The sequence below is a fragment of the Apium graveolens genome, chromosome 3 (genome assembly GCF_009905375.1).
Source record: "Apium graveolens cultivar Ventura chromosome 3, ASM990537v1, whole genome shotgun sequence".
Classification (NCBI taxonomy): Eukaryota; Viridiplantae; Streptophyta; class Magnoliopsida; order Apiales; family Apiaceae; genus Apium; species Apium graveolens.
In genome coordinates, this window is record NC_133649.1 from 189,396,159 (window position 1) to 189,468,247 (window position 72,089).

A 72,089-nucleotide genomic window follows, 5' to 3' on the forward strand; every position below is an offset into this window, starting at 1 on the left:
TCGTAACATGAACTATCTAAAAATGGCAAACTTTAGAATCTTTCAGTGAGTTCACGGGTCCTAAAGTTAAGAACAGAACAGTAAAGGAAAATCGGGCATTATGACGTTTATATTTACGCGATTTCCAATTTAATTAACACTCTAAATTATCATCAATTCACTCACCACAACCAATACAACAATATTCAACCATCATACTACAAACTCAGTCCCCAACTCCAAGTTTTACCAATTTATCCAACCAATCAAAGACCCAATATTCAAAACCAATACAAATCCACCAAAACTACTTATAATCAAAGATCAAGCCTTAATACTAACAATGCTTCAATAAAACTTAATGGAATCATAAAATCAAAGCTAGGGTTTGAAGTTGATACCTTCCTTGGTAGGTGTTAAGTTTCTAGGAAGCCTTAGGGAGCCTTAATCTAACCTCCTACAAGCTTGATATTTCCAAAGAAATCAAGAACACAAAGTTAGGTTTTGAAGTTTCTAAAAGTCCGATTTAAAGAACTGCAAAAATGAGGGTCTTACCATGCTTATTTGGACGGGACTAGTGAACAAGAGTTGTAGGTCATCTCAATATCTTTCCAACGAGCTATAGAACACAACATTTGAGTGAGTATTGAAGGAGATATGATAGTTTTAAGTTTCTGCTCTGGTTTTGGCCGAGAGCAAGGGAAGAAAAAGTGAAGTAAAAATGTTTCTAGTTTGATTAAATGATTTGTGTGGTGTTTAGCTTGGTTACTTCCTTTTGTTGTTAATTAGATTGTTACCATGGTAAAAATTGTGTGGCTCACAATCAACCAACCAATCCCTCCATTTGTCATGCTTATGTCACCATGCATATGTCATCTTTCTTATGTCATCCTCTTACACTTGTCTTCTTCTTGTTGGTGTGATGACATCATCATCCACTAACCTCTTTGATTAACCCCTAATTACTTGGCTAATGACCGCTTATCTGTTATACGGTTCGCTTAACTTTCGTTCTCGTTTATCGTTTGAGGGATCATACCTGGGATCTTATTACTTAGGTTCCCCTAAACCTTTCTCAATATTTTATATTCCTTTTATGATCCTCTCTAAAAATCCTTAAATTTAAATCCTTTTTATCATGTTACATTATACTCAATTCTTTCGGTATCTGGTGGGTTTTCGGGAAAAATCAAAGTGTTCGGATTTGGATTCTGACGATCTTTACATACACTTATATACCATATAGAGTACTAATAAGACCTCAGAATATCAATAAAATAACTGCTACATTGTGTGGCATGAAAAGTTTTCTTATTCAGCATAATCAGCAAAATCACTATTTATAAGGTTTACAAAAAGTCCAAAATTTTTGGGGTTATTACATCTATCCTTATCACAATATTTGTAATCATACCAGGATATATTAGTAGTGGTCTCAGAAGATACCCGTGATGAATAGGTTTCTATTGATGTTGGATCATTGCGTTTTTCTTCCTCTACATCTGTACCATTCCAGTGCTTTTCATCACTGACTAATTCTTTGTCCTGTTACTTCTTCTGTCCATCTTCATTCCTTCTCAGACAAACTTATTTCTCATTTACTTGTGTGGATTCTTCCATTTCACTATTAGAGTGTCCCTATTCTATATCATCACACAATTCTTGCATGCTTCCTTCAATCAACTGTTCCTTGCAGCATTCACTGGATACTGACTCTATAGAGTCTCCATCTTCAAGATCTTGATTGTTTCCACTAGATGACTTAACCTTATATTTGGAATTTCTTCTAAATTTAAGTGCACTAAATTTAGAAGCCATCTCAAACATAGTTTGATCTTCTAATTTCTCAAGCTCTTCCAAAGTATAGTAGTCATCTGTAGCTTTCTCATCTCCAGTCAGATTTGATCCACTTGTCGAAGCTTCCGAAATCAGTGATCCTTCAACATTTTCTTCAGGAATTCTGTATTCCTATGCTACAGGACATGTTGATTCATTTATGGTCTTGTTCCTATTGTTCACTGTCTCAGACCCATGTTTGGCATTTCTCTGCTTTTCCTCAGCTTCATAGGTCTTCAACTTGTCATAAAGATCATCCAATGATATTGTATTGAAATCTAATCCTTCTATGTTGGATGACACTTTATTTTTCAAATGATTGGGCAAGGTGAGAATAAACTTTATGTTTATCTGTTTTTGTGAGTATTTCTTTCCAAGTGTCCTCATCTCATCCAAAAGTTGGGTGTACATTCCAAGAAACTGTTTGATACTTTCACCGGAAAGAGATTTAAACTCTTTATATTTAGACATCCGAAAATTCAATATGTTCTTATCTTCAGTTCCCTCCACTATAGCTTCAATGGTTTCCCACATGTGTTTATCACTAACATAATCCTTAATTCGATGACGCATGTTGGAATCCATTGACTCAACTAAAATTGATCGAAGACTTGCATCCAAAAATTTAATTCATTATCCCTATCAGTGTATTCAGACGGATCCTTTAGGATAAACTCTTGAGGAACTCTACTGTCTAAATTTTTAGGTACAGAAATGTCCTTTCTTGGTATAAATGGACCACTCTCTAAAATTCCCTTGTAATCACAGTTTACCACTGAAATAAATAGAGTGATCTTTTTCTTCCACAATTTATAGCTATTTTTCACTGACATTACTGAAGGAAGGAACCTTGATGCCATTAACTGTCCAAATACTCATTCTCAGATCAGCAAAAATTCAACAATATAACGTCTCAAAATACGATAACCCAAACAGTCAAAAGTCACCAATACCAATCAATCAACCAATTTACAACAATCAAGAATACTACGACCACAAATCAATCCAAATCAGATCTATACACTAGAAGCACTCCCAGACTCCGTACAACCAAAATAAATAACAAAACTTGCTAATCTAACGGATCAAATCTGTATATCGATCAACAAGCTCTGATACCAATTGTTAGGTCCAATAGGTACATATAGAGGGGGGTGAATGTATGTTCTTCATTTTTATCAAATTAATACGGCGAAAAATCAAAACTAAAAATGAAATAAACAAACATAAGGAGATTCATGGAATAATTCTTGTTATTAAGAAATTAAACCATAAAGGGTTGCTTATAACTACGAATATAAATGATTCGAAGCAACAAGTATAAAAGAACCAATTACAATAGCTATCAATCTAGGGTTCTTTTTATCACTCTTAAAATCCATATCTTTTTTATCAAATGATAATCAATACACACAAAGAGGTTATAAATGACGAGTGTAACAAAATGTAAGACTTTAATGAGGTGTGAATCAGAATGGACAACACTTCTCTCCTTAATTTTAATAAATAAAATTAAACAATTCTCCGAGAAAATATTTCTGCAGAGCTTCACTTAAAGACTCACTTTCTTTATAATGAAAGTGCTCATACTGTTGTATAAAAATGAGTACGGCATATCATCCGCAGACTGACGGACAAAGTGAAAGGACAATTCAGACAATTGAGGATATGTTGCGAACTTGTGCAATAGATTTCAAAGGAAATTGGGACGATCATTTGCCATTAATTGAGTTTTCCTACAACAACAGTTATCACGCGAGTATTGGCATGCCGCCTTATGAAGCGTTGTATGGAAGAAAATGTAGATCCCCTACGTATTGGGACGAAGTTGGTGAGCGCAAATTAATTGGCCCAGAGATAGTTCAACAAACGAAAGAAAATGTGGAAATGATACGAAAAAGATTAATTGCTGCTCAAGATCGACAAACGAAGTATGCAAATAGAGAACGAAAAGATGTGCAATTTGAACCTGGAGACAAAGTATTGTTAAAGATATCTCCTTGGAAAGGTTTAACCAGATTCAGAAAGAAAGGGAAGTTGAGTCCTAGGTATATTGGACCATTCGAAGTACTGTGACGAGTTGGAAAGGTGGCATATGAATTGGCGCTACCTCCGCAAATGCAACATCTACACAATGTATTTCATGTGTCTCTTCTAAAGAAGTTTAATTTTGATGCGAGCCATATGATCGAATTGGAACCAGTGGAAATTTAACCAGATTTGTCTTATGTGGAACAACCAGTTCGAATCTTAGACCGAAAAGAGAGGACACTTAGAAATAAAGTTGTACCTCTAGTTAGAGTATTATGGAGAAATCCAATAGTGGAAGAATCAACTTGGGAATTAGAAAGTGAAATGAAAGAAAAGTATCCCCATCTATTTGCTTAAACTGGATTTTGGGGACAGAATCCTTCTAAGGAGGGTAGATTGTGACGACTGAGAATTTTGTGACGTAATTAAGTAAATAAAGTATGATTTATGTGTCGTGATTATAAAATATGTGATTAAGTGATGAATAATTGTCTTTATTATATATTAGTATCTGGGAGCGTAGATAGACGCGTTCCAATTTAAAGAGTCAGCTTAGGAGTTAAGCTGTGCTGTCGGGCCGTCAAGTAGAACGGAACCCGTCCTAAAAAGGGATTAAAATATTTCAAATGTGAATTATGTGTTATTATGTGAAATGAATGTTTAATTAAAGTATTGTGTTCTAGTGACGTGTCGGTCGGTAATGATATTGTGAAGTGTAATTGAAACGCTGAGCGGCAGGTCGTCAGGCAGAACGTGACCCGGTACGCGAAAAGAGGAATAATGATAAAAAGGGAAATTTTTATGATCACATAAGTTGTGATGTGTGAGTATACATGCTTGCTTGTCTATATGCATGATATGTGATCTGTTGATATTTTGAAGGAAATTATTTGATTTAAATAAGGTTTATTTAACCTTTGCACATTTTTATAAAATTATCTGAGTAAGGTAAAGGCATGAAATTTGTTTTGTTATCTTCGAAATAGTCCTAAAGACTTTCTAAAAATGATAGACGGATTTATTTCATGATCGTTGCATTTTAAAATGATTTTTATATGTTAAAATGCTATTATTAGCATAAATTTGTAAAAATCATATAAAATCAACCGTACGCTCAAAAGTTTATTATGAGTAATGGTTGGAAAGCTAATTTCGAAATCTACGTCTTAAAACTGTCATTCGCAATAATTTTCAAATTTCCAAGAGAGAGATATTTAATATTCCATTTCTATTTTATTAGAGTAAAAAGAAAGAGTAAATCAAACAAAGAAAAGGATTAGTGAATTACTAAACTACCCTTGCCCCCTAATACAAATACAAGCTCACCTCCCACCCCCTTCTTTCTTTTCTTTCCCGTGAGCACCTCTCTTTCTTTCTCCCGCTCTCTCAATCACTCCCTCTCGGCTCTCTCCTCATCTCTCTTCTCTCTCTTGCATGCAACAACAAATACTCATCTAAATTCAAAGATTTTACCATCCATAGTTTCTATTTTCGATATACTACTCAAATACCATTTGCATGTAAGTGTTTATGTAGATTTCATAATTCAATCCCCATGGTTGTGTTCAAGGAAATATGATTTCTTAATATATGATCATAAGAGGAGTTTAAAGTGATTTTGTGGTTAAAAACTCAAGAAGAGACCCGTTATGGGCACTCTTAAGTTCGACCACCACCGGCCATGATCCAAGGAGAGCCAGTGGACTTTCAAAGTGTGATTTTCCAAGTGCTATAGTATGATCTTTCTAAGATACTAATTGCATGTTTGATATTTGATGATTTCTTGAAGTGTTGTTGGTAAATGAAGTGTTATGTTTAGAAGATTTTATGTAAGGTCTATTAGTAAGTTATCTTGGTGTTTAGATGATTAAAATGGTATGCATGTCATAAGAATCCATATGCATGTCCCTAAAAGTTATTGCATGTCAATGTTTTAGGCTTCTTTTGGTTTTAAACCTTTGCTAGGTTAGAATTTTTATAAAAATTAAGGGGAAAGGATGATTTTTATTGTGTGATAGTATGAATGGTAGCACTAAGTTGGTTTCAAGTGACTTGATTGGTTTTATGCTAGAGTTGGTTTGAATTTTTGAGTAAAAAGGAACAGAGTAGTCATTTGCTTAAGGTGCTTAAGATTTAAGAATCAAAGAATCTTTGGTTTTGATTAAAAGAGTTTTTAGTTCGAATTTTTACTTTTAAAAAAATGGGTTTTTGATTTCGATTCAAGCTTAAAAAGAGTTTTGGTTTGAGGGATTAATTTTGCTTTGAATTTCTTTGAAAAAGGTTTTAAAGGATGAATTTTGGTATAAAGTAAAGAGTATAAATGATCCCTATACTTGCATGTCAAATTATGGTGTTGCATGTGATGATTCTTGAAAAAATCGAGTGATATAAGTTGGATTTATAGAAATTTGGATGGATTATGTGCTTAAAGTGTTGCTTGTATGTTTCTCTGATAAATTGGAGATAGATATGAAAGAAATAAGAATTGCATGTTAAGATATAGGTTGTAATTGACAAGATTAGAGTCTAAAAGGATCATTGGATCTTTTGTTTGTGTTTTGTGTTAAAGCCGAATGGTTTATGGCTATAAAAATGAATGATTTGATGCTAAAGTGGATGCATGTGAGATTTCTAAGACTAATGTGGATTATTTGCTTGTTTGGTTCGAATTAAGTGATGTAAAAAGAAGGTTTTTGAGTCGTTTTGATACGAGATTATGTATTGATATGATAACTCGAGTATAGAGTTTAATATACAAGGATTAATTGTTATATGTCATATTTGTATTGCAATACGTGATCCGAAGTCTATTTGGTTTGGATATGCGAGTGTTGGTATATGCGTATATGTGTTTATGGTGAGAGTATATATATGCATACCCTTAAGGTATTACGTTTAAGGGGAAAGTTAAGCGTTCTGGGAACGTGAGTTAAGAAACTAATTAAGGTTTTGGTTTTGGATTGTAGATTCGGAGCGTGAGGGCATTCAGGCTAGGAAAGGGAAAGGTTTACTAGGTGGCAGTAGTTCAACCTTTAGGAAAGCGAATTCAGGCAAGTAACTCTAATTACTTGTGTAAATGGTTATAGAGAGGATATTGTTCATGCCATGTAGAGTATTGAACTGTTAAAGTAATGAACCCCTGTTATTGATTTGAGATACCCTGTCTTTGATCTTGTGAAATTGTTATTGATAAGCTTATTGATCCAACCCCTTTGTTAACTCTTTTTCCTGTCTAATTATTTGTTATACCATGAACTATTATAAACCCTATAAGTACCTTTACGAACCCCTTGTAATGATGCTTCATCCCTTGTTTACCTTATTCCCTATTGATCCTTGAAGCGGTTTTGATTTCCCTAACTTAAGAACCATGTTATCATTGATCAAGATCCCTAGAATTAAACTTTGCTTATTCCTGATTCATTCCCTTAACTTTAAATTCTTGAAATTGAACTTAAGAATGAGTTTCGACTTGAAAAAGTCTGAATGATTTCATATTCTTGGTAAATGTAAAATGAATTTAGTAAACCTACCTTTTTCTAACTCAAGGTTTTCCAAATGAATTCCTAATGGATTGGATTGGGACGTAAGAGGCTAGTGGGACTAGTCTAGTCATAGTAAGAGGATAGCGGGGCTAGTCCAGTTTAAGGCTGAAATTATGCCATTGATACCTTAAAGATCGGATGGAGGTCGGTACGGACTGATCACCCGTATTATTATGAAATGAAAGATAAAGTGGTCCAATCAAGAGTTCCATAATGATTTTGAAAGGAATTGAAATTTCCTATTCAATAATTGATTCTTTGAAAATGAAAAAGATTTATATTGCTTTGATTGTGATATTGTGGAGCTTAAAGCTTGTGAACCCTAATTTTTGATTTTGTTGATCATATAATTAATTCCCTATAATGAAAAGATTTGTCGCTTTCCACTTGAAAGATCTGTTTTGATCCTTTAATGATTTGTGATGAATGTCGGCTTTCACCCTGCTTTGAGCCTTGTTCCTTGAAAGCCCAAAATTTTCTTCATAACCCCTTTTATAACCTGAAAGATAGAAATATGTCACCTAGAATTGATAAAGTAGAATGCCCTGAGATCAATAAAGTATATTGTGGATTTTATATTGTAGAACTGCTATTTAGTTACTTGTTGAGTTTTATACTCATATGTTTTATTTTAATCTAACCATGGCAGTTAAGCAAGAAGATGGCCAGGCTTAGGCACACTGCTCGTAAGAGCGTACCTGGTGGTCCCTATCGTGTTGAGGGCTTCCGGTTGCCAGAGCAGGTAGTAAAGTTTTTGAGTGAGCAAGCACTTAGCCAGAGAGTTGTAATGATACAATGGGTTATCTGTCGGTTCCAAGCCGGGATCGACTATGTATATTTGGTTTTATTTTGGGGTTGTAAGTTATATTTTATGATTGGTAGTTGTAATCTTGTCTAGTACTTTATCCTGTTTGATCCTGTTAGTAGCTAATCGGGGTTTATGCTTATTTAATTAGTAGATTAAAGGTGTATGGGTCCTCATTTCCTAACCCCGAGATTGAGGGCGTCACATTGTTCAATGGAGTTGATGGTGATATGTTTGACAACATCATTAACTGTAAAACAGTCAAAGAGGTTTGGGGCACAATCCAGATAATTTGTGATGGTACTGAGCAAGTAAGGGAGAGCAAGATGCAGCTACTGATTCAGCAATATGAGCATTTCCACTATGAAGAAAGTGAGTCTCTCACTGATATTTTTAGTAGATTTCAAAAGCTACTAAATGCTCTGAAGTTGCATGGAAGAGTATATTAAACAAAAGACTCCAACCTTAAGTTTCTTAGATCTCATCCAAAAGAGTGGAAGCAAATGACAATCTCATTGAGAAATTCACAAGATTACAAGGAGTTCACCTAGGAGAGACTGTATGGCATCCTGAAAACCTATGAGCTTGAAATAGAGCAAGATGAGAGGATGAAGAAAGGAGGGTCCATAGCACTGGTTGCTGAGTTAGAGAAGGAGAAAGAGATGAAGGTAGAAGATGTTGAGTCTACATCAAAGGTCTGTGAAAGCAAGGGTAAAGGGCTGGTAGCTAAAAATAAAGATCACTTGAGCCAAGATGACATGGATGATATTGATGAACATCTAGCATTCTTATCCAGAAGATTTTCCAAGATCAAATTCAAGAAGAATTTTGGAGCAGCTAAGCCAAACAGAAACATGGTTGATAAGTCCAAATTCAAGTGTTTCAAATGTGGCTTGGCGGGTCATTTTTCCAATGAATGTAGAAAGTTTAATTCCAGCAAAAAGAAGTTTGAACCTATTGATTATAAACAGAAATAATTTGAGTTGCTCAAACAAAAGGAAAGGGCTTTCATCACACAGGAGAATGATTGGGCTGCAGATGGATTGGATGAAGATGAAGAAATAAGTTATGTCAATCTAGCCCTAATGGCCAAATCTGATGAAATAGAAACAAGTTCTTCAAGCAATCAGGTAATCACCACTAACCTAGCACATTTATCTAAAGCTGAGTGTAATGATGCAATAAATGTCATGTCCACAGAATTATATCACCTACGTGTTACACTTAAGTCCCTCACTAATGAAAATGCTAAAATTAAAGAAAACAATTTGTTTTTAAGTGAGAAGAATAATGTGCTAGAGTCTCAGTTTATTGAATTTGAGAAATTGAGAATTGAGTGTAAGATTGCTAAGGATGAATTAACTGAGTCCTTGAAGAAAGAAGAGATTTTAAAGAAGCAGCTTAAACGAGAACAGGAAGTGATTAAGGCATGAAAATCATCTAGAGATGTTCATGCTCAAATCACTAAAGTTCAAGGTATTGAGTCCTTTTGTGATGCAGCCTGGAAGAGGAGTAAAGAGAAGCTTGAGTCCAATTTGGTTGAAGGATTATTTACAGATGTGGACTCGACGGATGATGAAAATCATCCATCGGATAATCAAAAGGATTATCCGTCGAGTGACAAGGAGCCACATCCGTCGGCTGTGAGTAAACCTGTTAGAAAAGCTAAGCTAGCTAAGTTGAATGAGAAATATGGATCAGTTTCTAAGAACTTTGTTCCAGGAGAATCAAGTCAAGTCAGGAAGAAAAACAAAGTTAATGTTGGTCATCTGTCTATCAAGCAATTGAATGACGGATTAGAAAAGATTGAGGTTTAAACAGAAGCTAGAAAGAAAAATAATAGAAATGGGAAAGTAGAAATTAACAAATATAACAACTACACACCTGATAAATATGCACCAAGAAAAATCTATGTTAAGTGTGGTAATGTTAATCACTTGTCTGTTAATTGCAAACTTGCTATGCCTACATCCATGTCTGCACCCTCTTCTTTTCCCAACATGACTACCATGCCTACTATGCCTATAAATGCTATGTCTACTCAGAATATGAATGCACAATTTGCTAATATGCCATTTGCACCAAATCCTTTTTATGTTGCATTTAGTATGCCTCAAATGCTATTTAGCATGCCTTACTGGAATAACATATTTGCAAATAGCATGCCTTTTCCTGTTAATCAAAATGTGCATGATAATTCTGTTTTAATGACTGGTTTCAAAGGTCCAACTCAGATGACTAAGGATGAATCAGAAATTCTCAGGTCAAATAAGATCAAACCTAAGAAACCAAAGAAGAAAGCTAACAAAGAAGGACCCAATGAAACTTGGGTACCAAAATTAACTTGATTTTATTTTGATATGTGCAGGGAAACATAAAAAATATTTGGTATCTGAATAGTGGTTGCTCAAGGCACATGACTGGAGATTCTACACTGCTCACAAAGTTCAAGGAAAGAGTTGGTCCAAGTATTACTTTTGGAGATGACAGCAAAGGTTATGCTGTGGGATATGGCTTGATTTCAAAAGATAATGTCATGATTGAAGAAGTTTCCCCAGTGGATGGTCTCAAGCATAATTTTTTGAGTATCAACCAGCTTTGTGATAAGGGTAACTCAGTTACTTTCAATTCAGAAGCATGTATTGTGACAAACAAAAAGAGCAACAAAGTGGTCCTCACTGGAGTGAAAGAGCAACAAAGTGGTCCTCGCTGGAGTGAGAAAAGGAAATATGTACTTAGCTGATTTCAACTCATCTAATGCAGAATCAGCAACTTGTCTTCTCTGTAAAGCAAGTCAAGATGAAAGTTGGTTATGGCACAAGAAGTTGTCCCATCTAAACTTCAAGACCATGAATGAGCTTGTCAAGAAAGAACTAGTTAGAGGTATTCCTCAAGTGGAGTTTACTAAGGATGGATTGTGTGATGTCTGCCAGAAAGGAAAGCAGATTAAAGCATCATTCAAAAAGAAGCTCGATTCAATAATTGAAGAACCTTTACAATTGTTGCACATGGATTTGTTTGGACCAGTCAATGTGTTGTCCATCTCAAGAAAAAGATTTTGCCTAGTAATTGTGGATGATTTCTCAAAGTTCTCTTGGACATATTTTCTAAAGTCCAAAGAGGAAGCTAGTGAAATCATCATCAATCATATAAGACAAGTCAACAATCATCCTGACTTTACAGTAAGAAGAATCGGGAGTGACAATGGGACTGAGTTCAAGAATTCTGTGATGAGATCATTTTGTAAAGAGAATGGGATTATGTATGAGTTTTCTGCAGCAAGAACTCCACAACAAAATGGAGTAGTGGAAAGGAAGAACAGATCTCTTATTGAAGCTGCAAGGACAATGCTTGAAGAATCAAAGTTACCAACATATTTTGGGGCTGAAGCTGTGAACACTGCCAGCTACACTCAGAATATTTCTTTGGTTAATCAAGCAAAGTGCATGACACCCTATCAATTGTTCAAGAATAGGAAACCAACTCTAAATTTTCTTCATGTCTTTGGCTGCAAATGTTATATCTTAAGGAATCAAACTGATCAACATGGAAAGTTTGATGCTAAAGCAGATGAAGGAATTTTTGTTGGATATGCTGTGGGAAAGGCATATAGAGTCTAAAATCTAAGAACCAATATTGTTATGGAATCATTACATGTTGTGTTTGATGATAAAAAGATTGAAGGACTGCAAGATGAAGATTTCCATGAAAGCCTCAAGTTTGATAATGTGGAGATGGTTAGTGATGATAGTGATGATGAAAGTGATCAAGAAACAGTGACTAAGGATAATGCAAAAAAATCTACAACTAATGAAGCACATAATTCAACATCTGTCAAGTTATAAAATGCTTCATCCGTCGGCAGACAATCTGCTTTATCCGTCGGGAGACAATCAGCTTCATCCATCGAGATATAAAGTGCATCATCCGTCGGAACAATGAGAGAAGTTGAAAGTCAGAATAGATCACCTATAGAAAGTTCCCTTTTCTCAAATAAAAGATTCACAAACTCAGGGGGAGTTTCTCATAATCAAAAATCGGTCACACATCAAGACAACATCAAGACAATAATGAGGCCTCTTCATCTAGAGCTAATCTACCTCAACAAAGAAAATGGAATAGAGATCACCCTTTTGAACTCATCATTGGTGATGTATCTTCTAGAGTTCAAACAAGGAAAGCAACTCAAGAAGAATGTCTATATAGTAGCTTCCTCTCTAAGGAAGAACCAAAGAAGGTAAAAGAAGTTTTGTTAGATCCTGATTGGATTTTAGCTATGCAGGAGGAGCTAAACCAATTTGAAAGGAACAAGGTATGGAAGTTGGTACCCAAACCTAAAGGAAAGAATCCAATTGACACCAAGTGGGTATTCAAAAACAAGATGGATGAAAATGGCATAGTGGTCAGGAACAAAGATAGATTGGTTGCTATGGGCTACTGTCAACAAGATGGAATAGATTTTGATGAAACTTTTGCTCCTATTGCAAGACTTGAAGCCATCAGAATTTTCTTAGGCTATGCAGCTCATGCCAATTTTAAGGTCTATCAAATGGATGACAAAAGTGCCTTTCCGAATGGAGATTTGGAGGAGGAACTCTATGTTAGTCAACCTCCTGGTTTTGAAGATCCAAATTTTCCAGAATATGTCTACTATCTCTTGAAAACACTTTATGGACTGAAGCAAGTACCTAGAGCCTGGTATGACACTTTATCAAAGTTTCTTTTGGAAAATCACTTCACAAGAGGGACTGTTGATAAAACTTTATTCTTTAGAAATGTTAATGGCTCTAGTATACTTATTCAAATTTATGTAGATAATATTATATTTGGCTCTACAGATGAAAAACTTTGCAAAAAGTTTGTCAAATTGATGCAAAGTAAGTATGAAATGAGCATGATGGGAGAACTAACTTACTTTCTTGGTTTACAAGTTAAGCAAGTTAGTGATGGAATATTCATTAGTCAAACTAAATATATTCATGATCTGTTAAAGAAGTTTGATCTAGTGGATTGCACATCTACAAAAACTTTCATGGCCACTGCAACTAAACTTTAATTAAACACTACTGAAAAGTTTGTGGATATTTCAAGCTATAGGGGCATGGTTCACTCACTTCTGTACTTAACAGCTAGTAGGCCAGATATAATGTTTGTTACTTGTCTTTGTGCTAGATTTCAGGCTGATCCTAGAGAATCTCACTTAGTAGCTATAAAGAGAATTTTCAGATATCTCAAGGGAACACCAAAACTTGGCATTTGGTACCCTAGAGATTCTGGTTTTGATCTAACTGGTTATTCAGATGCAGATTATGCAGGTTGTAAAATAGACAGAAAAAGTACAACAGGAACCTGTCAATTTCTAGGGAACATGCTTATGTCCTGGTTCAGTAAAAAGCAAAATTCAGTTTTTACTTCTATAGCTGAAGCTGAATATATTGCTGCTGGTAGTTGCTGTGCATAGATTTTATGGATGAAAAACCAATTGTTGGACTATGGTGTACAAGTGAACAAGATTCCCATTTTTTGTGATAACACAAGTGCAATTGCCATCACTGAAATCCAGTACAACATTCAAGAACAAAGCACATAGACATCACGTTCCATTTCATTAGGGAACATTTAAATTATTGTTTAGTTTTCCTTTATTTTAATATTGTAATCAGTTTGTAAAGACACTTTTTTACTCCAAATTATTAGGGGTAAAATGGTAAAATGTACTTAGAAAAAAATATTATACAGCATTTAAATTTTGTATCTAGTTTTCATTATATCAGCATTTCTCCGTAAAATAAACAGAGGACACAAAAGAAGACAAAAAAGACACTTCTCACTGAGACTAACTCAGCATTATTCAAAAGAAGACACAAAAGAAGATTCCCACTGAGACCAACTCAGCAATATTCTCCAAACAAAGCAACTTTCAGTGGAAGATGAATCATACTCAAAATCCTGTGAAGAAAGCAGCCTCCCACTCAGGAAAGCAGCCCCTCCACTAAGAAAAAGAGGACCTCTCACTCAAGTCAAGCTGTCCACTCAGGAAAGAAGAACTCCACTACAAGAAAAATAATGATGTTGTTTCAAGAAATTAGACTCCTCATCCTTCTATAAATAGGAAGAAGAAGAGAGTAATAAACACACTTGAAATTAGGGAGCAGATAATATACACATCTTGTACCAGTGATAGCAGTTCATATTTCCGAAGTTTATTCTCAAGTTTTCTCAAATTGTACACAAAGACTAGCAGATTGCTTTCAGTTATATAATCAAAAGCGTTTCCAAGTAATTTCAAATCCTATTCTTGTTCATGTCATGTTTTAATATTTTGTGTTAATTCTTATGTTTTGCCATGACTTAGTTATATATAATATGCATACCATGTCTTAGTCTTACTATATTACTCTCCCTACTGTTTATATTAATATTTGTTGGTTCTATAACTTCCTTTTGGTATATATATATATATATATATATATATATATATATCTGGTGGATACTTTCAAATCCACCAGAAAGTTTTAAAAGATTGTGTTTTTATTACTTAGTGCTTTGATTTCTATCACTCTTTTATTTCGCACCATTATTAATCAAACACTGTTATATTTATCAAATTAGAACATTCATTAAATTTGAAAAAGTAGCCAGAATTATATTCAACCCCTTTTGTAATTCTTGTTGTATTATCAGGGAATAACAATATTTAACTAGGATAATCATTCTGCATAAGCAATGTGTCTTTAACTTTTTCATATAGAACTTAACAGAAAAAGTAAGTCCTCGCATAAAACTCAGCAAACAAGGAGATATGAGGGAGTAATTGACACAATGGAAGCATGGAATTATCCACAATCAATCCAAATAATATATTACTTGCAATTATCTCCCTTTGAGTAAAGTTTAATACGTCAAAAAGTCAATATCATAGTCATCAAAATTAATAAAGAATGCAATTTTAATTTGAAAATAATCGAAATTACATTTGATGGCATAATATAAATAAATATATTTCAATTATAAGTTGTCACTTAAACAACTCAACTTAACAACAAAATCAACTTAAATTTTATACTTTATATCCTGAAAACAAAGTTGATTGTGGCCGCATAAGATTACACAAATTGTATATTCAACTCAACTCAACTCAATCATTAATCCAACTTTACTTTCAAAAAATTAACTAGAACAAGCAAAACCGACTTTATTTTCTATGACATTTTGTCAAACACTATGTAGACATTATTGCAACTTCACTGCAAACAATGTCAACTAAATAAAACTTCACATATAAACTTCACTACAATTGCTCGTTCTTATCCCAAAATCGACAAATATGAAAGTATCGGATCAAGCACTCTCAATTGACACACTGATAATTAGGTCTGGCGCATGATCGGGTATTTTCCGACTTCGACGTGAGACTTTCCAAACTCGAAAATGACGAGCTAGACACGAGCTCCAATATCTTTCGGACGCACCATACATTTAGTCGAAGAAGACGGCCCCATACATCAATTTGAGTTCATTAATCCGGTGAAAAAGACCAGGGGATGAGATCAAAGAAGATTAAGTTGAAAGCGACTACCCGTCAACTTGGTCGAGTGTTAGAGTTAACGGAGGAAGTGGATTGTAAGTGACGGAAACCTCGAGCTATTGCGGAGATTTCGAGGAGAGAGATCTGAGAGAGAGGATGGTGTAAAGAGAGACTTTGGAATCGGGGGTTTAAAAGTGGGTTATAAAAGTAAGAAAAGAAAAAAAAGGTAAAATTGCAATTATTATCTATTTTTTATAAATAATAGTAAATTTGCTAGAATTTACGTAAGATATATTTTTGTAATAATAAACTATAATCATGGTATTTTTGACAAATTATCCGGAATGAACTAGTTAAGGGGTCGTTTGGTTCAGAATTTTTTGGTATTAGGTATGTGTTTTGGTCATTTTTAATTTATACCTGATATTTGGTTCTGAAATTTAATCCTCCAAACTTATAATTCAAACCACCAAGGTATGGGTTTTTGATACCACATTGACGATGTGGGTATTAAACATAGTTATGAGAAATCAAATATATTTTTCATTTCTTATACACTTTTATGTAGGGCTGAGCATTCGGTCGGTTCGGTCCAAAACCGGACCGAACCGAATAAACAGAAAAACCGAATTATCATATTTTTTTGAACCGAACCGGACCGAAATTTTATTATGGACCGGACCGGACCGGACTGAATCGAAATAATTTGGTTCGGTCCGGTTTTGGACCGAACGGACCGAATTTTTTTAAAAAAATAAAAATATATTAAAATTTTAAACCAAAAATTATATAAAATTTAAATATAATTAAAATAAGGTGATATGTAGAGTTCTAAGAGTGTTTAAATACAATTATAAATTAAAATTTATGATTAAATTTTTTAAGATATATGTAAAAGATATAATATAAAATTATGATATTTATGATTTGGACTATTCGGTCTATTCGGTCCGGACCGAAATATTTTTTACAAGAACCGGACCGAACCGAATTTTATATCGGTCTATTCGGTCCGGACCGAATAGACCGAATTTTCTGAAAAATTAGGACCGGACCGAACCGAATTAGCACGGTTCAGTTCGGTTTTTCGGTTTCGGTTCGATTCTACTCAGCCCTAATTTTATGTATATGTTTAACACAAAATTAAATCAATAAACTAAAACAACAACAAAATAGAATTTTATTAATTTTTTTAATTAATAAAAAATAATAAATTTAATATATTCAGAAAAATATTATCATTCCACCCCTCAACCAAAATGATGTCAAGAATGATATGTCAACCGTATATCATCTCCAATTTCTCATTTCAACGACGTAGCACTCCGAAAACCAAATCCGCCCACATGTAATGGTTAATGGTTTTTGTTTTGGTGAAATGAATAGTTAATTTGTGGGTGTGGACGAAACCGCATAGCCGCTGAGAACAAGACAAAACATGATGCAATGCAGTAGCTTCTTCTCACGTACGCACGATTCTCCTAAATAGTAACGTATATCAATACACTGAATATACAACACTTATTATCTTAGGTACATTTCTTTTTTTATCTCTAATATTATACACACACGCCAAACAATCAATATTGCATTTTTCTTACCAACTCAAGTACGCAACTCAGAAATTATGTAAAATCAAAGTTGTGAATTTTGTTGCTTATAATTTTTCTTAAGTATAAAATGATGATTTGCTTGAGGACTCCGCTGCTGAAACCTGAAATTCTAATGAATGATCAATTTGGATGGCACACTCAAACACCAAAATCAACAAAAGTCTTAGCTTTTCCAGCCAAGAAAAACCGAGCCTTCAGTCTAAAGATGAAAGCAGCAGCAGAGAAAACAACGAATATTAAGGGGAAAAACAAGGAGATGGAGGTGGCAGACAGGAGAGCTCTTGCTATTAAGAGGGTCAAGGAAGAAGCTGCTGCTGCTGCTTGTGAGGATTGTTTGAGGGATTTTTCGCTTTTTACGACCAATGTTAGAGGGCATTCTACTACTTTGTTTACTCAATCCTGGACCCCTGTATCTGTCAAAATCAGGTACTCAATTTTGTTGGACTAACAAGTGCGCTAATAAATCATCATCTTTTTTAGGCGGATTTTGTGGATTATGATTTTATTTAGGCTAGTGGTGTATATGGATTCTTGATTGAGTTAGAATTTGGGTATAAATTTGGATTCTTGATTGAGTTTGGATTTGACCCTGGTTGTCGCACATGTTCTATGAAAACATATCACGTTGTATTTTGCTTTAATGTATTCGTACGTCTTGTTTAATGTTTATGCATATTGAATTGTGTGTGATACTGAGCTAATGTATATTATAAAAACAATTTTGTGGTTTTGTGTTTGCGATGATCACCTATGCTGTAACCAAGTATGAGTTCAGAAGATTTCAGCTACCCTTTGGCCTTATCTTTGGCTTAGTAAATGTTCATATTCCCAAAGCTACTATGTTAGCATTGATACTCTTTGTGGTACTTCTGAAATTATTTGACAGTGTGTCTTTTTCTTTGATGTGCAGAGGGGTAATTGTTCTTTTACATGGTCTAAATGAGCACAGGTTTGTAATGTGTTTCCTTCAACATATCTGTATCAAGTTGAGTTATAATTCTTATAATCATTTTTTTTGTATGTTACTTTTGTTCAGTGGAAGGTATAATGATTTTGCAAAGCAGCTTAATGCAAATGGATTCAAGGTCATTGGAATCGATTGGATTGGTGAGTTTACATGACTACATATGTATAATTCAAAATGTAAAGATGTTACTGCCAGCCATCCTCTTACCTCTATATTAGTTGGTTACATGTTTTCTGAAGCAAAGAGAACCTTAATTTTAAAAGAAATGTCAATCTCCTTCTAGTGGAGATGTATAAGTGCATCATTTAGCCTGATTCAAAGGTTGATAGTCCAACAAATAGTTTTGTCAATAGGATTCCATTTTCCATGAAGACTGTCAATTTGACATGCTTCACAGTAATTGGTTACTGAAGTAAAACCCACATCTTCGAGATCTTTTCTTCTAAGAAATTTCATGTTCTTCAAATAAAAACAATACAATATACGAAGATGATTATTTGTCACCCAAATCGTGTGTTAGTGATGTGTCATCAAATGTACACACGGTAAACATGTTTGTGGTAGTATGCATTTCGTATGTGGACTGAAAAACACTGAATAGAGAAATGTTAGCAAACTTATTTTGACAGGATAGAGGGAAGAAAGAATACAATGCGACACAATAGAGAAACTAGAGATGAGTGGAAATGCAGAACTAATGACGTCAAAAGAATGTCTATATATATAATGTAGGTGACATCTAAAGTTAAAATTGTTTTTAAATTATTAAATACATTTAAATTTAGTTACCCCTCCCTCGCTTACTAGAAATTGCGACCCTTGCATCTTCTGATATCCTTCAAAGATAATAAATTTATTAGCTTACTTACTTTGTCAAGTCAAGACATCCCAATTCAACTATGCATATGTATCTGGATGTTGCAGGGGTTGCACATTTTTCATTTGAAGGCCCATTGGTGCAAACTGTTACATTTGAAGCTTCTAATAAGTAAGATTATTATTTAAGTCTTTACACCTGGTGTCGTATATATAAGAATGGTGAAAGGCCATATGATTGTCATAATAAAATTTTGAAATCCTTTCTTTTTCACATTTAAGAATGGACTAAATGGGGAAACTACTAAATGTAAAGCACTTGTTACTTCATTTTAGATAGACTTTGATTCTTTGATCGCCGTTTTTAATGTATGTGCTATAAGTAGAAATGCAGAACCTTTCTTCTGTTGACAAGATTTTCTAGTCATTGAACGTTACAGTAATTTTGATAATCAAGCATAGAAGCGTCCAGTAGATCTTGAACCCTCCGACCTCTATTTTCATGGTCATCAGTTTATAATGTTTTAGATTTATAAAAAAATGTCGAGACTAGTGCGTGAGCTGTAAGTTAACGAAAGTCTGCTAATTTAAAACTATATGGTCCATTCTAATTTATTAACTTTACATATTATATCTAATTTTCAATCCTTCACATTATTCAGGACATGGTGGAAGTGATGGGTTACATGCTTATGTTCAATCTCTTGATGATGCAGTCCTGGATGTGGTACACTTTAGATTTATATAGAAGATACAGAAACATTTGGTACAATGATGTTGTTTGCACACATAGTTTATTGGCTGATGTCTCCGTTATAAATGTAGAAATTATTTATGGAGAAGGTTTTAGCCGAGAGTACAGGACTTCCCTGTTTTTGTTTTGGACACTCGACGGGTGCAGCTATTATCCTTAAGGTGACATGAACTTAAATATGTTGCGTTACATACTGCTTGATGCTAAGTTTTATTAAATTCAAGTTGTTTTAATCTGATTGTTCAAATATGAAACTTGGACATTTTTTAATCAGGCCGTACTTGACCCAGTGATTGAGACACATATAACAGGTGTCGTAGTGACGTCTCCTGCAATAGGCATTAAACCAGCACATCCAGTATTTCCAGTACTTGCCCCAATTTTCTCCTTATTATTGCCAAAATATCAGTTAAGTGCTGCAAACAAGAAGGGCACTGTAGTGTGTCGGGATCCAGAGGCACAGCTGGCCAAGTATTCCGATCCATTAGTTTATACAGGATTTGTCAGAGTAAGAACTGGTTATGAGATCCTTCGAATTACTTCATACTTGAAGAGAAATCTGAGAAGATTGAGAGTGCCATTTTTAGTCCTCCATGGCGCCGCGGATGTTGTAACAGATCCAGAAGGTTCTCACAAACTGTACGAAGAGTCTTCCTCGACAGATAAAAGCATCAAACTATATCCGGGGCTTGTACATGATCTACTCTTTGAACCCGAACGGGAAGAAGTTACAGAAGACATAATTCAATGGTTGAACAATAGAATGCAAGGTTAAGTCATACATATCAAATATATAGTGGTACTTTTGCCAGGGAAGCTCATGTTTAATCTGGTGGGCAACTTTAATTGCTATGTAACCCTTGCATTGGAGGTTGGCAAAGAGGTGTCGAATTGATCGGTTGGCTTCAGAGTTTAGTTACATAATGGCTTCTGTAGTTTTGTTACTCATCAAATAAAAATAATTGCATTCGAATATATCTGTCGAATAAAGTAAAATTATTGTTTATTACCATGGGATAAATTTGAGCAAATAGTATGGACTATGGTTTGCTGAAACTTAAATCACCTGTTTAATATAGATGTGATAACAAAAATGTTTTGCTGAAACCATATAATTTAATATTTCGTGACTAAGAACACACCATGAGAAACAAACAGTAGAGATAATTAGTGATGGGGATTGGCCGGCGATCTCAAGAACAAATGCCCAGTGGCATGGTCATATGATTCTCATTTCTCATAATCAAATGGTCAACTAAAAGACACAGCTACCATCTCCCAGTAAACGGTTGCTTTTCCACCGTTTGATCAAATTTTACGACTCCAATCCTTACCTTTGAATCCAAGTGCAGGCCATTTATTCCAGTGTTTATATACCCTGTCAAACTTTGTGTATGCTAACAACAGTCTCAAGTAGTTAACAAACTTCTTCTCCATTTTAGTCCCTCATCACTTCCTCTCTACTAACCAAAATGCGTGAGATTCTTCACATCCAGGGAGGGCAATGCGGGAACCAAATTGGATCCAAGTTCTGGGAAGTTGTCTGTGATGAACATGGCATTGACCCTACTGGACGGTACGTGGGAAATTCTCATCTTCAGCTTGATAGAGTCAATGTGTACTACAATGAAGCTAGTGGTGGAAGGTACGTGCCACGTGCTGTGCTCATGGACCTCGAACCAGGCACCATGGACAGCGTCAAGACCGGTCCGCATGGACAGATTTTTAGGCCTGATAACTTCATCTTTGGACAGTCAGGTGCTGGCAACAATTGGGCTAAGGGGCATTATACTGAAGGTGCTGAGCTTATTGACTCCGTTCTAGATGTTGTTAGGAAGGAAGCTGAAAATTGTGAATGTTTACAAGGTTAGTAATCACTAATTTGTGTAAAATTTTACAAGCTTCATTATTCAGTAAAATTTTACCATTACTCGATATTATTTTAAATTTTTAGACAATTAAACTGGATCAGGAGCATTGATCCTGATGGATTGAAAGTAAAATGTTTGGAAAGGACTACTGATCTGAGCCTCTCATAATTATTTCAGGTTTTCAAGTCTGTCATTCTCTTGGAGGTGGCACCGGATCTGGAATGGGAACTTTGCTTATTTCAAAGATAAGGGAAGAATACCCTGACAGGATGATGCTCACTTTCTCTGTCTTTCCATCTCCCAAGGTTTCCGACACGGTTGTCGAGCCCTACAATGCAACCCTCTCTGTTCATCAGCTGGTAGAAAATGCTGATGAGTGTATGGTCCTTGACAATGAAGCTCTATATGATATATGCTTCAGGACACTCAAGCTATCCACTCCTAGCTGTAAGTTTTACTTGTATGTTTGTTTATTATATAGCATCCAGGTTAGGCTATTCATTATCCGACAACATTCTGATCTGATTATGTGCTTACTGAACAGTTGGAGACTTGAATCATCTGATTTCTGGTACAATGAGTGGAGTGACTTGTTGTTTGCGTTTCCCTGGTCAGCTAAATTCAGACCTTAGGAAACTAGCAGTGAACTTGATTCCATTCCCAAGACTTCACTTTTTCATGGTGGGGTTTGCTCCTCTGACGTCTAGAGGATCACAGCAGTACAGAAATTTGACTGTCCCGGAACTGACACAACAAATGTGGGATTCAAAGAACATGATGTGTGCAGCTGACCCACGACATGGTCGATACCTGACGGCCTCAGCAATGTTTAGAGGCAAAATGAGCACGAAAGAAGTCGATGAACAGATCCTAAATGTACAGAACAAGAACTCGTCTTATTTTGTTGAGTGGATTCCCAACAATGTAAAGTCTAGTGTGTGTGACATTCCTCCAAGAGGGCTCTCTATGTCGTCCACTTTCATTGGTAATTCGACTTCAATTCAGGAGATGTTTCGGAGAGTGAGTGAACAGTTTACAGCTATGTTTAGGCGAAAGGCTTTCTTGCATTGGTATACAGGGGAAGGAATGGATGAGATGGAGTTCACTGAAGCAGAGAGTAATATGAATGATCTTGTCGCAGAGTATCAGCAGTATCAGGATGCTACAGCTGAAGATGATGACTACGATGATGGTGATGGCAGTACTGGAGATTGAAGATGTTCCACTACATTGTTGATGCGTATGTTACGTGCAGCAATTCATCATAAACATTAATTTCTCCGAAGTTTTATTGCTCCTTAAATTCATGTCAAGTGCTTCAAATGAGTCTGATTTGGAACGCCATATGGTGTTTGAATAGCATTTCAGCATGACTGTCTTTCCTATCCTGTCGAGCTCTGTAATTTTATTAAAAGAATTCCTCTTTTATAAAACTGCAGTTGTTCATACATCTTAGCTTCTCACTTACCTTTGTTGTGGAATCATCAATTAATTGGGAACCCATCTCACATATTATTTTCCACAAACAAAATGTTTACAACCAAAGTTTGCAATAACAGACGGTAAATTGTTTAACTGAAAAACAAATACTCCATTATTCGTAGAGCCCCAACGGAGAGCTTTACTTTATTCTTTGAACAAGGGTTCATCAAACTAAAGTAGTACAATACAACCAGAACTAGTCAAACAACATGAGATTGCAGTCTTCTTATACATCACCATTTGTGGGCGATAAACAAGGCCCATGTCTGCTCATCCTGAGATTGCAGTCTTCTTATACATCACTGTTTGTGGGCAATAAACAAGCCCCACCTCTGCTCACCAGATGAGCTCCTAACCAGCTTTGATTTCCAACCACCAACTATATCATTATAGTCTTCCTGAATAATTTATCGATACATAGCAAAGCCATTCAAAAAATAATTAAAAAATATATAATATGGTAAAAGAAATCATTAAAGAAAAATCATGGTACTCTTACTTCAGAGAAGTCCTGGATGAACTCATTCTTCTCTTTCTCAACTGTATCTAATTCTTTCTGCAAAACCTTTAGGAACTGGAATATAGAAAACAAGAACACAGATTTTAGATTACAAAGTCGCATTTCTATTTCTATTGTACAACGTGAAAAATAACAAAAGATTTGTGGGCACCTGTTCAGTTCGATCTTCTGCAGTAACCTTACTGAAACCAGCATCTTTAAGCATCTGTACGGACCAAAGAGATCAGGATCTTAATGCATCATGAATGTCGTCTGAAAATAACAGTTACTCATTGTTTGTACAGAAGTGTATATACCTGACCATATGCTTCAACATCATGGAGATCATATCCTCTTTGCTTAATATACTCAGCAAATGTTTCGGAGGGAGTTCCAGGCCCTTTGCAGTAATCACTAATCAAGACTTTACCTCCTGGCTTCAACCATTTGTAAAAGGTTCCAAATAATGCAGGTTTGTCCTGAATATTCATCAGCAAAATACATAAGCTCCAAGACTCGGAAAGTGGCAATAATGAAAAAAATAAAGTTAAATGACTACATTAGCATTGATCTTGTCTGACGATATAGAAACATCATCGTATCCTTATCACTTTTTAACTAAACATGCATGCAAATAGCTTTTTTATCCGAGAGAAAAAAACCATATTCGCATTTTGCAGAGTACATCCTGAATGACCTTTTGGAACTATTATGTTCATCAGTAAAAGGAAACTGGAAGCTAAGTAATTAATACAAAGTAATAGCAACACCAATTATAACATATCAATGTACTTGTAACATAGTTTTATACTTGGTATGCTTTTGGGTAATAAAATGGAATCACATCTCCCTAAAATTAAGAACTATCAGCAGACCATGAACTGTTTGCTAACATGTTAAGTAACTGAGAATCTGATGCTTAAGGAGAAAATAATTACTTGGATGTGTAGAATGGTGTCACGACTGTAGATCACGTCAAATGAGCTGTCAGGATATGTTTTTGTGGTGCAATCAGCAACCTCAAATTCGACCGAACATTTAAGTCCAATAGCCCGTTCAAGCGCAAAAGAGATCATATTAACAGAGAGATCAATGCCAACAACGTCAACGTCAAATTTCTCTGCCATGTAAAAGTCACCTCCACCAATGCCACAGCCCACATCAAGGACTTTTTTCCCAGGCTTAAGATCCAGATATTCAACAAATTCTTTTGTTGTTTCTGTGCGCAAAAGTAGGGATTCGAAGTATTAAAATTTGAGTTGAAGTCAAAATATAACAAACAATGGTTGCTACCCTGTAAAACATTGGCAACTCTTCTGCATATGGAAATGAGCAATTGTGAAAGCTAAAACTTGAATTTAGTGAAAGTTACATTTTCCAGGATATTTATTGTCTAAACTCAATCACTGTTCTTCAGATCAATAATAGTTTAGGATGAAGGAAAAAAAGCTATATACTGGACCTGTAGAATTCAGAAGTGAAAAAGCTTGTCCCGAATCAGAAATGGAAGGCAGTGCAAGTTTCTACTGAGTAAAATATACTAAATAAAATTTCAAATTGTTTTGATAAAATTGTATTCTCACGTAATTTGTTCACACTTGATGCATATTCACACACGCACTAGCATACAGGCACACAAAGAGAAACACACACATCATATTATAGCCTTAAAGGTGTTTCTTTGGATCAACTAAAAAAAGTAAGTGTAGAATGAAATAGAGTCAATGTGTTATACCAAACCCTCCGGTGCTCACATAGCCCTGTCCAAAGATTCTCTCATAGCGTAATATGCCATTACACTTGTATTGAACATTATCCAAGAATTTTTGGAAACCTTTGTCTTCTTCTGAACCTACTTTCTGCCATAACCAGCAGATCTGCATAATAAGAGCAAAGGAGTTGCAAAATTAAGTCAATAAAATTAAAGAATAAGAGCGCACAAATATAATGATAAGCAATAGAAGACATACTTGATTTTGATTTTTCTTGTTCCTCACATAAGCCCCAATACATTTGCAACCAACCAAAGATAATTCAAAGGACTTCCCAGAACCATCACTAATTTGGCATTCTTTGAAGATCTGCAACAGTAGTGTATTCAGACACTAGATACAAACAGCTATTGGCTACAGAGAAATATGGAAATGTATATAGATGGCACTTCTCATCGAACTGTTGGAATGAACAATACGGGGAAACTGTATACGGTTTTGCTTTAATTTAATATATGCTTAGAGACAATGTGTAAGATTACTGAGAATTCGATGACAACTTAACCATAAACATCTCCCAACTTTAAAGACATACTGTTCATTCTGGTTCTCAAATAACAAGATTCAGTAGAAATCTTTGATAAGATAATTAAGTAATTGAGAATAATCAAACATTCAAACTTATTAAAGCTACTATATTGGGAGTCTGAATAACCAACAAAATTTCACACAAAGGAACAGATGGTATTCAATTTACAACAGGAGTCCTGCATAGTTTTGAACATGTTCATAAAATGTAGCTCTTACAGCATACATAGTTTTTGGCTTACGTTAGAGAACTACAAATGTTCAGCTAAAATTAGCATACCTTAGTATAAAATCTTGGTTCTCTGTAGTGAGTTGGATTACTACGTCGTTTATGATCTCCTGATTGATGGAAACATGACTCTCTGAAGAAAATGTACCCACCAACCTTCAACCATTTCATCAATCTTTCTGCAAGATTTTCAACCTACCGAAAGGATGGTAAGGACATAATTCAAAGGAATCTATTGAATTCTAACTAAAAAAATTTAAGAAAATACACATATGCCCACAAAGGAAAAACCATGTGTAATCATAATATTTCTGCAAGATATTATGTTGGTTACACTAATTACTGGAGTGTTGGAAAAGCACACATACCTCTTTGTCAGATAGGTACATAAGTAGCCAGTTTGAAAAGATCAAGTCCATTGACTCATCTTCAACCTTCAGGTCGGGAGATGTGACATCAGCGCACATGAACTTTGCATTCTTGTGATGTCCATTAATGCTCTCATTCTGCAGCATAAGATTATCAGAAGGACTACATAAGGATACAATGAAATAAAAGACGTCTGATTTCACCAAGGTACAGGATGCAAACCTTCTTGATGACACTATCAATGAAGTCCAGAGCCAGAATCTGACCAGCCTTCTCAGCTAATTCACCAGTAAAACGGCCAATACCAGCTCCAAGTTCCAGGACAGCTTTCCCTTTGTATGGTGGCAGCATAGAAAGTACCTATCCAGACCATTTTATGAGGTTGCTTCCACAGCAGTAATACATAAGTTGATAATACAGTTTAAAGAAACACGAGAGAATACAATCCATGCATTTATATTATAGTTTCCATCTCCGGTTACCCCTCTGAGTACCAATATTAAAAGAAGTCTTACCTCAGACTCGAAGCCACTATCATTACTTACGTCCATTACCACTACAGATGAACCTCAAAGCAGACAGAAAGAGTATAGAAATTAGGGTATGCTAGGAAGCTGTAAGAGATGTATAGATCACATGTCCCAAACGATGTTTTGTATAGTTTAAATACAAGTCCAGGATAAGTCCAAGCATAAGGTGAGTAAGGTCCGTATAAATTAAAATTATTAAGTAGGCTTTCGAACATAATAAATTGTCCGGAATTAAATAAACTCTACCTAATCTACAAAGTCCAATAATAAGAGTCCATCATCACAGTCCTCAAATCATGGGGTAAATTAGAATGATATTCAACTATAGCATTAACAATTAGGATTAAAATTTTTAATTAAGTTAGTTTAGATGGGATTAAAAGGTCCATAACCCAAAAGGATTAAAAAAACAATAAAAATGAAACTTGAAAAAATGATAAAGGGTGGGGGTGAGGATATACTTCAGGCCTCTCTTCTTTATCGAGGTCAGAAGCTTTGGAATCGAGCATCATGGCTTCAACAGTGAGGTCAATAGAATGCTCAGCCCAGTACTTCTTCTGAATATCACGCTCTGCTTCACCTACATTTTTATGAAAAACCCCATGAAAACAACAAAATATAACACATCCCATGTGAATAAATACATACATTACACAATTCATGCAAGCAAAAATTAAAAAATAATAATAATAAGAAGAAGAAGAAGAAGAAGAAGAAACAAACCTTGAACATTGGCCATGTTATGAGAAATTGGGGAGGAGGATAATAAGGAGAAACAAGAAGATTAAGAACCCTCAATGGCAATGCGAGATCTGGAGAAAGAACGAGATCGACGGTTGTCTGATCTACCCTTTTGACGCATCCACACACTCACCTCACTTACTCACTCACTTGTGTTCTCTCTTTTTCAGGGTTTGCTTTTCTTCATCACTCCTCTGCCCCCCAACCTTCCTTTTTTATAGCCCCCCCCCCCCCCCCCCCGCCCCCCGAATTATTATATTTATTTATTATTTATTATTTATTTTACAATTTTATTACTATCTAATAATGCAAGCATCTGTTGCCGCTGGCCTCGCGTCCTTTAATCTAAGAGGTATTCTGGAAATAAAAAATCTGAATAAATATTTAAATATTTAATTTTTATTCAGTAAAAAAAAAATTATATAACTACATTTTTATACCTTAAAATACGTTTCTCACACTCTCTTATAAATGTAAACATCTAAAAAGGATAGAAGATCCTAGTTTTTTAAAAAATTTGAAGCTATGTTTTTAATTCGGGGTGATGAATTATTAATAATTTATTTATTTATAATTAAGTGTTCGAACCAATTTACGCATATCTCGATTAATTCTGCAAAGAGTTATCACACCATTTCATTGCAATTATTCATTAGTTTAAAATTATTGTTGTTGATTTTAAATTGCACATAGTCTTACTAATTTAAATAGAAATTTTAAAGGAAAAAATCAGAACAAATATATTTCTAATTAGTTATTTAAAATTTACATTAAATATATAGTTAATTATGTAAAAATGATTGATATATCCACAAGTTTTGAACTTATGATTAAATCATGCATCAGCTTCAACAAAATGCATTGAGGAAGGTTTCGTTTGCGTTGGTAACGATTTTTGTAGCGTCTCGTGCCATAAAAAGACCACTAAATGGATTAGTGGCACTCGTAATTAGAAACTGTACGCGGACGTGTTATGTGGTCACCAATCAAGTAGGGGCTATTGTCAATTATTTCAGAGCCTCAACTGTCAGACATCACTGAGGTTGACAAGATTTAGCAGCGGTAAACAGTTTATCATTCCCCGGTTTACTGCTCCCTTTTAATATATGGTATTTCATTTTTTGACTCATATATTTAAGATATTGAGCATATAATTAGAACAGATGGGCTAAAATATCATTTTCTAGGGCGCAACAGAAAACATATCAACAAGTTGGCCTTGAAAATAGAAAATGATAAATCTTATTGTGCACCTGGGTCTTGTAGGGCCGTGGGATCGATTGTGTTACAGATGGCGAGTGATTCAGTAACCCCACGTGAACCTCTGAAGATTCTTTTATTAATTTGACCCCTCAAAAAATATACAGGAGCAGGGGGAGTATCACTATTTTTTTAAAAAAATATCCCCCAAAACGTAAGTGGGGAAGTTATACGAGTACCAAAATATTGCAATTATAGTCCGTAAAATCTGGATTTCTCTACAAATTTTCGTATCTCCGTAAAATGTGTATATTAAAATTCAAAAATATAGTTTAATTTAACATATTCGCAGCATGCTGATTTTTTTTATTGAATGTTCATGAATATAAAAATCTATTGAAATACAACTAACTTTTACTATCGTTCATTAGTTTTGAAGTTAAATATGCATATCTACTTTTATGAAGAAATAATGATAGATCCAAGAAGAAAAATAAAGTATCACCGTAATAATTTGAGATCTGGGTAAGTGGGTCTACTCGGATTTTGCGATCATGAACTCATTTTGCACACATTTTAAGAATGTCAAACTTTTATAAAAGTTAAAAACTTTCCTGTGCACTAACTTTTTTCTAGTGGCATGATTTTTCATTTTGTGAATAATTATCAATAGTTTCGCATATGAAGGACATGTTTGGTATTTCAAAAACCAATATCGAGGTAGGTACCGTTTTCTAGCAATATCATAATACGATGTATATAATTAGAAATTTCAGCTTTTTGCGATTAAAAGATAAATTATATAATTTCCTAATACTTTAATTAAAGTGTACGAAAAATAGCAAAAAAAGTAGTCCAGGCCCAATGATTATTTAGATGATTAAGTGCCGATTTATTGTGTTACATTTATTCCTTTTTTTTTCAGAATTTGAAGATTATGGTGAAAACATAATATTTTTATTGTACATGATCTCTGAGTTATATATATTATTGTGTATTATAATTTGGATAGTTACAATATATATGAGTATAAGATGATGAAAATGTATTGAAGTAAAAGATGTCTCCGTTCAATTTCAAATTTTTCATGTTGAGGTGTCATTATAATATTTTAAAATACTTCGTAACAATGTTTTTATGCTTGTGACATTTATTTTAAAATATGTCATTTTGTTTGGTAGTATTGGTGTCAGACTATATTTCAATATAGAGACTAATGTAGTTTTATTTTAATCATTTTTCATTTTATTCGTGGATGATTTCAATCTTCTTTATATTCAAATTCAATAATTACATATATTGGCTTTCCATGCCAAAATTTTCTAAATTTGATAAAACCGTCATAAACACTAATATAAAATTTCTAATATTTTAATATTATTATGAAAGAAATATTATGATAATTTTTATGAGACATATAATTATTTTTTATTTTTAATTTATAACAGATCAAATGAAATCATATTTTTAGTGTGCGCGTAATTTTTATTCATATTTTAAAATTCAAAAATGAAAATAATTCTATATTAACATTAAATTGTTTCGTACCAAATAAATAATTACATGAAGTATCGTGTTTCATTCACGAACTTTATATATATGTAACTTTAGTTATATGAAATAATATATAATTTATATTTTTTTATAATACAATACTGTTAAAAATCGTTTAAGTGAATACATTTTCCAAATTACATTTTTCAAGCCCGTAACCCGATCGTGCGATAATCAGAACCAAATAATGAGTATTTTTCAAAAATTGGGTCAGGTCCGTAACAAATCATAATAAATCAAGATAATAATTTTGATATAAGTTATTTATTGGTTTGGCCTTATAAAAGTCTCTAGCACATTCATACCCGTGGATATAGGAAGATAGATAGATATAAAAATTTATTTATTTTTAAAATTAACTATTCAAATTATCAATTAATTATGTTTGAAGTAAAAAATAAAATATTTTACTATCTCTGACACTCACATATTATGTGTATTATTAATAAAATATGCGACAATATGGTGTAGTGGTATGAATATCTATTTGCGAATGTATATATATTTTTAACACCCTCAAAATTGACCAAAGCGTTGCCTTACGCTTTATAGTTACATTTTTCAACATTTTTTTTAAAAAAAATTGGATGTTGCCGAAGACCATTTGTGGGGTAGTATATATATATATATTAAAATAATTTTATGTTAGAAAATGGGAAAATACTTACTTTTTACTTTATCTTATATTGTATGGTAATTTCGTAACATTATATGTGGTTCTCATGAACTAAATTTATTATTTGTTAGATTTTATTTCATAAAATTTGAATAAATATATACATCATAAAAAACATGTAATTATTTTAAATTTGGTAAGAAATTATTTTAGATATAAATGACGTTAAATAAGCTTTATTAAATTGAAAACAATTGAGTACGCATAAATTATTTTTATATTTGACATGCATGCACGTAACCTCATGTGATTTTAATATAACTATAGTATATTTATAAAATTCCAAATTCATTGTTTATCACAAATAGTATTATAAAAATTTGATAATTTTATACAATAGTCATTTAGGGTGCCCACAGAACCGACCTTGTCTGATCTGAGCCGACCCTAACCCAACCCAAAAAACATTGTACTTAATGTTGTGCAAGACATGTTTATGCTTCAACAAGACTAAGTCAAATTGACAACCCTAAGTAAGTTGTATTGTAATCTTAATTTGTATTTTATACTTGTAATATTTAATATCTGTAAAATTGTCAAAAGAGCATACCGGAGTCTTTTTCTGTAAACAGTGTCAAGCCTAAGAATTCTATCTGGAAGAAGATCAAGAAAATCATGCCTCAGAAGAATTATGAAGAAGCTTGGAGTTGAATAAATCTGTTTTGAGAAAAATATTCTAAGTCAAGATCTCTACAAGTCACAAATTTAGTGTTATAGAGAAGTCACTCGAGAATTCCAAATGACTTATAGAGAACTCAGAAAAGCTACTAGAGAACTCAGAGATATCGACAAGTCAAATTGAAGACATGAATATTGGAGATATCGACAAGCCAATTCTTCACTAGAGAACTTAGATTTATCGACAAGTCAACATTCATTAGAGAACTCTGAGTTATCGATAAGTCAAATTTCACTAGAGAACTCAAAGATATCGACAAGCCAAAATTCACTAGAGAACTCTGAGTTATCGACAAGTCAAAATTTGACTAGAGAACTCTGAGTTATCGACAAGTCAATAAGTCACTAGAGAACTCAGAGATATCGATAAGTCAAAGTGAAGATATGAAGATTAGAGATCTCGATAGGCCAAATTCTCTTATAGAGAACTCTACAAGTCAAATCATTTATGGAGTATTAGAGATCTCGATAAGTCATTATACTTATCGAGATGTCAAGACCTCTATATGCCTAACTGGAGATCTCGAGGTAAAATCTCAAAGTACAAATTTGCAGACCAGTTCAATATCCAAGATTAACAATCAACAAACAATCTAACCAGTTGGATTGACAAGTCTACAAAAAGCAGCTTGAAGAGTGTGCAAGATCAAGGGTGAAGATTAACTGACAAAGAAAGATCAAAGTTAACACAGTATGCAAAGATATGCTAAGCCAGAAATGGAAGATATAATTTTTCTAAAATGGAAATGATAAGTGACAGTTTACTAAAGTAAAACGCATGTTTTATTATACACTGTGTAAACCAGAAGTTAACTGAGTTATAAAGTTAACAATGGTACTTTGTTAGAAGTAACAATTTAGATCAGGAACTCTTGTATTCTCTCAAGAAAGAAGCTAAGCTCTTTATCAACAAAGAGCCTAGAAATATTGTAGTAAAACATTCTTAATTTTATCTGTGTTCTTTATTATTGCATGTTTAATTTCTGCATGAACATATTTCACTACAAAATTTGATTTACTTTGTTCACAACCAAAATAGTTCAAGAAAGCATTAAAACACAAAAACACATTCACCCCCCCCCTCTATGTGTAATTCATTACCTAGCAAGTGGTATCAGAGCCAAATCTGAAAGTAAACATGTTAGATATATTTGAGATGTCATGTCTAATCTTTTGTTCCATCTGAAAAGATTCTTGCTGAGCATCTTGCAAAAGCTGATGAGTTCTTAGTTAATGAAGATTTCAAGACACAACTAAGAGTTACTTCCCTTACCACAAGGCACCTTCAAAGTCAACATTCTGTTACTCAGGACAAGTTGAACAGGGTTCAAGAACTCTTAATGCAGCAAGATACACTTGTCAAGCTGGACAAGAAAAACTTTTTCAAACCTACCTTTGACAGAGTTGCTTACATTGAGAAGACCCAAGAGAAGCAACAGTCTCAGATTGATGAAATTTTGAAAAAATCAAGCTTCTCAGCAATCTCAACTCAATGAAATCCAATCCTCAGTGGAATTGCTTGTCTCTTTTCTCTTACCTGCTGATGCCAAAAAGGGGGAGAAGGTAATTAAGTCCAAATGCAAAACTGTTAAGACACTGAAGGGGAAGGATGATGAAAAAGATGACCAGGGAAACTCCGGAATGGGTGGAGGTCATGGTCAAGGTAGAAGTTTCTCATCAAGAAGAGGTGAAACTACAAGTCATAGGACAAGTTCTGATACTGGAAAAAGAATTACTTCTAATACTGGTAAAAGGATAAGTTCTAATGAACTTTTGGATCTTGATGAAGAATTATCAAGACAATTATTTCTTAAGGAAAATCCAGAAATGGACTTTGAGAGTCTGATGGAAGAAGAAGCTAGACTTAAGTCAGAAAAAGTCAATTCTAAATCTGAAGCTTCTGTTGGTAAAAAGAAACTTTCTAAGGCCAAAGGCATTGTGATAAAAGAAAGGATAAATCCTGAAGCAATCAAGGTCAAATCACAATTGCAGATAGATCTAAGGTCCAAGGGCAAAGAAAAAGTTGGTGAACCTATAAAGGTTTATGTGCCTCCTGTGGATGAAGAAATTACTATTGAAGATGCTGATCTTACTCTGACTTCAAGAAAGATTTCTAAGACAACCTCTGACATGGCTCAAGTTGTTCAGAGTAAAGATATAGTTAGTTCTGATATAACCAAGAAGCAAGTAACCTCTGACATAGCTCAAGTTGACTTGATATCAGAAGTTAAGGAAAAGGAAACCTCTGACATTGCTCATGTTAAACCCTCAAAGTTACTCCTACCAGGATTCACCAAAGCCAAACAGACTCAACCTTTGAAGACTGCATCAAGTGGTTTTGAAGCAAGAGTGGTTACTGGAAAGGAAGCAAGAGATAAATCTGGATTGGGTAGTGCTAATGAAAGAGGAGTACATAACACAACCAATGATCCAACTTCCTTAAGTGAACCAGGTATTGGAGCAACTCCTGAAATATTGAATCAACTAGAATGTACAGATGGTTTACCATACCTACTTGAAAGAACACATCTTGTTGTACTTCATGACAGATGGTAGGGTTTATCATATAAGGGAAAATGCTATTCCACTGAAGTATTTTGAAGAATTGGAACATGTATTATTCTTACTTCAAGTGAATGACAGAATAACAGAAAGTGCTGCAAACTATTTGAAGAATCAAATTCAGAGACAGAAAAGGCTTTATTTTGTAAAGTCTGACATCACATATCTTCCAAAGTACAGAGATCACAAGGGTGATATTGTTGAGATGAAGCCTAACTCTACTAAGATTATAACTACCTTTCTGGGTTATAAGGCTGTAGAATTCAATCTTGAGTCTGACAAGGCGTATTTGATCAGACTGGATCAGGATATAAGGAAAGCTAGAATCAATGATCTCAGGGCTGCTATCTTCCAAACTGGTGAAGATTTTGCAGAACTTAAAGATGCTAAATGGAGGATGATTGATGAACTCAGATATGCTGAGAGATGTTTGTTAAAGAGCTATCTCAGAACAACTCCTGACATCAGAGAGATCAGAAAGTGAAGCCAAGTCAAGATCTACAACTGCTCAAATTCTGATATGAATACAAACTGAAGTTGTTATCAGTAGTTAAAGTTGGTAAAGCTTTAAGGACTGTAAGTTGAAGTTATCTAGTCAAATTCTCATGCATTTGTACTTGTATATTATGCTAATTTACAAGTTGGGGGAGATTGTTAGATATATTTGATAATGTCATGACTAATATGATTTATGTTTAGTTTTCAGATCTTACTTAAACATGATAAATCAGTACTTAACTGAAATCAACACTTATACTGAAGTCAGAACTTAAGTTATCAGTAGTTAAGGTTCAGGAGATATTTATCAGAAGATAATATCAGGATTTAAAGGAAACGTTCAGATAAGGAAGGCGGCTGATTGAAAGGAAAAGAAGATCAAGACAAACGTAAGAAGAGATATGCATGAAGAAGGAATTCTATGAAGAATAGAATACTTAGAAGAAAAGATATCTGATTGATATATTTTAGGAAGCAGAATTATATTCCATATCAATTAGCAATTATCTTGTAACTGTGTAGTATATAAACACAGACATAGGGTTTACACTATAAGTGTTATCATTATCGAGAATATTATTAATTGTAACCCTAGCAGCTCTCGTGATATTTGTTCATCACTGAGAGAGGACAGTTCCATACTGTAACAGAGTTTATTGCTTTGAATAAAGTTTGTTTTCTGTTACTTGTGTTATTAGAATTCGATTTGATTGTGCTATACACTGTATTCACCCCCCTCTACAGTGTGTGTGTGACCTAACAGTTTTCAAGGAAAGGTAGAAGTTCTGAAAAGAAAGGGTTCAGAAAGTCTTAAGGCAAAGGAGGAAAGTCTGATAGAGGAGACAACTCAAATGTCAAGTGCTACAATTGTGGTGAAAGAGGCCACATCTCTCCTGACTGCAAGAAAGGAAAAAGTGATAAAGGCCAGGCACTTATCACAAAGAAGAAAAATTGGGCAGACACTTCAGATTCTGAAGATGAGGTGAACTATGCCTTGATGGCAAATGCTGATAGCAATACTGATGCTGCTGAATTGAAGGTACCTCAATCAGCTTTTGCTTTTCATACTGATGATATTTTTGAGCTAAGATTATATCTTAAAACCATGTTCATTAGTTTTAGAGATCAGACTTTAACAAATGAAGATTAACATCTGAAAGTCTTGCTCTTAGAAACAGAAATGACTATTTAGAAAAAGAGTTAGTTATGTTCCATTAAACTCAGAAAGAAAGAGAAGAGGCTTTGTATGTTAGAGATGAAGTGCTAAAATTGAATAAATCTCTTAAATCTGAACTTGAAAAGGAAAAGGAGATAATCAAAACTTGGACTAACTCTGGAAGAACAACTCAAAAAATCTTAGAAAATGGAAATTGGAAAGAAGGTCCAGGTTACCTAGATGATAGAGAAGAAAAGGAAACTGAGTCATCTAAACCAAACTTTACCAAGAAAGTTGAAAAGCCTAAAATTAATCCTGTTAAATTTATAGCAAAAACTGATGTGTCAAAATCTAAAAAGATGAATGATTCCAAAACATAAGTCAAAGAAAAGTCAACTTCTAACAAGTTAAAACAGGACAAACCAGCTTCAGTAAACATATGATTATTGACAAATAAGCAGCTTAAGCATAAGCTAAAAGAGATTATAAATGTGAACAAGGTAAAGGAAGCTAGGAAAAATAGGAATCGAAAGGAAGGTGTGAATAAAAGCAATAATTATATGCTTGTTCCTAATGCTCCTAGAAAGAAATGCTATAACTGTGGAAACACTAACCATCTCGCTTCTTTTTGCAGGAAAAATAAAGATATAAACTCTTTACCTCCTAGATCAGGAGTTAAGAGTCAGTCTATTAGGTTTAAACCATAAAATCCTTGTTTTCATTATGGTAGTTTATGGCATTCTATTTATACTTGTAAGTAATATCATAGTTTGTACTATGATTATTATCAAATAAAACCTTTTTTGAAGAAACTTAGTGTAATTCCTTCTAGTGTAAATTCTGATGCAAAGTCTAATATAAAGTCTGATAAGAAGCATGTTAGCATAAACTCTGAAATTAAATCTGCTGCAACCGCTAACAAACTTAAAAAGGCCAAAGGATCCAAGCAAGACTGGGTCCTTAAAACTAACCAATAGTGGTCTTTGTGATTGCAGGGTAACAGGAAAAACATCCTAGTTCTGGACAGTGGATGTTCAGGACATATTACTGGAAATAAAGCCCTGCTATCAGACTTTGTGGAGAAAGCTGGCCCAGGAGTTTCTTATGGAGATGAAAACATGGGAAAAAATCTAGGATATGGCAATATCAATTTTGGGAATGTCATAATTGAAACAGTAGCTCTTGTCTCAGGACTTAAACACAATCTGCTAAGTGTGCGTCAAATCTGTGACATAGGTTATCATGTAGATTTCTTTGAAGAACACTGTGAAGTTGTAAGTAATTCTACAGGAAAAGTGGTTCTGAAAGGTTACAGACATGGTAACATATATGAAGCCAGAATTTCAACAAGTTCTGATGGTTCTGCAATCTTTCTGTTAAGCAGAGCATCAATTGAAGAAAGCTGGAATTGGCACAAGAGACTCTCTCATTTAAATTTTAACAACAAAAATGAGTTAGTAAAGAAAGATCTTGTGAGAGGGCTGCCAAAATCAGTATTTGCTCCTGATGGCCTTTGTGATTCATGTCAAAAGGTAAAACAAAGAAAATCTTCATTCAAGAGCAAAACTGAATCCTCAATTCTTGAGCCTTATCACTTACTGCATGTTGATCTATTTAGTCCAGTCAATGTCATATCCGTTGTAATGAAGAAATATGCTATGGTTATAGTGGATGAGTATACAAGATACACTTGGGTGTATTTCTTGCACAAGAAGAATGAAACTGCATCTACTCTAACTGATCATGTCAGACAGCTGGATAAGTTGGTCAAAGATTCTGTTAAAATAATAAGAAGTGATAATGGCACTGAGTTCAAGAATTCAATCATGGAAGAGTTCTGCAAAGAGCATGGAATAAAGCAGGAATTTTCTGCACCTGGAACTCCATAACAGAATGGAGTTGTAGAAAGAAAGAACAGGACTCTCATTGAAGCTGCACGAACTATGCTTGATGAAGCAAAGCTACCAACCTACTTTTGGGCTGAAGTTGTGCAGACTGTTTGCTTTACACAGAATGCTACACTCATAAACAAGCATGGAAAAACACCATATAAGATGGTGAAGAAAAAGAAGCCAAACCTGAAATACTTTCATGTATTTGGGTGCAAGTGTTTTGTTCTTAAGACTCATCCTGAACAGCTGTCAAAATTTGATCTAAAAGCTTATGAAGGAATTTTTATTGGATATCCACTTTCCATAAAAGCCTTTAGAGTCTATAATTTAAGAACAAGGGTTGTCATGGAATCTATCAATGTATCTTTTAATGATAAAAAGATTATTGAACTTGAAGATTATAATGATCATGATCAGCTGAGATTTGAAAATGAAGATTTAAATTCTGATTCTGTAAATTCTGATGACCTAAGTCCTAATCATGTAAGTTCTGACGGGTTAAATTCTGATGCATTGAAACTGTGGTAACTACTCCAAGGGAAAATGCACATGTTTAGGGGGAGCAAGCTGATGAACATACCACATCTCAAGACTCTCAAGAAGCATCAAAACCCGTCACTGGCTCTTCAAGTTATGATTCATCAAGTTCTAATGAGCCAAATTCTGATAATTCTGGAAACTCTGATTCTTCAAATCCTGAAGGATCCAACTTAAATTCTGAAATTTCAGAGAACATAACTTCAGGGGGAGCATCAGAAAATACTGATGGAGACATCATGGATCATGGGGGAGGATCCAGTTCTAGAGATCAACTTCCATCTACAAGGAAGTGGACTAAGGCACATACACCTGACTTAATAATTGGAGATCCTGGAGCAGGTGTCAAAACTAGAACATCAACATCAAATGAATGTCTCTATCATTCCTTTCTATCTCAGTCTGAACCAAAAAAAGTGGAAGAAGCTCTTCAAGATGCTGATTGGGTGCAAGCAATGCAAGAAGAGTTAAATGAATTTGAAAGAAATAAAGTCTGGACCCTAGTGCCAAGACCAAATAACAGATCAATTGTTGGCACAAAATGGGTGTTCAGAAACAAAACTGATAGTGATGGCATAATTAAAAGAAACAAAGCAAGGCTGGTTGCTAAAGGTTACTCTCAACAAGAGGGTATTGATTATGATAAAACATTTGCTCCAGTTGCTAGATTGGAAGCCATAAGAATCTTTTTTTTCTTATACTGTTCACAAGAAGTTTAAAGTCTTTCAAATGGATGTAAAAAGTGATTTTCTCAATGGAAAATTGGAAGAAGAGGTATATGTTGAACAACCTCCAGGCTTTGTAGATCCAAAATTTCCAAATCATGTCTACAGGCTTGACAAAGCACTTTATGGCCTTAATAAGCTCCAAGAGCATGGTATGAGACTTTAGCTCAATTCCTTCTAGAAAGTGGATTTACCAGAGGCACAATTGACAAAACTCTGTTCTACCTCAACCATGGAAATGATTTACTTTTGGTACAGATATATGTTGATGATTTCATCTTTAGTTCTACAAATGCCAAACTCTGTGAAAGGTTTGCAAAGTTAATGCAGTCAAGATATCAAATGAGTATGATAGGAGAACTTAGCTATTTTCTGGGACTTCAAGTCAAGCAAAATGAAGAAGGTACTTTCATAAATCAATCCAAGTACACCAAAAATTTACTAAAGAAATTTGGAATGCAAGATTGTTCAACTGCATCCACTCCCATGACCACTGCAACCAAGTTAGATAAAGATACTGGAGCATCAGTAGATTACTAACTACAGAGGTATGATTGGCTCTTTACTCTATTTAACTGCAAGTATACCTGATATCATGTATGCTACCTTTCTTTGTGCAAGATTTCAGGCTGTTCCAAGAGAACCTCATCTAATAGCTGTGAAAAGAATTTTTAAGTACCTCAAGGGTACAGCTGATCTAGGATTGTGGTATCCTAGAGAATTAGATTTTAAGCTAATAGGTTACTCAGATGTAGATTTTGCAGGATGCAAAATAGACAGGAAAAGCACTAGTGTAAGCTACCAATTTCTTGGAGGCAGATTGGTTTCTTGGTTTAGCAAGAAACAGAAATCAATTTCCACATCAACTACAGAAGCAGAATATATTGCTGCAAGAAGCTGTTGTGCACAGATTCTTTGGATGAAGAATCAGTTACTGGACTATGGATTATAATTTTCTAAATACCCATTTACTGTGATAATCAAAGTGCTATTGCTATGACAGGTAATCCAGTTCAACACTCAATGACAAAGCACATCTGTATTAGGTACCATTTCATATGGGAATATGTGATGGAAGGTACAGTGGAATTACATTTTGTTCCAACAGATCAACAACTAGCAGATATCTTCACAAAACCACTATGTGAAGCTACTTTTACAAGACTGGTAAATAAACTTGGAATGGTTACAGGTTCTTTCTCAAAATCTGTTTAGTTTTTGTTCTCATGCATAAGACTTTATGATCAGTGTTTACAGATTGTCTTATCTCCATGTAATCTGTGCTTAAATTGTAATATACTAATTACTGATTGTTATCTGATGTGATTCTAAATACTCTGATAGTGTTTTGAATGTTCTGTGACTATTTACTCCAATGAGGATTATTTGTAAGATGCTGACTTAGTAGTCTCTAACAAACTATGTATCCCATGTTTGAATTATTTGTTTATGTGGAAAAGAATGTTGTGACTCATTTACACTGAGAAGCCACTGTAAAAAGAATGACAAAAGATACATTAAAATAAGCACAAACAGTTGAGGTGGACTCTTGCATAAATTTATTCTATAGTAGACTTCACAATTAAAGACAGATTTTAAGCATGTTTCTGAGTTATGCCTTATTTCTAAGATATATTGAAGTTTATCAGACTTTAATCATTTTCTGATCATTTGCAAATGCACACACTCTCACTCCATATGAATGACGAAAATTACCGTGGTGATTAAGTTGTTTTGACAAACAGTTAAGTATTATTTGTATAAATTCTGAGGACAAGTTCTGATGAAAGTTCTGATGATTAAACTCTGAAGAAACCAGTCAGTATTTGTGTGAAGAATCACAGATACAGTCATTCACTTTTTGAGTACAGAAGTCATGTTCTGATGACCGTTAAATTCTGATAATAGTCAAGTTCTGATGCAAATCCTGATGGAAACTCTGATGCTTACGTGGCATTAGTTAATTACTTGGCTTATTTTTAGTATTTACTGTAACGGTTATATTTTGTCAGAAAATAATTAAGTGAGATAAAACCAGTGATAATCATTAGGTTTATGGGTTGCGTGTGTGTTTTGGTAACAACATGTGAGCAATAATTACTGCACGTTTACCATGCCCACTCATTACTTTTTTACTGTTTCCATGCTGTCAGGTGTAAAAAAACTGTCCAGCTTCACAAAATTGACCGTTTTCACGTGGAGTGTATAAATAAGAGAGTCAAAAGATTTTACAATCTTTTACCTACTATTTTTTATTTTCTAAACTTTCTTATTCTCTCTCTCACTCTCTAATATTCTCTGAAGCTTTTTCTTACAGGCATTTTAACAAACACCTTGTGAACACACAATTTCTCACTTATTTCTTTACAGAAATGGCACCCAAAGATCTAATCTATGATGGAGCCAAGTTTGTTCCTAATAACTACATGGCTATTCTTTCTAAGGACGAGGCTCCTTCAAAACTTCATTTCGTCCAAGACTTTCTTGCTCGAAGTGAAATAGGCTAAGCAACAGGCCCAACTGACTGAGGTCCTACAGAATCAAGCCTCTCAACAAGCTCAACTGAATGAAATAAAATCTTCAATAGAACTTCTTCTATCTTTAGTCCTACCAGATGATGCCAAAAAGGGGGAGAATGTAATGAAGTCCAAATGCTCAACTAGTCAAGTATTGAAGAAGAAGGATGATAAGGAAGATGACCAGGGAAACCCAAGCAAGGGTCAAGGTCAAGGGCAAAGCAGCCAAAGCAGCAAAGTTTCTTCAAGGAAACTAATTTCTGACTCTAGCAAATCTTCTACACAGAAGAAGACAAGTTCTGAAGATGTAGATGCTCAAGCTCTGATAGCAAGTTCTGATAATCAAAATCTGATATCAAGTTCTGATGTTCTTATTCAAGCTGAAAGTCAAGACTCTCAAAAGTTCTTGCAAACTCTGAAGCTCAATGGAAGAGAGACTATAGTCTATTATAAGGATCCCAAGATTCAGACACTTGATGAATGAATTTCTAGAAGACTATTTCTCAAACATAATCCTGGAATGGATTTAGAGACATTAAAGGAGGAAGAAGCTAGATTTGCAGCTGAGAAGACGAATCTTAAGTCTAAAGCTTCTGATGCAAAGAAACCTCCAAGGCCTAAGGTAAAAGGCATTGTGATCAAGGAAAGGTCAAATTCTGAGGTTTTAAAGCCTAAGACAAGATCACAAGTTGAAATTGATCCCAAGGATAAAGGGAAAGGAAAGATTGATGAACTGTTAGGTCATACACACACTGTAGAGGGGGTGAATACAGTGTATAATACAATCAAATCGAACTTTTATAACTCAAGTAACAGAAAACAAACTTTATTGAAACAATAAACTCTGTTACAGTATGGAACTGTTACCTTTCAGTGATGAACAATTATCACGAGAGCTGCTAGGGTTACAATGAATAATCTTCTCGAAATATGATAACACTTATAGTGTAAACCCTATGTCTGTGTTTATATACTACACAGTTACAAGATAATCGCTAATTGATATGGAATATAATTCTGCTTCCTAAAATATATCAATCAAATATCTTTTCTTCCAAGTATTATATTCTTCATAGAATTCCTTCTTCATGCATATCTCTTCTTATGTTTGTCTCGATCTTCTTTCCTTTAATCAGCTGCTATCCTTATCTGAACGTCCTTCAGTACTTAAGTTCTAAAATCCATCTTCTGATGATTATCTCCTGATAATATAAGTACTGATATCCTTAAGTCCTGACTTCCAGTAAGTATTGATTTATCCTGTTTAAGTAAGATCTGAAAACTAAACATAAATCACATTAGCCATGACATTATCAAATATATCTAACAATCTCCCCCAACTTGTAAATTAGCATAATATACAAGTTTAATAGATATTTGATGATGTCAAAAACATTAAGTACAAATGCATGAGAATTAGACTAGATAACTACAACTTACAGTCCTTAAAGCTTTACCAATCTTTAACTTCTGATAACAACTTCAGTCTGTATTCATATCAGAATTTAAGCAGTTGTAGATCTTGACTTGGCTTCATCTTCTGATCTCTCTGATGTCAGGAGTTGTTCTGAGATAGTTCTTCAACAAACATTTCTCAGCATATCTGATTTCATCAATCATCCTCCTTTTAGCACCTTTAAGTTCTGCAGTATCTTCACCAATTTGAAAGATTGCAGCCCTGAGATCATTAATTCTAGCTTTTCTTATATCCTGATCCAGTCTGATCAAATATGCCTTGTCAGACTCAAGATTGAATTCCACAGCCCTGTAACCCAGAAAGGTAGTTATAATCTTAGCAGTATTGGGCTTCATTTCAACTATATCACCCTTGTGATCTCTGTACTTTGGAAGATATGTGCTGTCAGACTTAACAGAATAAAGCCTTTTCTGTCTCTGAATCTGATTCTTCAAATAGTTTGCAGCACTTTCTGTTATTTTGTCATTCACTTGATGTAAGAATAATACATGCTCCAGTTCTTCAAAATACTTCAGTGGAATGGCATTTTCCCTTATATGATAAACCCTACCATCTGTCATGAAGTACAACAAGATGTGTTCTTTCAAGTAGGTATGGTAAACCATTTGTACAGATTCTAGTTGATTCAATCTTTCAGGAGTTGCTCCAATACCTGGTTCAATTAAGGAAGTTGGATCATTGGTAGTGTTCTGTATTTTTCTTTCATCAGCACTTCCCAATCCAGTTTTATCTCTTGCTTCCTTTCCAGTAACCACTCTTGCTTCAAAACAACTTGCAGCAGTCTTCAAAGATTGAGTCTATTTTGCTTTAGTGAATCCTGGTAGGAGTGTCTTTGATTTATCTTCTGATATCAAGTTAACTTGAGCTATGTCAGAGGTTACTTGCTTCTTTGAATTATCAGAATTACTATCTCTTGACTCTGAACAACTTGAGCCATGTCAGAGGTTGTCTTAAAAACTTTTCTTGAAGTCAGAGCAAGATCATCATCTTCATCAGTAATTTCTTCATTCACAGGAGGAACATAAACCTTGATAGGTTCACCAACTTTTTCTTTTCCCTTGGACCTTGGATCTATCTGCAGTTGTGATTTAGCCATGTTTGCTTCAGGATTTGTCCTTTCTTTTATCACAATGCCTTTGAGTTTTGGAAGTATCTTTTTACCAGAAGCTTCAGATTTAGATTTGACTTTTTCCGATTTAAGTCTGGCTTCTTCTTCCATTAGACTCTCCAAGTCTAATCCTGGATTTTCCTGAAGAAATAACTGTCTTGACATTTCTTCATCAAGATCTAAAAGTTCATCAGAACTTATCCTTTTACCAGTAGTAGAAATAATTCTTTTTCCAGCATCAGAACTTGTCCTGTGACTTGTGATTTCAGCTTTTCTTGATGAGAAACCTCTACCTTGACTATGACCTCCACCCATTCTAGGGTTTCCCTGATCATCATTTTCATCATCCTTCCCCTTCAGTGTCTTATCAGTTTTGCATTTGGTCTTAATTACTTTCTCCCCCTTTTTGGCATCAGCAGGTAAGAGAAGAGAGACAAGCAATTCCACTGAGGCTTGGATTTCATTAAGTTGAGATTACTGAGAAGATTGATTTTTCAGAATATCATCAATCTGAGCTTGTTGTTTCTCTTGAGTCTTCTCAATATAAGCAACTCTGTCAAAGGTAGGTTGGAAGAATTTTTTCTTATCAATCTTCTAAACTTGTTCTTGCTTATTAATTCTTCCTGAATTTTATGTATCTCTGCATGAGTAGTTGAATGGAGACCTTGTAGATGTTTAATACTCAATGTAGTGACTCTAAGCTGTGTTTTGAAATCATCAGTGATTAACATCTCATCATCTTTTGTCAAGTGATCAGCAAGATTCTTTACAGATGGAACACAGGTAACTGAGTTTCATTCCTTAGTCCACTCCTGTCCTGCAGGAGTTTCATTCCAAGGCACTGGTGCTTCTCTGATGACAAACTTCTTAACTAGTTCAGATTTAAGAACAGTTTGTTGAGGGACATATCCTGAAGGACCCGCTTCATCAGCATCTGCATTTGGAGCAGCATCACCAGTATCTCCAGCATTTGCAGCATCAGAACTTACAGAATCAGTATCTTCTGATAAAACAACAGTATGAGAAGTAATTGAGGCTTCAGCATCATCCTCTAATTGCTGATCTGGTTCCAAGTTCTGATCAACAGCCATATCCCGATGCTCACCTATATTTTGATCATCATCATCTAGATGCAGAGAAGGTGTAGTAGATAATTCTGGAGTTTAAGCAGTATCAGTAACAGGTGTTGTTGATGGATTAGTTGCTGTTGGAGCTTCTAAGTAAAGTATTTCAGGCACAACCAGGTTCTGGATATCAATTTCAACACTTGTGCCTGGTTCAACAGGAGATACAGTCTTAGGAGACACAGATGGTGTGTTAGCCATTTCAGTAGCAGCTTCCTGAGTTGGAATTAATGGAGAAGCAGTGGCTTGAGCAGATTCCTTTTCTTGTGAGATCAGAGATTCCTGATCTCCTTCCTTAGCTGCTGCTTCCTCATCATCGAAAACTGGCCTTTTAGCTCTCTGTTTCTTGTATCTCTTTGAAGATGAGGATTCCTTGGGAGGTTCAACAGAAGTCATTCTTCTAAGCCTTTTGAGAAGCTTAGATCCCCCAATTACGGAATCCTTCTGAGAAGGAACTTTCTCAGCTTCTTTGACAATAGGTTCTGAAGTAGAAACCTGTTCATCACTATCAGACTCATCTCGCAAAATAATCCTCCTTCTCTTCTGAGGTGTTTGAGGAACAGTCTTTGTCCTCTTAGGCTTGGAAGATGAATGCTTCACAGTAGGTGCTGAGGATGAAGGTTGAGCTGTCTGTGAAGTTGAGAGATATGATTTGAGATATGTTCTGAGGGATGGTTGAGGTATAGATGGATGAGTGGTATGTTCTGATGGTTGATGTGGTGTTTGGGATATGGTGGTAGGTTGGACATTAGGATAAACAGATCTATAGGTTTGAGGATCAGCATTTACCAAGATCTGTTTTACAGACTGAGGAATATGTAAAGGTCTAACCACCTTTTTCTTAGTATCAGCATTTACCAAGTCATTAAAGGCTCATTTTGCAATTTTGAAAGGTGGAGTTAAGGTACTGGCAGGTTGGGGTTCATCAGCACAACAGAAACTATATATAAGCTGACAGAATCTAGCAAAGTAAACTACATTCCTATCCTCTGTCATCCTATCCCCAATAAAACCTATCACAACATTTGCAAAATCAAAATGAGTTTGGTTAATGATAGCATACCCGATGTGCTGACTCATTATAGGGATGACATCAAAGTTGGAACACTTATTCCCAAAAGCTTTAGTGATGCAGTCGAAGAAGAAGCTCCATTCCTTTCTAATATGAGCCCGTTTCAACTGCCCAAACTTAGCCAAACTCTGCTAATACCCCAAACTGGGCATTAACTCTTGAAGAGCTGATTCCTCCGGGGTTGAAAAAGTACATCCTTCTGGTAAATATAGGGCCTTGCGAATTGTACCAGGAGTTACCACATGTGTAGAATCATCCACTTCGAAAACAATACTGGGAGTACCATTTGTACCACCATTATCAAAGTGTCCAGTCCGCCAAAATGTCAGAACTTGTTGGCTTGAAAAGACTGAAGGCTGGGTCAATGCATACCCAATTTCACTATGTGCAAGAAGATCTTGCACAAAATGCAACTCAGACGGAGCTTCAGCATGATCGAGAATTGTAGCATAGTTATTTGGAACGAACTTAGCTCCATCAATGATTAAATCCTTAGGTGCCATGAGAAAAATTGAGTTTTAAGAGTGCCTGTTAGGTGTTTGATAAAATGTCTGTATGAAAAACCAATGTCAGGAGATGAAAGAGAGTAAAAGCAAAGAAAGAGAGATAAAGTGTAAAAGTAAATAAAAGATTCTATAATCTTCTCTCTCTCTTACTTATACTTGGTAAAAAAAATATAACCGTTGGACACCTGTCAGACATGCAGCAATAATGAATAGTTAATGGGCACGAGAAAATAGTAATCATGACTTACCCACTTGCAATTTTTCAAGGAAAAACCGTTCCACTTACCCAATAATTCCATTAATCGAGGGAAATCAGTTTTAATCCAAAATTTAAACTGTTCCCACTTATTCAATTATTTTTCACTGCAACACCAATATTCTGAAAAAAATTCGAGTGAGAATGACCAAAATAAATCAAGTAAACAAGTACTGATATTGTAAGATCAGAACTTAATTTAAATTAAAATTGAAATGGTCATCAGAATATGGATATATCAGGATTTATCAGTGCATTTAAATTACAAACATCTCAGAGACAAAAACTTGCAAAAAGTAGAAATTCCATTAATATATTAAGAGAATACATTCATGAAATTTAAATTACATCAGAAGTTTACAAGATTACCCTAAGCTTCTAAACCTAACATCAACAGCCTTTGTCCTAGCTCAAGAAGCAGGGCAAGGCTGACGATGAAGAAAAACAGGAAGAAGAAAATAAGTTATTTCTTCTTCCTACTCTCGATAAACAGAATAACGAGTCTGATGATTTGCTCTTGCTGGCGGAGAGCTTCCATCATTTCCTCCTCCAATCGCTCCAGATGGCGATGGTAGTCCATGTAGAAGAACAGGAGGTGGGTGAGTACCTCCTGGGGAACTGAGTCCCATATCTCATCAGGAATGGCAGTGACGTGCCATTCCTGTTGCCATGCTGTACAACTTAACTCCATGTTGAAGGTCTCATAGTTTAAAAACATATTGTTGTTAACCATGATGTTGCGTATATGAGGGAAAAGAGAGTAAGTGTTTGAGGAAAGAATGGATGTATAGGCTGATGTGAAGTGTTCGTTTATATAGGCAAGAGAATGCCAGGAGACTCCAGGAAATTTAATGCTGACAGGTAGAATTAATTCTACCTCGTCTCCCTAGATTGGAAAGACGAAAAACAGTCATTGGAAGTGTAAGTCAGGGTTTAATGCGCACAAGTAACAAGTAAAAATTATTGTGCATGTACATTTCTTACTAACCCTAATTAGATTGATTGTTAATATTCTACCCAAACATATTCTGATTTAAAATGAGACCGTTTTTAGATTTTATCCACAAATAAGTCAAGTAAAGGATCAGAGTTTAATATTAGAACTTAGACTTATATCAGAACTTAACAGTTATCAGAACATGATTTGTTAGATATATTTGATAATGTCATGGCTAATATGATTTATGTTTAGTTTTCGGATCTTACTTAAACAGGATAAGTCAGTACTTACTGGAAGTCAGGACTTAAGGATGTCAGTACTTATATTATCAGGAGATAATCATCAGAAGATGGATATCAGAACTTAAGTGCTGAAGGACGTTCAGATAAGGACAACAGCTAATTAAAGGAAAGAAGATCGAGATAAACATAAGAAGAGATATGCATGAAGAAGGAGTTCTATGAAGAATAGAATACTTGGAAGAAAAGATATCTGATTGATATATTTTAGGAAGCAGAATTATATTCCATATCAATTAGCGATTATCTTGTAACTGTGTAGTATATAAACACAGACATAGGGTTTACACTATAAGTGTTATCATATTCGAGAAGATTATTCATTGTAACCCTAGCAGCTCTCGTGATAATTATTCATCACTGAGAGGTAACAGTTCCATACTGTAACAGAGTTTATTGTTTCAATAAAGTTTGTTTTCTGTTACTTGAAATATTAAAAGTTCAATTTGATTGTATTTTTACACTGTATTCACCCCCTCTACAGTGTGTGTGACCTAACAATGGTATCAGAGCCTATCTGTTAACGCACATACAGTTAAAGATCCAAACACAATCATGTCTGACACAGAAACTCCAACTAAGCCTACCAAAACTGAAGAACTTCCAAAGACACAGATTCAAAGTCGGTATGAAACCATCAGAGTTCCCATACTGAGACCATCTGAATATGCCATATGGAAGGTGAGGATGACCATGTTTCTGGAAGCTACGGATCCAGAATATCTTGATAGAATCAAGGAAGGACCTCACAAACCAACCAAGCTCGCTGTTGTAGTTGCAGGTGAAGTAGCAAAGACCGTACCAAAGGAGAAGAGTGATTATACTGCTGAAGATATCGCATCAATTGCTAAGGATGCCAAGGTACGACACTTACTGCATAGTGCCATTGATAATGTAATGTCAAACAGGGTAATTAACTGCAAGACTGCTAAGGAGATATGGGATGCTCTGGAAACAAGGTGTCAGGGAACTGATACAATTAAGAAGAACAGGAAGACAATACTCACTCAAGAGTATGAACACTTTGACTCAAAGGCTAATGAGTCATTGACTGATTTATATAATAAATTTGTCAAACTCTTGAATGATCTGTCACTGGTTAATAAGGAGTATGATCTTGAAGATTCAAACCTTAAATTCCTGTTAGCTCTTCCTGAATGTTGGGATTTGAAGGCAACAACAATAAGAGACAACTACAGTCTTGATGAAACAACTCTTGATGAAATTTATGGAATGCTCAAGACTCATGAACTTGAGATGGAACAAAGAAGCAGGAGGAAAGGAGGAAAGTCAAGGACAGTTGCTCTTAAGGCTGAAGAAGAATCCCCCAAGGTAGCTACCTCAAGGAAAGACAAGGGTAAAGCTCTTTTTACAAAGTCTGATACTGAGTCATCAAGTTCTGATAATGATGATGACTCAGATTCTGAAAGCTTGCCTGAGACTGATGCTGATGAGGAGATGATGAAGCTGTGTGCTCTTATGGTGAAAGGGATCACAAAGATTGCATACAGGAAGTTCAGGAAGGGAAAGAAGTTTTCCAGGAAAGGCACAAGTTCTGATAAGAAGAATTTCAGAAGATCTGAGGGCAGAGGAGGAAAGTCTGATAAGGAGATTATACCAATGTCAAATGCTATAACTGTGGTGAGAAAGGCCACATATCTCCTGATTGTAAGAAAGTGAAGGGTGACAAAGGCAAAGCTCTTGTCACAAAGAAGAAAAGTTGGACAGACACCTCAGACTCTGAAAGTGAGGAGAATTATGCTTTGATGGCAAATGCTGATAAAGAAAGTGCTGAGAGCAGTTCTGAAGCTGCTGAAATAAAGGTACCTCAGACTACTTATGCTTTTCATACTGATGATATTAATGAGTTGAGAAGATATCTTAAAACCATGTTTGTTAGTTATAGAGATCAAACTTTAACATGTGAAAGATTAACTTCTGAAAATCTTGCTTTTAAGAAAAGAAATGATTTCTTAGAAAAAGAGTTAATTATGTTCCATCAAACTCAGAAGGATAGAGATGATGCTTTTTATGTTAGGGATAAAGTGCTAAAAATGAATGAATCTCTAAAAACTGAATTAGAAAAGGAAAGAGAGATAATCAGGACTTGGACTAACTCTGGCAGAACAACTCAAAATTTGCTAAGTAGTGAAAATTGGAAAGAGGGCTTAGGTTATGGAGAGGATAAGAATAATAAAAGAACTGTAGAAATTAAGCCTGTTGTTAAGCAAAAGCCAAAGTTAAAATCTGTTAAGTTTGTAACTGTAAAGTCTGATAATGAGAAATCAGAAGTTAAAGAGGAATTAACTTCTGACAAACTAAAACAGGAAAAGACAGCTGAAGTAAACATAGGCTTAATGACTAAGAAGTAGCTTAAGAATAAGCTGAAAGATGTTAAGAATGCAAACAAGGTAAAATCACCTAGGAAAAATAGGAATGGAAAGGAAGGTGTGAATAAAAGCAATGATTATAAACCTGTTCCTGATTCTCCTAGGAAAACATGTCATAACTGTGGAAGTTCTAACCATCTGGCTTCTTTTTGCAGGAAGAATAAGAACATAAACTCCTTACCTTCAAAATCAGGAGTTAAGAGTCAGTCTGTTAGATATAAACCACAAAATCCTTGTTTTCATTGTGGTAGTTTATGGCATTCCATTTATACTTGTAAGGAATATCATAGTTTGTACTATGATTATTATCAAATAAAACCTTCTTTGAAGAAAGTTTCCATTGTTCCTTCTAGTGTAAATTCTGATTCAAAGTCTGATAGTGTAAATTCTGATAAAAAAAATGTTAACATAAACTCTGATGCTAAATCCGCTGCAAATGTTAACAAACTTGATAAGGCCAAAGGATTTAAGCAAATCTGGGTCCTTAAAACTAATCATTAGTGGTCTTTGTGATTGCAGGGCAACATGAAAAATATTCTAGTTCTGGAAAGTGGATGTTCAGGACATATGACTGGAAATAATGCCCTGCTATCAGACTTTGTAGAGAAAGCTGGCCCAAGTGTTTCTTATGGAGATGGCAACATTGGAAAAACATTGGGATATGGCAATATTAATCTTGGGAATGTCATCATTAGAGAAGTAGCTCTGGTCTCAGGACTTAAACACAATCTGCTGAGTATAAGTTAAATCTGTGACAGAGGTTATCATGTTGATTTCTTTGAAGAACACTGTGAAGTTGTGAGTAAATCCAAAGGCAAAGTTGTTCTGAAAGGATACAGGCGTGGTAACATTTATGAAGCTAAGATTTCAACAACAACTGATGGTTCTGCAATCTGTCTGATGAGTAGAGCATCAATTGAAGAAAGCTGGAATTGGCACAAGAAACTCTCTCATTTAAATTTCAACAATATAAATGAACTAGTCAAGAAAGATCTTGTGAGAGGACTACCAAAGTCAGTATTTGCTCCTGATGGCCTTTGTGATTCTTGTCAGAAGGCCAAACAAAGAAAATCTTCATTCAAGAGCAAGACTGAATCATCAATTCTTGAGCCTTACTACATGTTGATCTATTTGGTCCAGTGAATGTCATGTCTATTGCAAAGAAGAAATATGCATTGGTCATAGTGGATGAGTTCACCAGATACACATGGGTGTATTTATTGCACACAAAAAGTGAAACTGCATCTATCTTGATTGATCATGTCAAACATCTGGATAAATTGGTCAAAGATTCTGTGAAAACAATAAGGAGTGATAATGGCACTGAGCTCAAGAATTTGATAATGGAAGAGTTCTGCAAAAACCATGGAATTAAGTAGGAATTTTCTGCTCCTGGAACTCCACAGCAAAATGGAGTTGTTGAAAGGAAGAATAGAACTCTCTTTGAAGCTGCACGTACAATGCTTGAAGTAGCAAAGCTTTTAACCTATTTCTGGGCTGAAGCTGTGCAGACTGCTTGTTTTACTCAAAATGCAACACTCATTAACAAGCAACGAAAAACCCCATATGAGATGGTGAAGAAAAATAAGCCAAATCTGAAGTACTTTCATGTATTTGGATGCAAGTGTTTTATTCTCAAGACTCATCCTGAACAGCTATCTAAATTTGATCTAAAAGCTGATGAAGGAATCTTTGTTGGATATCCACTTTCCACAAAAGCCTTCAGAGTCTATAATTTGAGAACAAGAGTGGTCATGGAATCTATCAATGTCTCTTTTGATGACAAGAATATTACTGGTCTTGAAGATTTTATTGATCATGATCAGCTGAGATTTGAAAATGAAGACTCAAGTTCTGATACTGAAAATCCTGACAGTCTAAGTTCTAATACTATAAACTCTGATGGACTAAACTCTGATGTTATTGAAACTGTGGTGACTACGCCAAAGGAAGATGCACCTATGCAGGGGGAGCATACTCAAGAACATACCACATCTCAAGAAGCATCAGAACATACATCTGGCTCTTCAAGTTCTGATTCGTTAAGTTCTGATAAGACAAGTTCTGATAGTTCTGAAAATCTAAATTCTGAAGAATCCAACTCAGAGAGCATAGTTTCAGGGGGAGCATCAGAAAATGAAAATGAAGACAGCATGGCTCATGGGGGAGCATCCAGTTCTAGAGAAAACCTTCCATCTGCAAGGAAGTGGACTAAATCACATAAACCTGATTTGATAATTGGAAATCCTGATGCAGGTGTCAGAACTAGAACAGGTACTTCAAACGAATGTCTTTACAATTCTTTTCTCTCTCAGACTGAGCCAAAGAAAGTGGAAGAAGCTCTTCAAGATGCTGATTGGGTGCAAGCAATGCAGGAAGAGTTAAATGAATTTGAAAGAAACAAAGTCTGGACCCTAGTGCCAAGACCAAAGAATAGATCTGTTGTTGGTACAAAGTGGGTGTTCAGAAACAAAACTGACAGTGATGACATAATTACAAGGAATAAGGCAAGGCTGGTTGCAAAAGGATATTCTCAACAAGAGGAAATTGATTATGATGAAACATTTGCACCACCAGTTGCTAGGTTAGAAGCCATAAGGATATTTTTGGCTTATGCTGCTCACAAAAAGTTTACTGTCTTTCAAATGGATGTGAAAAGTGCTTTTCTCATTGGAGAATTGGAGGAGGAAGTATATGTTGAACAACCTCTAGGCTTTGTAGATTCCAAACATCCAGATTATGTCTACAGGCTTGATAAAGTACTTTATGGACTTAAGCAAGCTCCTAGAGCATGGTATGAGACCTTAGCTCAGTTTCTTTTGGAAAGTGGATTTAACAGAGGGACTATAGACAAAACACTGTTCTACCTCAACCATGGAAATGACTTACTTCTGGTCCAGATTTATGTTGATGATATCATTTTTTGGTCTACAAATGACAGACTTTGCAAGAAGTTTGCCAAACTGATGCAGTCAAGGTATCATATGAGTATGATTGGGGAACTTAGCTATTTTCTGGGCCTTCAAGTCAAGCAGAATGAAGAAGGCACTTTTATTTGTCAAACTAAGTACACCAGAAACTTGCTGAAGAAATTTGGAATGCAAAATTGTTCAAGTGCATCCACTCCCATGGCCACTGCAACAAAACTGGATAAGGATACTGGTAAATCAGTAGATATTACTGATTATAGAGGTATGATTGGCTCTCTACTCTATCTAACTGCTAGTAGACCTGATATCATGTATGCTACATGTCTTTGTGCAAGATTTCAAGCAGATCCAAGAGAACCTCACTTAACAGCTGTGAAAAGAATTTTAAAATATCTTAAGGGAACAACTGATCTGGGATTATGGTATCCCAGAGAATCAGATTTTAAACTAATAGGTTACTCAGATGCAGATTTTGCAGGTTGCAAAATTGACAGGAAAAGCACAAGTGGAAGCTGCCAATTTCTTGGAGGCAGATTGGTTTCTTGGTTTAACAAGAAACAAAAGTCAATTTCCACATCAACTGCAGAAGCAGAATATATTGCTGCAGGAAGCTGTTGTGCACAGATTATTTGGATGAAGAATCAGTTACTGGATTATGGGTTAACATATTTCAAAATCCCTATTTACTGTGATAATCAAAGTGCTATTGCTATGACAGGTAATCCAGTTCAACACTCTATGACAAAGCACATCAGCATCAGGTACCACTTCATCAGGGAACATGTAGATGAAGGTACAGTGGAATTGCACTTTGTTCCAACAGATCAACAACTAACAGATATCTTCACAAAACCATTGTGTGAAGCTACTTTTACAAGATTGGTAAATGAACTTGGAATGGTTTCAGGTTCTTTCTCTAAATCTGCTTAGTTTTTTCTGTTGCATCAGACTTTATGATCAGTATTTACAGAATTCAATCTCTTTGTGTATTCTGTGCTTAATTGAAAAATATGTTTAAGTACTGACTGTTGTCTGATCAATATTTCTAAACTCTGATAGTGATATGTTTGTTTAGGTAACTATTCAATCCTATGAGGATAACTGTGCTAGATGTTGACCTAGTAGTCTTCAATACACAAGGGATCCCATGTAAGAAGTAATTATTTATGTGGAAATCTATTGACACAAGCAAATTATGATAATTGAGCTTAGTTGAGTTTACTTTGTCTATCTTATTACTAAGTCACAAACTAGAATAATGCTACTCATCTGTTAAGTTCTGATGCTAGTAAATCTGTTGAATGAACTAAGTGCTGATAAACCTCACTTATCAAAAGAAAAAGAAAGCGAAACAAGGATTAAAAATCAGGTACTCCTTTGAGATCTAGAGTAAAAATATGGAAGGGAAGACCCAAGTGCATTGCTGGTATTAAGTAATATGCATCAGAAAAGCAAATAAAATATTTTTTTGGTGACTTTTCACACTCTATGATTACTGGAGAAATACTCTGATAATAGCATAAATTCTGATAAGCAGTCGTGACTCACTTAGCAAAGTTTTAGTTATGCCTTATTTCTAAGATGTACTGAAGTGAATCAGACTTTACTCTTTGTCTGATATTTAGCTTAATGCACACACTAACCACTCTATATGAATGATGAAAATCACTGTGGTGATCTATATTGTTTTAGATGAACAGTCATTGTGTCACATTGCACAAATTCTGAGGATAAGTTCAGATTGCATGTTCTGATGATTAAGTTCTGAAGAATATAAATCAGAATTTGTGTGAGGACTTACTAAGATAGGCATTCCTTTTTCGAGTTAAGAAATTATGTTCTGATGACTGTTAAGTTCTGATATAAGTCTAAGTTCTGATATTACAGTCTGATTCTTTACTTGACTTATTTGAGGATAAAATTTGACAACAGTCTCAGTTTAAACCAGAATATGTTGAAGTGGAAGATTAATAGTCATTATAGTTAGGGATAGTGGTACTCGTACATGAACAATCAACTTTTACTTGCTTCTTGTGTGCATTAAACCATGTTTTCTCTTTCCAATGAATGTTTTTCTTTTTCCAAGTCTGGGGAGACGAGGTAGAATTAATTCTACCTGTAAGCATTAAATTTCCTTGCATCTCCTGGCATTCTCTTGCCTATATAAGCAACCACTTCACATCAGCCTTCCCGTCAAATCTTTTATCACAAACTCATCTTCATAATCCTTATATCAAAAACACCATGGTCAATTACAATATGTTTTTGAACTACGAATCATTCAACATGGAGTTGAGCTGTGTCGACTGGCAGCAGGAATAGCACGTTACTGCCATTCCTGATGAGATATGGGACTCCGTTCCCCAGGAGGTACTCACCCACCTCCTGTTCTTCTATATGGATTACCATCGCCATCTGGAGCGATTGGAGGAGGAAAGGCTGGAAGCTCTCCGCCAGCAAGAGCGAATCATACGACTCACTATTCTGTTTGTCGAGAGTAGGAAGAAGAAATGAATTATTTTCTTCTTCCTGTTTTTCTTCATCATCAGCCTTGCCCTGCTTCTTGAGCTAGGACAAAGGCTGTTGACGTTAGGTTTAGCAGCTTAGGGAAATCTTGTACAAGTTCTGATGTAATTGAAATTTCATGAATGTATTCTCTTGATATATTAATGAAATTTATTTTTGTTTCAAGATCTTGTCTCTGAGATATTTTGTAATGCATTGATAAATCCTGATACATATTCATATTCTGATGACCATATAAATTCTATTTTAACTTAAGTTCTGATTTTATTTTATCAGTACTTGCTCATCTGATTTATTATGATCATTTTCACTCGGATTTTTTTTCAGAATATTGATGTTGCAGTGAAAAATAATTAAATAAGTGGGAACAGATTCAATTTTGAATTAAAACTGTTTCACCTTGATTAATGGAATAACTTGGTAAGTGGAAGGGTTTTTCCTTGAAAAACTGCAAGTGGGTAAGTAATGATTACTGTTTTCTCATGCCCATTAACTATTCATTTTTACTGCATGTCTGACAGGTTTCCAACGGTTACATTTTTTTTAAAAGTATAAGTACGACAGAGAGAGGATTTTTTAATCTTTTATTTCCCTTCATACTTTTTCTCTCTATTTGCTTTTACTCTCCTTTTTCTCCTAACGTTGTTTTTCATATAGACATTCTATCAAACACCTAACAGGCACTTATACATCTCGATTAATTTCATGGCACCAAAGGATTTAATCATTGATGGAGCTAAGTTTGTTCCAAACAACTATGCTGCAATTCTTGATAATGCTGAAGCTCCGTCTGAATTGCATTTTGTGCAAGACCTTCTTGCACACAGTGATATCGGGTATGCATTGATCCAACCTTCCGTCTTCTCAAGCCAACAAGTTCTGACACTTTGGAGGACTGGAAACTTTGATAATGGTGGTCCAAATGGTACTCCTAGTATTGTTTTCGAAGTGGGTGATTCTCAATATGCAGTCACTCCTGGTACAATACGTAAGACTCTACATCTCCCAGAGGGATGTACTTTTTCAATTCCAGAGGAATCAGCTCTTCAGGAGTTAATGGCTAGTTTGGGGTATGAACAGAGTTTGGCAAAGCTTGGGCAGTTGAAACAGGCTCATATCAGAAGGGAATGGAGCTTCTTCTTCGACTGCATCACTAAAGCTTTTGGGAACAAGTGTTCGAATTTTGATGCCATCCACATAATGAGTCAGCACATCGGGTATGCCATTATAAACCAAACTCATTTTGATTTTGCAACGGCTATAATTGGTTTTATTGGGGATAGGATGACAGAGGATAGGAATATTGTCTACTTTGCTAGATTCTGTCAACTTATATATACTTTTTGTACTGATGAACCTCAACTAACCAGTACCTCAACTCCACCTTTTAAAGTTGCAAAACGATACTTTAATGACCTGGTACATGCTGACACTAAGAAATCAGTAGTTAGACCTTTACAGATTCCTCAGTCTATAAAACAGATCTTAGTAAATGCTGATCCTGATACTTATAAATATGTTTATCCTGATGTCCATCCAACAACAACCTCCCACACACCACAACAACCATCTGCACCTACCACCCATACTACTCAACCTACACTAAGGCAATATCTTAGATCATATCTCTCAACTTCACAGACAGTTCAACCCTCATCCTCAGAACCACCTGTGAACCCTTCATCTTCCAAGCCAAAGAGGACAAAGACTATTTCTCAAACACCTCAAAAGAGAAGGAGGATTGTTTTGAGAGATGAATCTGACAGTGAGTGTAACGCCCCCAAATCCGGGGTCAGAGGATTTGGTCGTCACTATAAAACTTCAATCCAAATTAACCTGTTATATCAATAAATAAATGCCAGCGGAAGATAATTATCATAAATGACCCCAAACTACTCCAAGATCTTTTAAGGTTACAGTTCTAGAAACAAGAATTCCAAATTCCACAAATAATTTTTTTCACTTTCTTTTGACACTCTTTTCAATAAATTCCAACTCATAATTAAACCCACTAGTATAACTTCGAAATGAAGTATACTAGGCCCAAATAAAATACACAACTATAATATAATATAATATAAACAACTTTATACAATAGAACTTACACTAGCCCGCAAACCCTGGATCAACCACCTTCCAAAAGCTTCTTCTTTGCTTCCTCGAATTACGCAGCTAAACAGCGCAAGCTAATCCTCACTGGAGGTTAAATTTAAAAACAGGCAAGTATGAGCGGAAGAAATGCTCAGCAAGATCGTTATAGCATATATCGGGTCTTTTGATATAAAACCGACATCTACATTAGAGCAAAACATTTAAAATCATAATTGCTGAACCAGAAAACTCTTCTTAATATTTTTAAGCGACAGGCTTCAGCAATACTTTGAATCTTGATAAGAATAAAACTCGTAAAACATTGGTTACGGAAATATCGTAAACAATGCTAACATGAAACAATGACTATAGAGTGGATCATAAACTCAGTCAAAACCGAACTCTTCAAATTAATACTTACTTTGCTATCATATCAAATTAGATATCAATACGAACTCTGATGCTCACAACACCCATACTGAAGTCAACATCAGTCATCTATACTAATACCACCTTTGATATTTAACAACAAACTAAGTATTCTCAAAATCAGAAACTGAATCAAAGCCACAATTCACTTTTAATCCAAAACAGAATCAATACTTTTAATCCAAAATAGAATCAGTTGATAAATCATTATTCCATAAATATCAGAAATGATATGATAATTTAGATTAGGATCATTCTCCGACGGACGTACTATCACATGCTGATCAGCCCGTGTGATAGCACAAGGTCATGATTCATAGAAACGTGACCCCAAAAACACGAGTACTCAAATAAAAAGGCATAACTAGCCTGTGGCAAAATGGTGTCATAATATTTCATATGGCACTTAGAAATAGCCCTCCGCTGGACCGTCCGTCCCAGTCACTTACGCAATTATGATCCAATCTTAAAACCTTTTATTGAAATGGGGTCATAATAATCGACACCCGAAATAATTTTATTCCCCCAATACTTGGGTAGGAATATCCGCAGCCAAATCACTTTTCTCAAAATCCAAAACATTTATAAATCCGATAATCCGATGATTTGGGTCTCAAAAGAATTTTTAATGAAAGCGGAATATTTTTCTGAGTTTGTACGAGTTCGTTTCGTATTAAACGGATAAACGGTTTATTTATTATGAATTTTTGAACATTTTTCGGAATAAAAACAATCTCTGAATCATTTAATAATTAAATAATAAGGCTCGAACACTCGAAAATAATTTTATAAAAATTATCGAGCTTGGAAAATAATTTAAAATAATATTTTAAAGCCCGAAACTATTTTTCGGATTTTTTTAAATCAATTTTAAATAATTAAATCTAATTATTAGATCAATTAAAATTAATTAATAACTAATTAAATTAATTAATCAATTAATATTTAAATTAATTGACCAATTAAATAATTAATTATCAACTAAAATAATTAATTAAATAATTAAGATTTATTTTTGAATTAAAATAAATTTTCAGAATTTAAAATAATGATTTTGAAAATAAAAATTGAATTTTCAGAATAAAAGAAACTAAATTTTGATTTAAATTAAAATAGAAATTGCAGAAACAGGTTTTTAGAAAATAGATTGGATAATTTAGGATCGAACCCGGGTTAGAAATAAAACCCACAGGTCATAATTCGGGTCAAACCGGGTTGCCAAGAACACGAAGAACTCGCCGGACCAAACGCAGAATCCGGCGAGCTTCATCGTTTCCGGTGAACCGCGGTGAAGTCCAGGCAAAGCTCAGGCAATCTCCAATCCTCTCCGATTCCTTCGGTTTTTCAGTGCAACCTCTTCCAAATCACTTTTTAACCATGAATCAAACAACAACAACCTCAAACGATCACCAAACACTCGATTCTGGCGAGTATAATACCAAAAACCGGCGACACAGTCGGAAAATTGCAATACGCGTATTTGACAACCAAATTCAACAAACAATATCTCAAAACAATGCTGAGAATCATACAAACACATTCCTATATTCAAAATCAACAGCAAATACACGAATCAGAAAGCCCTAATTTTCGAATAAAAACCCTAAAATCGATTTTGAATTTTACCAACTGTTGAAACAATTTGATGATATAAAATGATAGAGAATGGTCTGTGATTCATTTTGGTTATTCATAATTGTGATTTGGTGTTCAATAACACCTTCAAAACTGACTTTGATTTTCAGAACTCTTCAAGAACACCAAGAACACATAATCAAGAAATTTTCAGAAAATCAAACCTTAATTTCTATATGATACTGAACTCTATTTTTGAAGTATAATATACCAAATCGACCAGAAAAACATGCTCTACAACATGGAAGCATCAAATCACATCAACAACATCAAGAACAAATTTTCATAATTTAATTACTAAATAATTCGAATATAAATAATTAAATAAGAAAATTACCATGATTTCTGGGCAGAAACTGATGATTGATTCAGAAAGAAGATTTCGAGAGCTTCGTTTTGATATGCTGCACGCCTGAATCGGAGTTCGATAACGCCTTCGTTCGTGTGTTTGATTCTCGGGAACGTTTCGGTTTCTCGGGTTTTTCTCTGTATTTACGGTGTTTTAACTGGTTGCAAATGAATAAACGGAAATAAACGAAATAAGAAATAGGCTATTTATATTTATGGAATATTGGATCGTTCTAGATCGTTTTGGATCGTTAAATTAGTTACTTAGCCACTAAGTAACTATAAAAACGATACAATTAAATACCAGAATTGGATAATTATCAAAACCGAGATTTTTATAAAACACTATATACGAAAATAACGTAAAAATATCCCGTCTCTCGAGAATACGGGTTTTATTGATTACCGAAATAACTATCGTATCGAAAATATTGCGCCGGGCCGCGCACGGGTCAAACCGTAATCCGGATCGAAAAAGTCAAAACACGGAAAATGTCCGGAATTACCAGATTAGGTTAGGAAGGAGTTTTCGGAAGAGTTTCGGGTTGTAAAAACGCAAAAACAATTGAAGTTGGACGAATCCCGGCTTTATAAAATAAGTTTGGTAATTATTCAGAAAATAATTAATAATTCATAAATTAATATAAAATCATCTAACAGTCCAAAAATTACCAGAATAATACCATAATTATCTATATTTTATTCTGGACATATAAAAATTCAAATACTCAAATAATATCACATCTAAACACCCAAACATCAATTCCACTTATCAGATAATTCACTAAAATTCACCTAAAATCACATAAATAATTCCAAATAATTATAATAATAATATTTGAAAATATGGGATATTATAATCTACCCTCCTTATAAGGATTCAGTCCTCGGAATCAGCAGAAGAAAGCACTAAGGGATCTTCTAGCCAAGTTTCCATTTCCAAATAACCTCAATTTTCCAAAATCTCGAATAAATCTTGTATTCCTTGTATAATAAAACTTTTACAGGAGCTTCACTGTGCACCACTGTTCCATTCACCTCCTTTGACCAATTCTTCAATAGAATCACCTTTACTGATCACGAGAAAGAAGAACAGAGAGAAAGATAAAGAGAAGAAAAGAAAGAAAGATAGAGAGAGAGAAATAAAAGAACAGATTGACTTCGCTATATGCCACTGATATTCTAATCGCATTGCAATCCACTGTCGTCCTTCATAATTCCATCACATCGCCTTACTTTGACTTGACCAGGATACTCATCTTAACTTAATTGGCATACCTTCGAATGTTTGGGATGATAAAATCATGGAATTTCAAAAAGAAAAGAATTTGATACCATAACGGAACCAAAATCTGAATTTGAAAAAAAATATTGTTGAAATAAAAGAATAACTGAGAGATCAATATGATCAAATGAACTTGGTATTGCGTGCCCAAATTAAGACACTACTAAAGGTTGTTAACCTTCATGTATTCACAATACACACAAGTGATGGCGTCCCATCCAACTCCTATCACACAGACAGGTATACCTTGTGTCCCCTATAGTTAGGGTTGTTCATCTCAGTCAGAATAAAAGAATATAAATGAATTCAAAATCAAATGAATAGAACTGATAAGATTTCAAAGATGATATTTATGAAGGAAATGAAGTTCAGAGAACAAAATTCTGGCACAAAATGAATAAACGGGTGTTAGGGAATATGTCTTCTAACTGATATTTCTTTTTGAGAGAAGTCAAAAGAATTTATAGAAAAAGAAGGTATTGCCAAAGTCTTAATACTTATCTTCTGTCTGAACTCTTCTGTTGACTTGTCGTCCGATTCTAGATACTTCTTCATGTTTCAAAGATATCGATAATCTTCATCGTCGTTGAATCGTAGTAGTCTCGAAAGATTCCACCATAGAAGTTTGCAACTGCCAGGAGTTCCATCCAGCTCAGCACAACCATCTCAAACGAATACGCCTTATCTTAACTTACTCGTTGGTACTATATCCAATAGTCCAACAGGAACTCGATATGAGCTCAAACGTCCTCACATAGCTATACACACTCCTACACACTCTCGTTTCTAGTTTACTATAACCTCAGCTCTGATACCAACCTGTAACGCCCCCAAATCCGGGGTCAGAGGATTTGGTCGTCACTATAAAACTTCAATCCAAATTAACCTGTTATATCAATAAATAAATACCAGCGGAAGATAATTATCATAAATGACCCCAAACTACTCCAAGATCTTTTAAGGTTATAGTTCTAGAAACAAGAATTCTAAATTTCACAAATAATTTTTTTTACTTTCTTTTGACACTCTTTTCAATAAATTCCAACTCACAATTAAACCCACTAGTATAACTTCGAAATGAAGTATACTAGGCCCAAATAAAATACACAACTATAATATAATATAATATAAACAACTTTATACAATAGAACTTACTTTAGCCCGCAAACCCTGGATCAACCACCTTCCAAAAGCTTCTTCTTTGCTTCCTCGAATTACGCAGCTAAACAGCGCAAGCTAATCCTCACTGGAGGTTAAATTTAAAAACAGGCAAGTATGAGTGGAAGAAATGCTCAGCAAGATCGTTATAGCATATATCGGGTCTTTTGATATAAAACCGACATCTACATTAGAGCAAAACATTTAAAATCATAATTGCTGAACCAGAAAACTCTTCTTAATATTTTCAAGCGACAGGCTTCAGCAATACTTTGAATCTTGATAAGAATAAAACTCGTAAAACAGTGGTTACGGAAATATCGTAAACAATGTTAACATGAAACAATGATTATAGAGTGGATCATAAACTCAGTCAAAACCGAACTCTTCAAATTAATACTTACTTTGCTATCATATCAAATTAGATATCAATACGAACTCTGATGCTCACAACACCCATACTGAAGTCAACATCAGTCATCTATACTAATACCACCTTTGATATTTAACAACAAACTAAGTATTCTCAAAATCAGAAACTGAATCAAAGCCACAATTCACTTTTAATCCAAAACAGAATCAATACTTTTAATCCAAAACAGAATCAATTGATAAATCATTATTCTATGAATATCAGAAATGATATGATAATTTAGATTAGGATCATTCTCCGACGGACGTACTATCACATGCTGATCAGCCCGTGTGATAGCACAAGGTCATGATTCATAGAAACGTGACCCCAAAAACACGAGTACTCAAATAAAAAGGCATAACTAGCCTGTGGCAAAATGGTGTCATAATATTTCATATGGCACTTAGAAATAGCCCTCCGCTGGACCGTCCGTCCCGGTCACTTACGCAATTATGATCCAATCTTAAAACCTTTTATTGAAATAGGGTCATAATAATCGACACCTGAAATAATTTTATTCCCCCAATACTTGGGTAGGAATATCCGCAGCCAAATCACTTTTCTCAAAATCCAAAACATTTATAAATCCGATAATTGGATAAGTAAAATCACTTGCCTATTCTGAACATAGAATATCAGAGGGTACTTGCGTACACAGAATCATTTAATTCAGCGATATGTAAAACATTTATCGATTCTAAACTGAGAATAGGGAAATCAATACTTGCATGATACGATTCAAAATAAATATCACTTGAACAATAAGTGATGATAGAAATACTTGCCTTTGGGTTTTAGCAGTTAGTCACACTCGTATAAACGCAATGATCACATTCTGGCATTCCGTCTTAAAACATCACCGTCCTTCTTTTTAACACTCCAACAATATGTTGCTCCTGCGATTGCTAGAAGCCAGATATCCAATGTCATTCCATCTTATTCTTTATCCAACGTCTTGTCCCGATCAACTCGAACGATCCGCATCTATAATTAAAAGATATAGCTTTAATTGTCTAAACGATAATCACTCGACGAACTGCGCGTCAAAATCTTATTGTCTACCCATACGATAGCCCTCACATAATTATATCAGCCAAACACAGGAATCTTGAGCCATATATGCACATAATTCACATAGCACGTAAGCACATAATCCACATATCACATAATTCATATCACATATGACTCAGTTCATCAAAAGGGTCGACTCGGTATGTTTAAAACTAAAATCGGGTCAAAATATGATTTATCGATCAATAATCGACTCAGAATGACTTGTAAAACAAGTAACCTTTCGAAACAAAATGATTTGGGTCTCAAAAGAATTTTTAATAAAAGCGGAATATTTTTCTGAGTTTGTACGAGTTCGTTTCGTATTAAACGGATAAACGGTTTATTTATTATGAATTTTTGAATATTTTTCGGAATAAAAACAATCTCTGAATCATTTAATAATTAAATAATAAGGCTCGAACACTCGAAAATAATTTTATAAAAATTATGGAGCTTGGAAAATAATTTAAAATAATATTTTACAGCCCGAAATTATTTTTTGGATTTTTTAAATCAATTTTAAATAATTAAATCTAATTATTAGATTAATTAAATTTAATTAATAACTAATTAAATTAATTAATCAATTAATATTTAAATTAATTGACCAATTAAATAATTAATTATCAACTAAAATAATTAATTAAATAATTAAGATTTATTTTTGAATTAAAATAAATTTTCAGAATTTAAAATAATGATTTTGAAAATAAAAAATGAATTTTCAGAATAAAAGAAACTAAATTTTGATTTAAATTAAAATAGAAATTGCAGAAACAGGTTTTTAGAAAACAGATTGGATAATTTAGGATCGAACCCGGGTTAGAAATAAAACCCACGGGTCATAATTCGGGTCAAACCGGGTTGCCAAGAACACGAAGAACTCGCCGGACCAAACGCAGAATCCGGCGAGCTTCATCGTTTCCGGCGAACCGCGGTGAAGTCCAGGCAAAGCTCAGGCAACCTCCAATCCTCTCCGATTCCTTCGGTTTTTCAGTGCAACCTCTTCCAAATCACTTTTTAACCATGAATCAAACAACAACAACCTCAAACGATCACCAAACACTCGATTCCGACGAGTATAATACCAAAAACCGGCGACACAGTCGGAAAATTGCCTTACGCGTATTTGACAACCAAATTCAACAAACAATATCTCAAAACAACGCTGAGAATCATACAAACACATTCCTATATTCAAAATCAACAGCAAATACACGAATCAGAAAGCCCTAATTTTCGAATAAAAACCCTAAAATCGATTTTGAATTTTACCAACTGTTGAAACGATTTGATGATATAAAATGATAGAGAATGGTCTGTGATTCATTTTGGTTATTCATAATTGTGATTTGGTGTTCAATAACACCTTCAAAACTGACTTTGATTTTCAGAACTCTTCAAGAACACCAAGAACACATAATCAAGAAATTTTCAGAAAATCAAACCTTAATTTCTATATGATACTGAACTCTATTTTTGAAGTATAATATACCAAATCGACCAGAAAAACATGTTCTACAACATGGAAGCATCAAATCACATCAACAACATCAAGAACAAATTTTCATAATTTAATTACTAAATAATTCGAATATAAATAATTAAATAAGAAAATTACCATGATTTCTGGGCAGAAACTGATGATTGATTCAGAAAGAAGATTTCGAGAGCTTCATTTTGATATGCTGCACGCCAGAATCGGAGTTCGATAACGCCTTCGTTCGTGTGTTTGATTCTCGGGAACGTTTCGGTTTCTCGGGTTTTTCTCTGTATTTACGGTGTTTTAACTGGTTGCAAATGAATAAACAGAAATAAACGAAATAAGAAATAGGCTATTTATATTTATGGAATATTGGATCGTTCTGGATCGTTTTGGATCGTTAAATTAGTTACTTAGCCACTAAGTAACTATAAAAACGATACAATTAAATACCAGAATTGGATAATTATCAAAACCGAGCTTTTTATAAAACACTATATACGAAAATAACGTAAAAATATCCCGTCTCTCGAGAATACGGGTTTTATTGATTACCGAAATAACTATCGTATCGAAAATATTACGCCGGGCCGCGCACGGGTCAAACCGTAATCCGGATCGAAAAAGTCAAAACACGGAAAATGTCCGGAATTACCAGATTAGGTTAGGAAGGAGTTTTCGGAAGAGTTTCAGGTTGTAAAAACGCAAAAACAATTGAAGTTGGACGAATCCCGGCTTTATAAAATAAGTTTGGTAATTATTCAGAAAATAATTAATAATTCATAAATTAATATAAAATCATCTAACAGTCCAAAAATTACCAGAATAATACCACAATTATCTATATTTTATTCTGGACATATAAAAATTCAAATACTCAAATAATATCACATCTAAACACCCAAACATCAATTCCACTTATCAGATAATTCACTAAAATTCACCTAAAATCACATAAATAATTCCAAATAATTATAATAATAATATTTGAAAATATGGGATATTACAGTGAGGAACAAGTTTCTACATCAGAACCTGTTGTCAAAGAAGCTGAGAAAGTGACTTCTCAGACGAATTCTGGAATTGGGGGATCTAGGCTTCTCAAGAGGCTTAGAAGAATGACTGTTCCTGAAACTCCCAAAGAATCCATATCTACAAAGAGATACAAGAAACAGAGGGCAAAAATGCCAGTTTCAGATGATGAAGAAGCAGCAGCTAAGGAAGGGGATCAGGAATCTCTGATCTCACAAGAAAAGGAATCTGCTCCAGTCCCTACTTCTCCATCAACTCCATCTCAGGAAGCTGTTACTGAAAAGGCCAACACACCATCTGTATCTGTTCAAAAGTCTGTATCTCCTATTGTTCCAGGCACAAGTGCTGAAATTGATATCCAGACCTTGGTTGTGCCTGAAGTACTTTACTTAGAAGCTCCAACAGCAACTAATCCATCAACAACACCTGTTACTGATGCTACTCAAACTCCAGAATTATCTACTACACCTTCTCTGCATCTAGATGCTGATGATCAGAATATAGGTGAGCATCAGGATATGGCTGTTGATCAAAACTTGGAACCAGATCAGCAATTTGAGGATGCTGAAGCCTCCATTGCTACTCATACTGTTGTGTTATCAGAAGATACTGATTCTGTAAGTTCTGATGCTGCAAATGCTGGAGATACTGGTGATGCTGCTCTACAAGCAGATACTGATGAAGCAGGTCCTTCAGGACATGCCCCTCAACAAACAGTTCTTAAATCTGAACTTGTTAAAAAGTTTGTTACCAGAGAAGCACCAGTGCCTTGGAGTGAAACTCCTGCTGGTCAGGAGTGGACTAAGGAATGGAACTCAATTACTTGTGTTCCATCTGCAAAGAATCTGGCTGAGCACTTGATAAAAGCTGATGAGATATTAAATACTGATGATTTCAAAACACAGCTTAGAGTCACTGCATTGAGTACTAAACATCTACAAGGTCTCCATTCAACTACTCATGCAGAGCTACACAAGATTCAGGAAGAATTCATCAAACAGGAACAAATTCAGAAAATTAAAAAGAAAAAATTCTTCCAACCTACCTTTGACCGAGTTGCTTATATTAAGAAGACTCAAGAGAAACAACAAGCTCAGATTAATGATATTCTGAAAAATCAAGCTTCTCAGCAATCTCAACTTACTGAAATCCAAGCCTCAGTGGAATTGCTTGTCTCTCTTCTACTACCTGCTGATGCCAAAAAGGGGGAGAAAGTAATTAAGTCCAAATGCAAGACTGACAAGACACTGAAAGGGAAGGATGATGAAAAGGATGATCAAGGAAACCCTGGAATGGGTAGAGGTCATAGTCAAGGTAGAGGTTTCTCATCAAGAAAAGCTGAAATCACAAGTCACAGGACAAGTTCCGATGCTGGAAAAAGAATTAGTTCTGCTACTGGTAAAATGATAAGTTCTGATGAACTTTTAGATCTTGATGAAGAAATGTCAAGACAGTTATTTCTTCAGGAAAATCCAGGTATGGACTTGGAGAGTTTAATGGAAGAAGAGGCCAGACTTAAATCAGAAAAAGTCACATCTAAATCTGAAGCTTCTGGTAAAAAGACACTTCCAAAACTCAAAGGCATTGTGATAAAAGAAAGGATAAATACTGAAGCAATATTGGCTAAATCACAACCTCAGATAGATCCAAGATCCAAAGGTAAAGAAAAAGTTGGTGAACCTATCAAGGTTTATGTGCCTCCTGAGAATGAAGAAATCACTGATGAAAAGGATGATCTTGCTCTGACTTCAAGAAAAGTTTCTAAGATAACCTCTGATATAGCTCAAGTTGTTCAGAGTCTAGAGACAGTAAGTTCTGATATTTCGAAGAAGCAAGTAACCTCTGACATAGCTCAAGTTAACTTGATATCAGAAGATAAATCAAAGACATTCCTACCAGGATTCACTAAAGCAAAACAGACTCAACCTTTGAAGACTGCTGCAAGTGGTTTTGAAGCAAGAGTAGTTACTGGAAAGGAAGCAAGAGATAAAACTGGATTGGGAAGTGCTGATGAAAGAAGAATACAGAACACTACCAATGATCCAACTTCCTTGAGTGAACCAGGTATTGGAGCAACTCCTGAGAGATTGAATCAACTGGAATCTGTACAAATGGTTTACCATACCTACTTGAAAGAACACATCTTGTTGTACTTCATGACAGATGGTAGGGTTTATCCTATAAGGCAAAATACCATTCCATTGAAGTATTTTGAAGAATTGGAGCATGTACTATTCTTACTTCAAGTGAATGACAGATTGACAGGAAGTGCTGTAAACTATTTGAAGGATCAGATTCATAGACAGAAAAGGCTTTATTCTGTTAAGTCTGACAGCACATATGTTCCAAAGTACAGAGATCACAAGGGTGATATAGTTGAAATGAAACCCAACACTGCTCAAATTATAACTACCTTTCTGGGTTACAGGGCTGTAGAATTCAATCTTGAGTCTGATAAGGCATATTTGATCAGACTAGATCAGGATATAAGAAAAGCAAAGATTAATGATCTCAGGGTTGCAATCTTTCAAATTGGTGAAGATACTGCAGAGCTTAAAGATGCTAAAAGGAGAATGATTGATGAACTTAGATATGCTGAGAGATGTTTGTTGAAGAACTATCTCAGAACAACTCCTGACATCAGAGAGATCAGAAGATGAAGCCAAGTCAAGATCTAATACTGCTTAAATTTTGATATTTGTACAGACTGAAGTTTTTATCAGAAGTTAAAGATTGGTAAAGCTTTAAGGACTGTAAGTTGTAGTTATCTAGTCTAATTCTCATGCATTTGTACTTAATGTTTTTGACATCATCAAATATCTGTTAAACTTGTATATTTTGCTAATTTACAAGTTGGGGGAGATTGTTAGATATATTTGATAATGTCATGGCTAATATGATTTATGTTTAGTTTTCGGATCTTACTTAAACAGGATAAGTCAGTACTTACTGGAATTCAGGACTTAAGGATATCAGTACTTATATTATCAGGAGATAATCATCAGAAGATGGATATCAGAACTTAAGTGCTGAAGGACGTTCAGATAAGGACAACAGCTGATTAAAGGAAAGAAGATCGAGATAAACATAAGAAGAGATATGCATGAAGAAGGAGTTCTATGAAGAATAGAATACTTGGAAGAAAAGATATCTGATTGATATATTTTAGGAAGCATAATTATATTCCATATCAATTAGCGATTATCTTGTAACTGTGTAGTATATAAACACAGACATAGGGTTTACACTATAAGTGTTATCATATTCGAGAAGATTATTCATTGTAAACCTAGCAGCTCTCGTGATAATTATTCATCACTGAGAGGTAACAGATCCATACTGTAACAGAGTTTATTGTTTCAATAAAGTTTGTTTTCTGTTACTTGAAATATTAAAAGTTCGATTTGATTGTATTTTTACACTGTATTCACCCCCTCTACAGTGTGTGTGACCTAACATGATTTCTTAACTCGAAAAATGAATGCCTACTTTTGTAATTCTTCACACAAATTCTGATGTAGATTCTTCAGAACTTAGTCATCAGAACATTCAACAGAACTTGTCCTCAGAATTTGTGCAATGTGACACAGAAACTGTTCATCTAAAATAACATAGATCACCACATTAATTTTCATCATTTATATGGAGTGTTTAGTGTGTGCATTAAGCTAAATAGCATACAAAGAGTAAAGTCTGATTTACTTCAGTACATCTTATAAATAAGGCATAACTAAAACTTTACTAAAAACCTGTCATTATTCTGAAGCCTACTATTGAATGAGTTCATATTTGAGTCCACCTCAACTGTTTTGTGCTAATTTTGTGCATCTTTTTAAATTCAATTGTATAGTGGCTTCTCAGTGTAAGTGAGTCACGACTGCTTATCAGAATTTATGCTATTATCAGAGTATTTCTCCAGTAATCATAGAGTGTGAAGAGTCACCAAGAAAATATTTTACTTTTCTGATGCATATTTACTTAATACCAGCAATGTACTTGGGTCGTCCCTTCCACATTTTTACTCTAGATCTCAAAGGAGTACCTGATTTTAATCCTTGATTCTTTTTCTTTTTCTTTTGATAAGTGAGGTTTATCAGCACTTAGTACATTCAACAGATTTACGAGCATCAGAACTTAACAGAAGAGAAGCATTATTCTAGTTTTTGACTTAGTAATAAGATAGACAAAGTAAACTTAACTAAGCTCAATATCAAAATTTGCTTGTGTCAAAGGATTTCCACATAAATAATTACTTCTAACATGGGATTTCTAGTGTATTGAAAACTACTAGGTCAACATCTAGCACAGATATCCTCATAGGATAGAATAGTTACACAAACAGACATATCACTGTCAGAGTTTAGAAGATCACATCAGACAACATTCAGTACTTAAGCAATTTTCAATTAAGTACAGAATACACAAGGAGAGTAATTTCTATAAATACTGATCATAAAGTCTGATGCATCAGAACAAAACTAGGCAGATTTAGAAACAGAACATGAAACCATGCCAAGTTCATTTACCAATCTTGTAAAAGTAGCTTCACACAGTGGTTTGGTGAAGATGTCTGCTAGTTGTTGATCTGTTGGAACAAAGTGCAATTCCACTGTACCTTCATCCACATGTTCCCTTATGAAGTG

The 72,089-nt window shown here is 34.6% G+C and overlaps 3 protein-coding genes across 4 annotated transcripts; 2 read left to right on the forward strand and 1 right to left on the reverse strand.

Annotated features, from left to right (window-relative positions):
- The first annotated feature begins 16,944 nt into the window (after positions 1–16,944).
- LOC141712985 (uncharacterized) lies at positions 16,945–20,849 on the forward strand. 2 transcript variants are annotated; one of them, XM_074516154.1, is made up of 7 exons: positions 16,945–17,257; positions 17,399–17,763; positions 18,248–18,286; positions 18,374–18,444; positions 19,783–19,847; positions 19,946–20,035; positions 20,149–20,849. In XM_074516154.1, the coding sequence occupies exons 2-7, from the start codon at positions 17,405–17,407 to the stop codon at positions 20,647–20,649; spliced, it is 1,125 nt and encodes a 374-aa protein (XP_074372255.1). In that variant the 5' UTR covers positions 16,945–17,257; positions 17,399–17,404; the 3' UTR covers positions 20,650–20,849. The 2 variants fall into 2 exon arrangements, with proteins under 2 accessions (XP_074372255.1, XP_074372256.1); XM_074516155.1 differs by having other exon boundaries at positions 16,945–17,190.
- A 171-nt stretch (positions 20,850–21,020) lies between these two features.
- On the forward strand, positions 21,021–23,193 carry LOC141712983 (tubulin beta-2 chain). Its single transcript, XM_074516153.1, has 3 exons — positions 21,021–21,740; positions 21,923–22,192; positions 22,290–23,193. Exons 1-3 carry the CDS (start codon positions 21,347–21,349, stop codon positions 22,958–22,960), a joined length of 1,335 nt encoding a protein of 444 aa, XP_074372254.1. The 5' UTR covers positions 21,021–21,346; the 3' UTR covers positions 22,961–23,193.
- A 40-nt stretch (positions 23,194–23,233) lies between these two features.
- Positions 23,234–28,092, reverse strand: LOC141712982 (phosphoethanolamine N-methyltransferase 1-like). Its single transcript, XM_074516152.1, has 12 exons — positions 27,878–28,092; positions 27,616–27,734; positions 26,847–26,984; positions 26,624–26,761; positions 26,307–26,450; positions 25,697–25,807; positions 25,462–25,603; positions 24,665–24,945; positions 24,044–24,205; positions 23,899–23,952; positions 23,727–23,801; positions 23,234–23,625 (listed from the first exon to the last, which is right to left on the reverse strand). The coding sequence occupies exons 1-12, from the start codon at positions 27,891–27,893 to the stop codon at positions 23,527–23,529; spliced, it is 1,479 nt and encodes a 492-aa protein (XP_074372253.1). The 5' UTR covers positions 27,894–28,092; the 3' UTR covers positions 23,234–23,526.
- Positions 28,093–72,089: the final 43,997 nt, after the last annotated feature.

Excerpts from the sequence above, each read along its gene's own strand:
- LOC141712982 (XM_074516152.1), bottom strand. Across the intron at positions 25,604-25,696 it reads ACAAGAAAAATCAAAATCAA|ATCTGCTGGTTATGGCAGAA; the intron begins GTATGTCTTCTA and ends CTTATTATGCAG. Across the intron at positions 24,946-25,461 it reads TGTGAGCACCGGAGGGTTTG|AAACAACAAAAGAATTTGTT; the intron begins GTATAACACATT and ends TTTTGCGCACAG.
- LOC141712983 (XM_074516153.1), top strand. The coding sequence starts at position 21,347 with ATGCGTGAGATTCTTCACATCCAGGGAGGGCAATGCGGGAACCAAATT. Across the intron at positions 21,741-21,922 it reads AAATTGTGAATGTTTACAAG|GTTTTCAAGTCTGTCATTCT; the intron begins GTTAGTAATCAC and ends TAATTATTTCAG. Across the intron at positions 22,193-22,289 it reads CAAGCTATCCACTCCTAGCT|TTGGAGACTTGAATCATCTG; the intron begins GTAAGTTTTACT and ends CTTACTGAACAG.
- LOC141712985 (XM_074516154.1), top strand. The coding sequence starts at position 17,405 with ATGATGATTTGCTTGAGGACTCCGCTGCTGAAACCTGAAATTCTAATG. Across the intron at positions 18,287-18,373 it reads CATGGTCTAAATGAGCACAG|TGGAAGGTATAATGATTTTG; the intron begins GTTTGTAATGTG and ends ACTTTTGTTCAG. Across the intron at positions 20,036-20,148 it reads GTGCAGCTATTATCCTTAAG|GCCGTACTTGACCCAGTGAT; the intron begins GTGACATGAACT and ends TTTTTTAATCAG.